We start from the raw sequence: 63,257 nt of genomic DNA on the forward strand, positions 1-63,257 counted from the left end.
GAGTCCTGATCAAGTTCCATTACATTAATTGAAACTTGATTGACCCGAAATACAGACTTAATTAGTTGTTCATCCATGAAATTTAGCATGTACCTCATGTTCAATGCTAGCTGAATATAGACAGAACCAAATTCCAAATGACCCACAATTTAATTCTTAATTAAATTGGGCCAAGACCTTCCTACTTAGCTTGACTAATGTGCGTGACTCCGATAGGTTCGAACACTAAGCCGGTAGTACATGGACTACTCCATGCACTAATCGAGGTGACCATCTAGCAATGATACCCGACATCCGGATAGGTCAAATATGCAAAGCAACATTCAAGAACCTAGACGTATGGTTGTTGCATAATTCATCTCTATGACCATCGATGCTCAAGATGACCTCAGAGTGGACTGTCGAACTCTGGATCCGGTCATCCATAGTATATTTCAATTAATCAAATCAAGTGACCATCACTTGGTTTACCCTGGCCAAGGTTTTACTGAATTGAAATACAGCGAGACATCAACTCCTATAATCTGGAGCGGTCAATCCCATCTTGACTCGTACACAGACTTCGCGAGTACTTGACTACACCCAGCATCCTTCCGATCCCTGAATTAGAAATTCAGGTCATCCAGTGCCTAAGTACAGTGAGTTGCTTGCAAGTCACCGTGACAGTCTCAGGTCTAAGGGGTACTTATGCCCATACGCTTTGCGAGCTAACTCCCGACAGTGGAGTGCTATGCAGGTGAGTCACTGTTCAGTGATGATGTACTCCTACATCTCACCTGTATGCCATACAGTGTCTCCACACTTCTTGGTTTAAGAGGACAACCAACTAAATGACACACAACGACCTATACTTGACATAGCTATTGTCCAATTGACAGCTCATCATTTGGTCGCGAACTGGTTTAAGGACTAAATGATAAAACCTCTTTTATCCACTAAATTAGTCCTAAGGACTTCATCACAATACACAGGAGTTCAATTTGAAGATGTAACACTTGTGATGAATAGAAAATTGCCAGAATAAATTTTTATTCATTTTAATAAAATATATACATAATCCAATTTCTTACAATTAAAAATTGGCTTTGGGACACAATTTCCAACACTTGAACGGGCTTGTAGATTCACTTGCCGACTTCATTTAAAAATTGCGAATTTTTTTAAGACCGCAGCTGGTTCGAAACAGGGTCAGCAGCCACGGCCTCGCTCTCTACGGCCTCCGTCGGCATCCTGCCCTCTCTCTCCCTCCCTACCCCGCTAGTTCTTTCTTTCCTTCTCCTTCTCCAGCTCCGGCAACAGGTTCCGTTTTCGTTGCTAGAACCGTACTGGTGAGATACGGGTACGGCTCGGGATGATCGGAATCGTCCGGTTCAGGACGGTTCTGCCAATCTTGCTGTGCTATTAGAATTTGTTGTTGATTATGGTGGACATCCGTTAATTTTAGGGGAGGCCGTGCATTAGATAAATGCACTGCAGATATCCCTGTCTATGTGTTTCCTACAAAACATTAAGCAATGAAAGCATGCATATTTGTCATACCAAATTTTGCTTTTTTTGGATTAATGGTATCTTTTTCCTTTGCTTTTGCCACTGACATAATCTTCTGAAGGAATCTGTTGGATGGGTTTTGACATGCTTTTTAACCATCGGAAGATTTGTTTGCATATATTAGATTCCAATGTTCGATCTTCTACAGGAAAAAGTGCATTTAGGATTTGAACTTTCAGGGCAGCTTTTTTAAAGAACAAAGCAGATACTGGTTCTTTAAGATGATTCCCCTTTTTCCATTTGTTTCTTTGCTATGAAGCTTAACCTTTTCTTGCTAGGAAGGTGAATGTTATGCCAAAGCATATTTGACCGCACACGGATGCTGTGTCTTTGAATATACCATAGTATGCTTCTCTCAAGCTACATGCGTACAATCTATGGTTTTCTTGCAACTCAACCCTTCGGCTTCATAGAAAAAAAAGAATATGCAGAAAAAAAAATATTGTAGAGAACTTTTTTGGCCAACCTCATAAAGTAGTCAGTTATGCATATTTATAGTTGAGAATGTATAAGAGATTATAACTAGAATCAATCTTAAATTTATACTATTCAAAATCCAAAATTCAGAATTCAAAATTTAAAATTTGAAATTTTTAGAATCATGGGTTTTTGATGTGAGGCTGAGATGAAAATATTGTCGGTGGGTTTTATATGGGTAATTTGGTAATCTGGATAAGCTTGATGATGCTGCTGATTTGAGTAAGCATTGGCAATGGAGTGGAGGATGAAGTGGACGCTAAAGCTCTAATGGTTTCATAGCATCAGTCTATTTCAGATGTCGATGGCCAGTGCTGACATCATCAGGTTAAGAAGTCGATTTGCCTTGCCAGCTGATGCATAACTGATGGCTTCAAGTTGATAGAATAGCTTCAGGATGATATTGGTTGCTTTCCGAAAGTGCTTGTTGGATTCCATTTGCATTGTTGTCACCTGGTCTTTTGGTTTCTTGAGTCCATTCCTGAATGTGACAGGTCTGATCAGGTCTACCAAGAACTCGTTCTCTCGCTTTTGGGCAGTTCTTAAGTCTATTCGTTGACAACCCTTTAAATTCTGTTTTGAAGTAGAATAATGACAGGTAGAGAAGGCTGTTGGAAAACAACCATTAAAAACTAATGTGATGTCTCTCTCTGAATGAAAGGAGAGATGTCTCTGATGGTTCTCTCTTCGACAAAGTTCGTTAGTGCAGCAGTACTATCAGGAAGATATCTTGGTCTAGCTTACGTGTCATGCATAGATTTTGAGGTGGCCATGTTCTAGGTGGGTCCAGAATTCTGCAAACATGGTGGGTCCAGGTGGCGCTAAGTGGCCACTGTTGCATGCACAATTGGAGTAAGATGCTGCTTTCGGAGAATGCATGCACTCAGCCGTACGTCGTGCACTAAAACGTGGTGGGTAGGGGCGTGGGATCGGTCATATGTTTCTCTTTTCTGATCTACCAAGATTTTTAATCAACTTGGACTCCAGTTATTATTTTATACACAGAGTAATCGATGCTGCAAATAAAACGAGATTTTTTGATTTTGCGATTGGATTTGTATGGAAAAAAGGAATGAATACATTGAAGATCATATTTAATTTGGCCAAAAACATATGTATATCAAGTAGTATATTGTGTATATCCAATACTAAGTAAATATGGATCAGAGAATCATACCTAACCCATGACAAATGTGCTGTTTATCAAGACAAATACTGTAATTGTATTGAATCATATAATGTGTTTTATCAGTCTCCTACTAAGTAAATGGTAGGCAAAATGGTAAGAAACATCCTCAGAAATAGCATGTATATATCATTGTGTGTGTCATCCATTAAAAGGTGTATATCAATGCAAACTGTATCTGTATATTAGTTTAATGTATATACTAGACCAGTAGAATCACAAATACACCACCTCATCTACCTCCTCCACTTCTCTCCTGAACTCAGCCTTCTTAGAACATTACTACCCTCCTTCGCATGCATCTCCCTCTTTTTCGTTGCCATTGCAACTTCCTCGGCACCATCATCGCTCCTCTTTTCTCATTCTTAGCGGTATTGTGCCATGTATATGTTGCTCCTCTTTCCTCATTCGTAGTGGTATTGCGCCATATATATTTTAGGCACCGGTTTTAGAAAATACACAGTCAGGTTGTATGCAGGGGTAATTTGATCCAGAAAAAGACCAAATGTAGGTTGAATTGCAAAATCAAACAATTACTGCCTTGTTTTGAAAAATCAATTATCAAGTAGTTTTTTTTCTATGCAAAATTAACTTTCTACCTCTCTATCTTTTTCTCCTTAAAAATAGAAAGAATCCTCTCATTATCCTTAACATTTCAGGGTTTGGTTGGTCGAAGTTTTTAAAGTTTGATATCTTGGCCTCTTCATAGATTAAACAAGGAGACAAAGGTGGACAACTCGGACTAAAAAAAAGTCACTAATGTATTGTATCATATATATAATAATCCGCCAAGACATATCGAATTATATCAACCGAGAAATAAAGTTTTTACTTTGTATATGCATTCACGTACATGCATGCATGTGTACTTTTATACATACTAATGTGTCCATTCAGATGCAAACTATCTTATCGACTGAGATCTTGGTGCCGGCGGTGAAAACTGTGGTCATGAGCTTGCTTTAATCCAAAGTCACCAGTTACTTCTCAAGGTGGTGCCTTTTGTCGCAGAGTTGTTTTGCTTCAATCTTGAGGGCAACAAGATATGTATGCAATCTTTTCTCTTAGAGGTGGGGTTCTTCCTTTTGACATCGTTGTCCTTCCTTTTCCAAGGTCAGAAGTACGGGAATACCCTCCAACCCCTCCTAAAAAGAGCTTTCTTTGATGGACCTCCCATTAATCTTCCATCACCACGTCCATGACATGTTGCAATTAAAAAAACTGCTACCTTTTAGAATGCAGCATGAGCGTGCTAAAATGACACAAAAAAAAACAAAGCTGGCCGTGGATTGTTACTCCGATAACAGAATTCCAAGGCACAGAAGAAGTCTAGCTAGAAGAAAACAACTGCGTCCATGCTAAAGACAGAAGCCACCGCCCCTCTGTGATCCTGATATAATAGTGAAGGGCGTGCCAAGAAATGCATGCTTTCAGGCTAATAATAGGGTGATGCTTGGGGGACCAATATGTAAGGTTGTAGTGGTCCATTGGTGAGCTACATTATTTGAGGCCTTGATGAATAATGACCAGTATAAACTCACCCCATTCCTAGACCAATCACAGCAGAGATGGTGAGGAGGTGAAGCCTCATGCCTCCATCATGTAGCACCAACTCCGCATAAAACAACTGATTCCACGACATCATCGATACTATCCATATTAAGATTCCAATCATGTGAAACTTCAACTTGACACATCATTATATGTGAGCTCAGCAAGAGGAATGAAATTTGCATAACAAACCTATTCCTTCAGCTGCAGTGACTCGAAAAGTGATCAGATTAGTCCATGACCTCCACTTAGAGGAGCCTTTGTACGGAGTCACTATATACTTGGTGATGTTAACAGTGGCCTAGTGATGGTAACAGGGAGTCCCTCACATTCTGAAATCTATTGATACCAATGGCCTGACCACTTCCAAAAGAGATGGAGAGCCTCAAGGAGTCGCACAAAGCCACGACAGTCATGACCATGACTCTCCTATGGTTTGCCATGGTGGTGGAGTTGACAATGGTGAAATTTGTTCCCCTCCTCTTGTTGTCAGGACATTTGTTGCTCATGTTTAGTCTTAGGGAGAATATGGATTGGTGGTCCTATTGGTATACATTTTGCACTTGCCATTGTGGCAGGGCATGGAAAGAACAAATAGCTAATGGCCACAAGAGGCCCTTTTCTAAAGCTTGGCTCCCTGCTTGGGAAAGTCCACATTAGAGAGGGAGCGAGAGAGAGAGGACACATCATTTATTCCACCTAAAACACCAATGGGTCCCTTTCCATTCTGTTGGGGGGATTCACATTGCAGTACGGTGGGGTGCACATAATTAGTTTTTTGATGGGCATTTGGTGCTTTGCTTTGGGGGACGCACCACCCACGTGTACCTTTTCCCCGTACCGCTCCTTGCTACCTTCCGCCGCCCGGGTTGCACAATGGCTGCCTGCCACGTGTCCATCAATTATTGGGCAGATCCGTGCCATGCCTTCCAACCTTTGTTGGACGCGCTGGCTGTTGGCGCAGGCGGCCGGGATCCATGTTTGGCGCGCAGAGTTCGATAATAGACCGTTTCCTGCTGCCGTGGCGCATCTTCTTATGGACACGTTATCTAATTGAAGATAAGCATGTACTGGGAGGCGTACGACTTTGTGCACCGATTGCATCACGTCATGTCTTATTGCGTTACCTAGGATCTGCTATAACCATGGTCGCATGAATTGTTGTACAACCAGCTTTGAAGGTCGTGGGCGAATGTAGATCGCTATAGGTTTTTCCTTTCTCTGAATAACTTCCTAAGCCAATTCAAACACCAGATTCAAAGAAAGGTAAAATGAAATTCATGTGCTAGAATAACTTCCTAAGCCAATTCAAACACCAGATTCAAAGAAAGGTAGATGGACTTAAATAGTGGAAAGAAGTTAGGGTGGGGAGAGAGAAAAAAAACTTTGGTCCTATGAATGTGTTTGTATAGTGGAAAGAAGTTAGCATGGGGAGAGAAACAAGAAAACTTTAGTCCCTATGAATACACTTGAATAATAGAAAGGAGTTCGCATGGATTCCAGAGTAGGAATCTAGTATCCTAAATTTTTTGCGATTCTAACGCTTGATGTGTCAACTTTATGGTCTAATTTTTCTCTACCACTGGTATCTTGTCATAAAAATCATTTTGATAGAAAACGTATCTCTAAGATGGTTTATATAGGTATATAGATCTCTATGATTTTTTTTTCATGCTTGAAAAATGAAATTTATCTACTAGAATGAGCTAGCTTATCCAATTCAATGACCATAACCATCCCCGTATGAAAGATGGTGGAATATTTGACCAACCCTCAATTAATTTATGCTTGGGAATCAGCCCACATCTAAAAGCACCGGAGGAGAGCAAAAGCATCACATTTTGCCTCCTCCCGCGCCCCCCAACCTAACTCCAATAATAAGATACCGCATACATATACAATGTACGTAAGAACTAAAAATCTAAAGAGGGGAGAGATGATTAGATGTATTTTAAGTTTCCATTGTTTTGGCCGGAAATGGCATTCTGATAAATTACCCCCAAAACGGGGGTAAATCTGGAGAGTCCTAACAAAAGCAAGGGTGGTTCTATATACACCCCCCCCCTATTGCTCAGGACACCCCCCAAAAATTAAAAAAAAATTAAATACTCTCTACACCCCCCCATTTGCTAAGGACACCCCTAAAAAATTAAAAATTCCTAAATTACCCCCCACCCTCCCCACCCCCTCACCTAAATTGCTCTCTACACCCCCCAAACCCCCCCCACCCCGCTCTTCCCCTCCAAAACACCCGCCGGCTTCTCCCTTCCGCCCAAAAAACCTCGCCTCAAGCACCTCGCCGGCGGCCAAACCCCCTCCGTCTCCCTTTGAACTGTTCCGCCCAAAGCACCTCGCCAACGCCCAAAACCCCCCCGTTCCCCCTTCTCCCTCTCGTCGCCGGCATTCTCCCGATCTCCAACCACCTCGCCGGCTTCTCCCGGAACCACCTCCCCGGCCATCTCCCGAGCAACGAGCACCTCGCCGGCGCCTCCACGACCACCTCGAGGTAGCTCCCCCCCCCCCCGCCTCCCCAAATCGTTCGGCACTGGTTCTTTGAACCAGTGCCTTTGGTTCGGCCCCATGGGGCCGACCAAAATACATTGGTTCGGCCCCATGGGCCGACCCAATGTATCTTGGTCCCCATGGGGCCGAATCCCAATGTACAATTCCTATGCCACTCAATATATTTAGCCTCTGATAATTTACCTAATAGATGTTGCATTTCAGACCTCCCGGCTTTCTCTACAACCTTAAACCGTTGACGTACATTGTAGATAGTCTTGATAGTCGTAACATTGAGGGCATCTCTTTCCTTCAATGTGGATAATATGTCCTTTGGACGAACCAAACTCTTCGACATATCCACTAACAATTCCGTCTCCTGCTCAGATAATCTCCCTGCATATGAGTGCCCCTCCAGATTCTCTGCAGCGGGATGATTATGCACTCCACATACGACCAGTAATATCAATCATCCGCAGTATCCAATTTCTTTCCTCTTAATGCAAAAGGGCATCCACACTTCTTTGTCCCACAGGCAGTCTTTATTCGCTTTTCTTTTTTGGTTCGGTACGTCCCACCCCTCTCACAACCTAACGTAATTCTGGGTTTCTTAGAAATGGTACCTGCATCGGATGATTTGATTACAACAACAAAACCATTTCGTCTCCCAGCTTCACGACACCAATTACACAAGTCCTCTCTACTCTTGAAGATCTAAAACAATTTATGTAAGTACACAGTTGTAAAAATAGCTCGCTAAACTAATACAAAATTGCACAATACATTATAATACCTCGTAAGTTGTAAATTCGCTTGTGTAATCCAGTACAAATTCTGATCCAATTATACTCGATTCGGTTGTAGCATAGCCCTACATATAAAATAATTTATCACCAAGAATTAATGAATCAGAGGATCTGTTCGGCACAAAATTCAGCACGGCACGCGATTTGGCACCAGAAGCCTTCTGTTCGGCTGCACAGAGCCGGACAGAAGGCTTCTGTTCGGCTGCACAGAGCCGGACAGAAGGCTTCTGTTCGGCACTGTTCAGCCGAACAGAAGCCTTTTGTTCGGCGATCCAGTGCCGAACGGAGCACGAACCGTGAAAAAAAAAAAAATTCGAAACAAGGTGGAACACGTACCTTTGCGGCCGATTCTTCGTCCCAAATCACTAGTTGCTTGTCCATGCTTCGAATGGGGCTTAAATCTCCTTCAAAGATCGCCTAAACGATGTAAATGGATCGAGGGGTTTAAGGGGGGTTTGAGGGGTGTTTTTTTTTTTTCTTTTCAAAACGAAACGGAGGAGGAGGAAGGGGGGGGTGTACTGAGAAAATTTCAAGGGTAATATGGTAATTACACTAAAGATTAGTTTGGGTATTTTTTTTTGGTTTTTGGGGGGTGTCCTTAGCAATAGGGGGGGTGTATATAGAACCACCCCAAAAGCAAAGGGGAAGTGGAATGGGGATGGGCGCTAAAGCCTTTGCAGAGGGGAGGGAAAGAGAGAGACCAAACCAAAAGGGTAACCAAAGAAAAAAAAAACACTTTTTTTTTGAAATATAAAAGTATTTGTATATTCTTTTTATTAAAAAACATAAAGTTCAGAAAGAATGCGAAAATTTATTAGACGAGAAATAAAATATGGAAACAGGAGAAAAAAACAAGAATTAAAGATTAGTAAAAAAAAGTGAGTTCGTGGGTGGAGAAAGGGGAGGGAGAGGAAAAAGGTGGAGGAGAAGCATCCAACAATTATTGGCATCGAATGCCGGAATCCGGACTTCCACTGTTTTGCTGAATTCCGGCTGATCTCTCTCTTAGATTTCTTTATAAATTCTTTGTTTTTATAATAAGTTTTGGTGGCTATAAACTGGTGACTGGGGTGGCTTCTCTCTTTCTCTGCCTTCTCGTTGGAGAGCAGACGCCCCGCCTCTTCTTCTTCTTATTAGGGCCTCGATTTCTCTCTCTACCTCAGAACAAAGAACAAGGAGATCGTCCGCACAGGTCGCTCTCTTTCTCCCACTTTATTTGATATTTATTCTGGATTTGTCCTGGTTTTTGAGTAGGTTTGAATGCAAAAGATTGTTTTTTGAATGAGATTTGGGTGGATTTAGATCTCCATTTAATCGTTTATTTCTTTCTTTCTTGTTTTCTAAGAGAGTCTTTTGAAGTAAAGTTTTGATTTTGATGAGATGAGAGAGGTCTTCTTGAGCTCTGATGTGATCTTTCTTTGCTTCGATAGGGAAGGAAGGAGGAAAGCTGGTTCGTGGATCACCGGACAGAGTTGTTACAGCTAAACGATTGGATTTTGGCTGTTTTGGACTGTTGAGGCATCCATCCTCGATCGTTTCTGGTGGTTTCGGTGGTGGTTTTGTTGAAAGCGGGGTCTCAAGAGATTCTTTTGCAGGTCTGCTTTTCGAAGTTTGATTAGGTGATTTGTTGATTCTTGATACAAGGTTCTCAGGGTGGATTTTTTCGTGGTAGTTGCATTTGTGATCTCGAGGTTTTGGAAGAAATCTTGAGACTACCGTATTATAAAACTTGAACCGTCTGTGATGACATTGTTCTTCTGAGAGATTTCTTGGTAAGAATATGGCAGAAGATCGTAGCATGAATTTTCAGCATGGGGGAGTTTTCCCACAATCTTTCTGCAACCAGCAAGTGGTTTCTTTTCAGTCAGGGGCAGTAAACAGCGCAACAGGGATGATCGGCACGAATAATATGAGTGGGATTAGCAGCACAGCAGGGATGATTCTGGCTAATAATCCTGCAGTGATGATAAATAATGCTTCTTTGATGATCCCACCTAGCAATTCTCCTAGCAATATCCTTCTTGAGCCGGTGCCTGGTCTCAAGCATGGCATAGGGTTGGCTGTCGACTGGTCATATGAAGAATTGGCCGAGTTGAGGGAAGGTCTTGACAGGTAGATTTTCTATTGGTTTTGCTTGTTCTTCTTCACTCCATGCACATATTCTAAATTTTCTTCTCTTTTCCTCTGAAATTTTATTAGTTCTCCATATTTCTTCCTTTATGGGTACGATGAATCTGTTGGTGGCGACCTTTTGTTTCTGCCAGGCAACTTATATGTTTCTGAGGTCTAGGTGTTGTCAAAATGAAGGGAAAAAAATATGTGAAGATCACATGCAGGAGTCTGCTTTTAAGTGTTGTGGTTTTTGATATCTATCACTTTCTGTTTGTTCTGAACATTTCACCGAGCCAAACTCTGATTCTTCCTTGATTCAGTGCGGGCCTAGTTTCACATAACTCATGCCTTCTGCAATGTTATTTCATTCATGTGAACAAAGAAAAGCCAGGACTTTTACCGAGCAGTTCTTCTATTGCAGTTTCCGGACATTGCACTGGATTGCATTTGATTAAAGCTGCATTTATCATGTTTTTTCATATATAAGTAGTGTTAGAGTTAATCTAACTAATTCTCTCCTTTAAACAAATGATGCTTGTCCGTTTATTGATTTTTCTTTCTATTTCTACTATTACTTCCATCTTATGATCTGTTATGGGTATCATCCTCCTATGTGCTTCACATATTGATCTGTTCCTTATGGAAATTTTTAGATATGCAAATGAACCTAATATCATGAAGTATATCAAGATAGCAGCTAGACTACCTGACAAGACTGTAAGAGATGTTGCAATGAGGTGCCGATGGATGACTGTAAGTATTCCATATGTTATAGAATTAGTTGCATTTTTTAATTTATTCTTCATGATAGCTCATCTATATGCTGTTCTGATTTCCTGTTGCACATGTATTATGATTTGTTATGTCCAATACTTGTAGTTATTTTACTCTTTGTTACATGCATAAACTTATTTAGAGTCAACACTGTCTCACATTTCCAAATGATTATATTGTTGGGACCTGTTGAGTGTTGAGGTTGATGTGCATATCTTTTTCTTTGATTGTCTTTTCTTGCCTTGCAAAGTCACAACTGAAAGTGTTTATTTATGAAGATACTGATTCATACCCAGCATTGCTATCAAAATAATTGAAACTTGTCAAAGGAAGTAGTAGTTTTTATGGCAAAAAAAAAAAAAAACTTTTGAGGTGCATAATGCATATACAAATGGTACTGGTATCACTCCTTTGAATTCAATTATGTTTAATTCTCAGATGAATCAAGGGCCTAATGCACAACTTTTTTATGCAGTGCAAGCATTTCTAGTGTTATAAACAGAAAGTTGTCTATGATTCTAACTTACTTCATACTTCATAGCTTTTACAACCTTCGATTTTTCTTTGTTTTTGTTAATATTTAGTTGTAGATTGCATTCACTTAATTATAGAACATTTTCCCTGACTTGTAGAAGATGCAAATTGTCCTTGATATGTGTTGGGGTTGAAATTTGGCCCGAGGGTGACCACGTCGGAGGAAGCTGACAAGACGCTGGCTAGGACAGAGAGAGAGAGAGCCACCTCATGCGCTCTGGGGTACCTGCACAAAGCCTTGGCTGGGGGTTCCGGGCCACCAGCCAAGGCCCTTCGATGGCTAAGTTACAGTTGATCCAGAGATGTTGGGAGAAGTCCTTGAGTGTTCTTAATATAGCTTATTTATAGTCCTCATAAGAATGCCCAGGTAGTGGAGGTATGGTCCATCCTCATCATGGGAGGAGATGGTCTTGGCCAGGTGGCATGTGGCCAAGGCCAGGGTTCGCTTGTGGCACACGGTTTGGGCAGTCCTTGTGCACGGCATGGTGTTGGCTGGTGTCGCAGGGTATGGCCCTTGGCAGGTGTGGCAGGGTATGGCCATACCTGGCAGCAAGCATGGCAGGGGCAGCAAGGCATGGTCCTTGGTCCTTGAATTGCTTTGTATTGCTCACGGAGGGCCTTTCCTTATTTTCTTTTTATAGGGTGAGGGTCTCGGCTGTTACCTGTAGTCTCGGGCCGAGCTGTGATCAGCTAAGCTGGAGGCGGCGTGAATCACGGAGATCAAGGTTGACAGGGTTGAGGTCGGCTCGGCCTTTAGCGAGGTCCGAGGTCGGCCTGGCCTCTGGCCGAGATCTAGCCTGCTCGGCTGGAATTGGGTGGTTCCATGCTGGAATAGGACGATCCATTTTGCCTTCGATCAATATGATTTTCTTTTACGGGCCTTATAACCTGGCTCACATGTGTGTATATGGTCTCACATGCTAGTTTGTAGAGGTGGTCAGACAAGAGGGGCCCATGGTTTATATTGAAACTATGTGCCCCATGTTTTGTTCCTTCTATCTCTTTCACTTTTGACTTGTTTACTCTTATTTACTCTATGCTCACATATATATTTGGATAATGGAGCTTATAGATAGTAGTTATGTAGGACAAAAGTTAATTGCATGTTTGATCTCGTATTGTAAAGGCTATCAGATTTCTGTCTGGTGCCTTAACACGAAACCTCAAATCTTTGCATGGTTTTGGAGATTGTTTCTCTCTTTTATGCTGTTTTGTTTTCCTTTTATTTCATTGAGAAAAACTAGTACCAATTTGACCGTAATATTATGCATGGTTTGTGTTTGTCCTTATGTGAGACCGACATGTTATGCATCGGAGATCATCTCTACATTAAAGGTCACATGGTTGCTGTAATGGATGAATGAATTAATGCCAACATATATGTGTTTGTGCGACCATGTTTAATAAGAAGGCATAAAACGACATATTCAAGTGATGCCCTCCATGAAGTGTTCTTTGGTTGATTGTCAAAATTATTCTGTGAAATATTGTGAATCAACAATAAAAATTTTGCAAACAGCTGCATGCCCTGCTACTGATATATTTCTGCAGATATGGACTCGAAACTTAGATGATATAGAGTATAATTATATCAATTAATGGGAAAATTATTGACAGTGATCAACCAAATAAAAGGTGATTCTTAGAGCAACAAACAAAGAGAAGCATCACTCCTTTCCTGGCAAGGATGACATTTTATGTCTATAAGTGGAGCAAGGTTCCTCTTAAAACCTGTTCTGAAACAATGTGAAGCCATATACAAGCTCTAATGGGATGTTGCATAAAACATCAAAGGAGATTTTGAATGCATCGTGAGTCTTTGATAATGATTTTACTAATTGGCACATCGACAAGTCAAGTATGTTTAAAGATCATTAAACTTTTCTTTGATATGCCAGCCGCTCATAAGCAAAATTTCTTCTAGTGGGAGAACTATACTGAGTCTAGGATTAAGAATATCTATCATTAGTCAGACACTCAGACCTGAAATATAAGAATGTCAAGTGCTTAGCCCTGGCCAATAAAGAGATGTATATCTTTCATTTGTAGTATAGTCATAAGTCAGGAGACTCTGTTCATAATTGGTGGTTAGAGCAACATGAATGAACGAGTTTCTTTCTTAATTACAAAAAGTAGAGTGAATTTCATCAGCAGAGGTAGATTAGGTTGCATGCAGAGAAAGATATAATAGCAGTGATATCATTGGCGGACATGTAAAAAGGAAACAACAGGATCATCCAATGGATTGACATAGCTGAGATATTTTTGGATCTTCAAGGAAGTGGAGCATAGGCCTCACTGGACACACTTTATGGAGGATGGTTGGCATTAACAGAATCCTGATCACTTTGTTCGGTTATCTATGCTTCTCTAGAGTACATTATCTTGCTGTCAGAGGACTGTGATAAACTTCAGTTGTTGCTGACAGATTAATTACTCCTTGCCCGACTTTTACCTTGTTCAAATACTTCTTTTTTTTTTTTTGGTGTTTAAAAGGCTAGGAGGGGCTACTCCCTACTTTTTCTACCCTATACCCACCCCACCCTTGGGGCCTGATTCTGGCTGGAATCAAACCCTTGCATCTTGGGCAAGGAGCGATACTGTCCAACCCTTCGGTGGGCCAAATACTTCATTTTCTTTCTCATGGTTTTGTACTTTGGATCAGCTAAATAAATGAATCAGATCAAATGATGAATGAGCAATGCTCTATCCTTTACTGAGTGCATCAAATTTAGATGCACAGACAACTTCGGCAATCATCATTCAATTATAGTTGCTGGTGCTGGAATTGCATGTCTGCAAACATTTTCTTCTCCTTTTGTCATTGAATTCATAATCTTCTTTGTTACTCATTGCCTCCTTTAAGATCTAGTTCTAAAGAAAAAGGATTGATGATCATAAAGATGAAAGGTTTTGTAGGTGGTTCATGCAGATTTTTAAACAATATATCATACCTCAAATACTGCAAATCAAAGACGCTGCAGTTTGGAAATTAATCACTAGCTAAATTAGATGGTATGCTTTAATACCTTGTCTTTTATCTTAACATCATTATATGAAGGATGTTAGTTTAAGTAAATTGGTTTGTAATGCTATTGAATAATCATGCAAATCTATTGTTTCATTAAACTCTTGTAAGATTTAAAACCATCATGCATTCATGATTTTACATTCAACAGTAAAATGGAATAACCAAGGGTAATTATCATCATCTTCCAGAAGTAGCCAGAATGCTTCCGCTAGATTTCTTTTTTGAGTGCGCTATTACTGTACAAAGTTTTTGACAGCATTTCTGCACAACGTTGCACGTTCTGATTCTTTCTCCTTTCTACTTCTAGAATTTTTAATCTTTCAAGATGAGATGAATGATTTGTCTAAAAAATGAAAATATTCCTTTAAACTGTTTATGATTCTTCACTCAAGAAATAATTATTTGGTGTTAACATTATTGAAGCAATAAAAAGTGATGACAGAGACAAATTCAATCAGTTTTGTTACCTTTACCAGTTTCTTGGAATGATGTCCCATTAAGTGACTGAGAGAGGGAGAGAGGCTCTACCTCTTGTATATTCCGGATGAAAGAAAAAACAACTTCCTCCTCAAAGAACTCCATATTCCATTTCTTCGTGGAAAGAAAAGCACAATGGTAACATCTTTTGTTTCATTTTGTGCTTTTCTATTGGTTATATGTCATTGCCTTGTCCTCTATTCTTTTCATAAACAATTTGATGAAGTATTTCTTTTCATGAGCGTTAGAGTAATGGCACCATGGCATGGTTAAAGCCCTCCATGTTGATAATTTATAAGAATTGGTATATCACTATCTCTTCCCTGTGGGAAGCAAGCCATTGATTGCTTGCAGATATACATACCAAAGTATTGACCTTGCAGGATAATAGAATTATTGGTCTTGATGATGGCAAAGAAATATGCCCTAGTTTATGCATAGATTATCTTGTATTCTCTATTAGTTGGTAACTCTATTCTAAGGTTTTTGGAGAAGTTGACAATTTCAGACGCTTTGGACATGACAGGACACTACATAACACAGCTAGATACAAACTTGAAGTGTCTTGTTTTTGTCAATAAAAAGTGCTGTCGTGCAGCATTTTTTATTTTGGAGTGTCATGCCTTGGACTATTTCAAGTGCACACCACTTTAGTCAAAGTGTTAGTCTGTTTCTAATATAAAGATGCCATGTTTAACTCTATGCAAAGTGTCACTATAATTTTAGTATAATTTATCACAAATTAGTTGTCAATTTAAGTATTTTAACACATCGTAATAAACTTTAAATTATCCTAATTAATAACTTGAACAACTTGGAAATTCATGTTTAACCTATTATTTGTTTCTTAGCTTATCTCCCCTCTATTTCCTTCCCCTTTCAATCTCATTTTGGATCACCATCAAAACAATAGCTTATATAATCTGGATGTATTAATTTATACACATGTACATTCTTATATGTATGTATGTATATATGTGTGTATATGTATGTACTTAACTATGTATATGACTATATGTATGAGCATATATGGATGTATAAATGTATGTATCTATTTATATGTATATCTATATATGGCTATGCTTAGATTTGTGATTGTTGCTATTTCCAACACTTAAGCACTTGGCACCATGCCAAGTGTCCTCTAGGTAGCACTGCAATTAAAACTTAGGAATATTCTGACCACTTGATAGGGACCACCCAAACTGTCTCCCTTCTTGTAATTAAACCCCCATCACCATTAAGAAAAGACTCATCTCTTTATTCTAGGTCAACTTTATGAGCCATTTAAGAAGCTTTTGGAAAAACCCTGCAACCTATCTGACCCTTAAACCACCACCTCCATTAAGAAACCTTAATCTAAGGTATTCTGCCAACCTACCGTGGAACCATAACATGGAGAGTGATCTGGTCTCTAGCCTAAGACCTCGTTCCCTTCTCCTAGTCACCCTTCTTTCACTAACAAAAGAAACCTCACACCTCTAGCTAGTGTTGTATGGACATGGAAACGAAAAATTTGGAGAAATATTCAAGTGTCTTACTTGGCAAGAGGAAACATGGAAATACAGGGTTATGTAGGATAAAATATAATTTTGACTAAGTAACATGTATTTATATCTTTAAATATTTATAAAGGAAAATAAAATCTACAGTCTTTTAATATGCATATTTCTTGTCCAAACTCTCTAATTACTAAGAATATAATATAATATCAATAACATCTGGCAAATTTGTTTTAACATCTACATTCTTGTCCAATTCTTGAAAAGAATAAATGCTCGCTACTAATGTCAGAATGGAGGCCTAACTCATTGTTGGTACAGTTCAGCTCTCCGCCAATCTATAAAAGCTGCAAGCAAATTTATAAGCATCCAAGAGAATGAGATTATCTGATTCAGATACATATACAACATTGATTTGGAGCTGGAAGCAGATGTCGAGGTAACACTGCTTCTAGCTAAGGGAGTCCATCAAAGTCTTCTTATGCTCTTGGTGTAATTTGATGCAGCAAAGCTTCTAGATCTGTGTACTTCTCTCAAAGCTTCTTTTTTGTAGTTCCTTTAATTCTAACCTTCCATGTAGGGTCAATGGCTGTCCATCTAAACTGTTCTGCAACCAAAATTTCCATATTATCTGCCAATGACAAAAGGTTGATTAAGTGTAGGTTAAAGGACTCCTCGTCAATCTAATTATCTTTCCAGAATCCAGTTTTGTTCCAAAATCTTATGGTAGAACCACCTGAAACTGTAATCTGATACCATAAAGAACCAATTCTCTGTACTCAAAATTCCTTTCCAAAATGGTGATGCACAAGAGATTAAATAAGAGAGGTTGCTTCATGCCTTCTTCTGCAGTAATAGCTCTGTCAGATTGCATCTCTCCAAGGATTGATGTCAACATTATAGAATCCTACCACCACTTGCATCATGGCACTTTATTAGAAAGCTGCAAAATTTTGACTCCTAATCTACCTTGAATTTCCTTTTTAGACTTGGAACTAATTTACCATGAAAAAAGCTCCATTAACTTTTTTCAAAACTTCCATTAACTTTTTTCAATGTCTCTCCACAGGAGGGCTCTTCTTACACTGTCCAATTTCTTGGCGACCCATTTAGGAACGATTAGAACTGGCATCCAATTAGCAGGAATAGCTGATTGGACTGCTTTCACAAAGTCCTCCACCCAGAGATAAAAATTGTGTTTTCCAACCTGGTAGCATGTTTTTCAAATTTTTCAATAAAAAAACTTATTCATTTCAAGAATTGAATAATGCAATGAGATTCCCAAGTAAGTTAATGGCAGTTAGGTCTGAAATCAATTAAGTAGGACTTTCTTGACTGAACTGGCCAAGAAAGGTTACACTACTTTTATCAAAATAGATTGTTGAGTCCTGTAGCTTGACATCATAGAGGATAATCTTCATGGTTAAGACTTGAAAGTCTTTATTTACTGCAGAAAAGAAGAGAGGGGAGAATCTTGCGAACATCTCTCATGGGCTTCTCCAAAGCAATGAAATATAAATGTTTTCTCATGACTTCTTAATTTGTTAAAAGGAAAAAAAAAAATTGCACGAGAGGGGAGAATAATTTAATGAAGAAAAAGAAGACAATGTTGGTCCTACTCTTGGATTAGGTTTTTAGGCTACACCCCACCGGCCCACCCCATTCCTCTTCCTTTGCTTTTTCCTTTTTATATACCCCAAGAGGGTTTAAACTTAGAGAGGTAAAGAATGTCATTGCTAATAAGCAAATGACATGATTAATATGCTTTAATGTATCAGATGAAAACAGCCTACAAAATGCATCCCCTCATAGTGTTTTTCTTTTTTGCTTTAATTTTTACTTAACAAGTGATGCTTTTTTTCCTTAACTAAGAAACATCATGACTAATAACTGTTACATGTCAAATCATGGAATACACTGTTAGGACTTATGTAAAAGGATTCATGTTCCTAAATGCAAAAGGCTATTGACTGCCCATCTGTGAGTCCCACTCCCCCTTTTCCCCATTCATTAATCTCATTTATTAATATTAAAATGAAAATCTCTCATATCATCTGATTTTACAAATGTCCACCCTCTACACATCTATAGCTCCTTCCACCTTTTACAAATACACCACTTTGGTTCCATGCTTGCTCTGTCTTTGAGTGAGAGATAAAAATTGTAAACAGGATGGAGATCACAGCCATCCTTGCTTCCTCTTACATGCATTATTACATGCGCAGATCTAGTTTAACATAATGTTTCATATTAAATTTGGCATATATTCTGATGTTATGCCAAGATTAAATGATCGTTCGTACCGAACCATATTATAACCGTGCCTATAATGGCAAAAATTGATATCCAGAAAATAATTATTTCATATTATATTGCTTGGAGAGAATTTATACCCTACTACCTCGGATCCTTCTTATTTAACTAATAAAATTCTTTTAGTTGCTCTAATAAAATTTATACCCTACTTGAATTTATATTATATTGCTTGGGTTTCCTATTAGTGGAACATTTATACCCTACTACCTCGGATCCTTCTTATTTAACTAATAAAATTCTTTTAGTTGCTCTAGTTATTTCTGATGCTTTTGTTACTTATAAAATGAATATCTGCTTACCATATTCAAGTGAAAATTGTTGTTGTGTACTAATATCCTGGTATTAATTATAGAAGAAAGAAAATGGTAAACGACGGAAACAAGAAGAATATTATGCAGGAAAGAAAATCAAAGATGGAAAGGTACTATTTTTATCTACTCCAATAAACTCCATTTAATTATCCATGTTTTTTCCTACAGATCATTTGAATGACCAATTTTTATTATATTTTCAAGTATGCAGCCTAAAGATATGTTGATATCAGTCTCCTACTTGTTGTGTTTGATTGTCTCTTTCACTTTTGTACTGGAGGGCTTATATTTCACTTTATGTTTTAATAATGTTTCATGCTTCCGTCTTGTTGATTAGGAGAAAACCATCAGAAAAATATATTTATCTATCAGTTAAAGGAAATGATCTGCATGAATGCCACTCCTAGGCTTGAGATATGGTTTCTTTGTTTCAGGAAAAGATGGTAGATTGTTCCACAAGGGCTTATGTACATCCCATTCAACCAGACAATGCAGCTGCCTATTCTTTGATGACACATCATGTGAACCACAATAATCAATTTTCATGTGAAGGTTGGTTGTTCTTGAGATTAAGCTGAGCTGATAGTTTACCAAGTTAACTTTCGTTGGGTAGTCAATATTTACCTCAACTCCTTATTTAACGATGCACCATTTCTATGTTACTTATATAAGTTTTAGCTTGAACTTTCATAGGCTCATACTGTTTCCTTTCATAATACCCTTCAAAATCAGATCAGGATATGTTCGTTATGTTAACTACATGACATTATTCTTGTCTTTATCTTGCAAATTAGAACAATATCTAGTGTCATATATGAAGAAATACAACTTAACTAACTTGGAACTCAGATAAACCGCATAAATAGTAAACTATTCAGAAGGTATGAATGCTTACATTGTGTTGTACACAACTTTTGTTACCTTCACATCGGGCAGATGAACATCAGAGAACATCAATGCCCTATTTTATCTTCAGAAGGAAAGCTTTTAACTGCTTTCAAATTAGTGAATGATATATATGACATCATGATAGTTGTTCCTGCAACAAGCTTATATTAATTGTACCTGCTGGCTTGATCTTATTCTTTTGGTTTCCTTAGTACCTTCATTTTATATCTCTTATATGGTCTACTGGTTGTTCAATCTTTGTGTATTCAATCGATGATAATTACTTCAATATTTAATATGTGAGGATCTTCCATCGCTCAATCAATGAATGAACCGCCAGCCCCCCACTGCTGGTCAGCTGACAGATGGAGTCCCACGGCAAAAGATGTACACCACCTCTGTCCCCATACCACCCCCAGAGGAAGCTCCTAAATTGTCGCTCCATACAACGTAATGCTGCAATAGGCACCAAGGAGTGGGATAGCAGATAAACAGGAATCGAACTCAGGACTGACCTCACCAGAATGACTTTGCCCATCATCGACAGGGTACTCACCTGCCAACTCTCCAGCCTGCTCCTAATGCCTTGCTCCATAGGAATGCAGTCCGCTCTGCATAGCCGCCTGCCTGAGATTGGGACCCCCAAGTATCTCAAGGTCCCCTCTGCTCTCCGATCCCCAGGATGTCGGTAATAGCCGTCCTTATGTCTGGATGGATCTTCAGGCTGAAGCAAATTGTTGACTTTGCCAGGTTGACTTGCTGTCCGGATGCCGCACAGTACTCCTCCAGAATCCTCCAAAATGCTAGCGCTGACCGTCTTGTCGCCGAGCCAGCAACAAGCAGTCATCTACGAATAGCAGATGCGAGATCTGAAATAAGTCCGAAGCCGACCTATAGGCCTCCACCTCCTACCTCGCTGAGGCGTGTCGTAGTGTTCTAGATAAGTAGTTAGTGCAAATAATGAACAGAAGCGGTGATAAGGGGCATCCTTGCCTCAGCCCAACCGAAGACTCTAAGAACGGTGACGGTGAGCCATTCACTAGAAGAATGGCAAAAGATAGTGACTGAACACACCCCTGGATCCACCTGATCCATAGCGGGTGAAAACCAAAGCACTCCAAGAGTCATGAAGCCCCACCTCATCCTGTCGTAGGCTCTCTCCATGTCAAGCTTAACAACCATCAAACTTCAGCCTCTTGGTGCCCTCTATAGATGACACATGAACTCCTGAGCAGCCAGCACATTGTCGGAGATGGACCGACCACCCACAAAGGCCCCTTGCTCCGGGCATATTAGTCTGGGAAGGATCCCCTTCATTCGTTGGACTAAGATCTTTGCCACGACTTTGTACAGGGTGGTACACAAGTTGATCAGTCAGAAGTGGCTCGGCTCCGTCAGATCCTGTCTCTTCGGAATTAAGGTGATAAAGGTCCTCTTCTACTCATCCGGCATCGTGGAAGACTGAAGGAATCTCTGGACAGCTGCCGTCACCTCCTGCCTAAGGATCTGCCAATACCTCCTGAAGAAGACTGGGAAAAAACCATTCGGACCTGAGGCCCTATCCTCACCTAAAGACCATAGGGTAGCCCTGACCTCAGACTTTGACATTGGCTTGACCAACGCCTCATTCTCGACCCTCGAAACTCGTGCCAAGGGGGGACTCCCATGCTGCACCGCTGCCGCCACCTGAATCGGTCCACCTTGACCTAAAGAACTGCTCCAAGGTCCGTGAAATGGCATCAAGGTCCTTACTCATCTGCCCGCTGCTATTACCAATCCTGCCAACTTTGTTCTTCTATCTCCAAATGATGGTAGACTGGTAGAAGAACCTCGTGTTCCTGTCTTCTTCTGTGATCCACTAAACTTACGACGTCTGTCTCCAGAATACGTCCTGCTGCCTGAGAAGTGAGTGGTGCCTGGATGGTAGACTCCTAAGCTCCTCCTGCTAAGCGTTATATAAGCCGAGCCCGCGCACCTCCTGGTCCTGGAGGCCAGCTATGGCTGCTTCGATTTTCTCCATCTTCCTGAAGATATTGCCCACCTCTTTTCTGTTTTATCTGAGTAGTCGGTGCCTGGTCAGCTTCAGCTTTCGGGTCACCTTGTACATTACATCACCCCGCACTGGTATCCGCCATACCTCACGCACCACCTTCCATGATCGGAGATAGGAAAGCCAAACCTTCTCGAAGCGAAAAGGACTACGAACTAGAAAAAGGTGCGCGGTACTCAGCAGGGCTGGGCAGTGATCTGAGGCAACCCGGGGTAGATGGCATATCCAGAAGTCTGGGAACCTTTGGATCTAGCTGGCTGTGGCAAAAGCTCTGTCGATCCTCTTCCAAACGTGTGCACGCCCCAACCTGTTGCACCAAGTGAACCTCAATCTAGTAAAACCAAGGTCGGCCAGTCCATTGCCCTGGATAAAATTTTGGAACTCCTTGACTTCGATCATGTTGGTGAAGGGCTTCCCCCCGTTTCTCTTTCGGGCCATTGATACAATTGAAGTCACCCATCACCATCGTTGGGTACCCCAGCTAGAGAAGACTAATGGCCTCTTCCCCCAGCACTCTTCTCTCTCTCTGTAGTCCGTGCTTGCATAAGCTGCCAGGAGGACCCACGGGGACTTGTTCCCCTCTGATACCACTATGATCACTGGCTGCTTGCACATGTGGAATATGTCTAAGTTACATCCACCTAGCCACCAAAGCACTAGGATTCCTCCTGACAATCCCTGTTACTCCACTGCATAGCTTCCCCAGGAATTCAGAATAGCATGCCTCACTTGCTGCGAGCTAGCTCTTGATAGACAAGTCTCAATCAGGACACAGATATTTGGGTTGTGCATATAAACTAGTCTGCAGAAAGCCAGCTTGAAAGAGGGCTTACCGGCTCCCCGGCAATTCCACAATAGCATCTTCATCGCTCAAGGTGGGTAGCAGTCGGCCGGTCCACACCCTCCGGCCTAGTTCCCCCACTAGGTCCTGCTCGCGCCAATTTAGTCTCCGACCTAGGCCTCAGCAGCAACTCCTTTAGCTATTGAGCCATCTGGTGGTGAGAAGGCCCACTAAGGCCCATGTTGTCAGAAGCCCCGCTCACTGCTGTCTCCAGCCCTATCTCCCCACCCGCGAGTGGGCATCTCTCGTTCCTTTGATGCCCAACTTCGCCCTAGGGACTTGACGACCACCATATTCCCCCCGGCCACTCCGACAAAGATAGTATTCGGTACCAGCTCACGAAAGAGGCTGCCTACGCAAGCTGTGAGGGGGCCACCGAGGCCACGCTGTCGGTCGGCCGTGTCCCCTGTTGCTTCGGCCCAAATCGCCCTCGACCGACCCTCATGTACCACCGATGAGAGGCTCCGGCTTCGGAACCTGCACTGGTCCTCGGTCTGGCATGTAGTGCCCTCTTCTAGCATGGGGTGGGCAAGCTTGAGTTTGCTCGGCCCGGGGCTTGTAGGCCTAACAGGGACAAGCTTCTTCTTAGATGGGCTCCTGGCTTACTTCAATGGGCCAGGCCTAGCTGATCCTTGTGCCGCGCTCGGGCCTTCCCCTCGCACCTAGGCCCGGCCCGGGCCTTAGGACTCTGCAGGCTGGCCTACTACGCACCCAACACCCAGCCCGTTTTTTTTGAGGCCGAGTCCTGGCGAGGCCCACTCACTTCCACCCCAGCCTGAACCGAGTTAGCAGGGAGCATACCTGAATTTTTCGCCGCCGATGCTGAGTTCCAATCTATGGCCGCCTTCTCCGGCGAGCTGCGCCTTGCCACCTTCTTGGGCTTCTGCTAGCCCTCAGTATCCGGTGACTACTCGTTTGCAATTGACCCGTTCCGCGGCGAACTCGGCCCTAGTTTCCGGTGTGGCCACTCATCGAGTCGACTCAAGTGGCGACTTGGTCTTCTTCTTCCTCATGTCTCCCTTGCCATCGGCCGCCCTCGGCTGGCGGACGCGCCTTGCAGCCATCCACGGACCGAAGACTAGCCGACCGGCCCTCGCTGCGCCTCCTGCCGTGGGCGTCCCCATTGGGGCCTCCAGAGCCTCCATCGTCATAGGGGGGGCCTCCACCCCACCAATGCCGGACTCCACCCTCGATTTGGGCCGGTAGCAGGTCTTCGTAGATAAAGCCCTGCCATATTCTCTTAGTTGCCCCTGGATGAAAGTGCCCGGCCGAAGGGGATTGGAGGTGTCAAGCTCACCTTCACTCTTGCATACCCCACTTGCCGGAGCTGGTCTGAGATGCCGTCCAACTCCAACGGCCATCCCACCACCGCCGCGATGTCAAGGAAAGAGTCTCTCCCCCAAAACTCGAGCGGCAGGCCCGACAACCTCATCCACAGGGCTATCCGGTTCACCAAGCTTAGGTCTGGAACAAAGTCCGGCCTCCAATACTCCACGGCCAGCAATTGTCCGACCACCACCAATGGCCCCCCAGCCAGCACCGCCGTCTTGTCATCCCCACTCTTGAACCAAAGTGTTGTGAGATCCTCGGCCATTAGGAAGAACTCAATGTCGTAATCAAGCTCCCCCCGTGCTCGGAAGTTCCAAGCCACCCATTCCACTGGAATGCTTCGCCCCAAGCTTTGGACAATCAACGCAGACGATGCCCAGGCATTCCGAGCCTTCTCCACCTTCTCGACTGGTAGTTAGAGAACCTGGAGAAGTGGCTTTTCAGCACATTCAACTCCTCCGCCGAGATTTGGTGGGTGGTCCATCTTGGCCACCTCAGTGCTCCTTGCGCCACCGCCGACCACGACTGCACTGGCCCTATCGTCCCCGAAGAGGGCCCCATCCTGCCCCTAGTTGCCACCCTTGGGCGTTGCACCGCATTGGTCTCTGATCCTAACTTCCCACTGTCATTGTGTCCTCCATCCCAGTTGCCCGCCAGGTGTTCGATCAAAAGCCACTCTGTTGCACGAGATTCAAAGCACCAGCTCGGCTCTATCTCCCTTTGTCGTGAGGGATCGCCTGCGCCATTTCTCGCTGTCGGTGCTCTGCCACCGCACCCCAACCTGAGTGCTTATGAGCCGAGCCTTGGCGTCGCTGCCGTGGACGCCCCACTCACCGCTCGCTCCACTCCACTGGATCTCGTTGTTCCGACACAAGAAAAGAAAAAATGAGATAGGAGAGAGATAGCATACCTTATTTAAAGTTGGATCCTCCTTCAGTTGTGCTGAATCAGCATATTTTTTGCCTTAGGGAAGGGAGGGCATTCAAATGGGTTGGAAAGGCCCGAGAAGTTTTTAAAACAAAAAGAAAGAGAGGAGAGAGGGGGCCGATTCAGAATTGGCGTGACTTGGTGCGAACCGGTCGGTTCACATTGGTTTCGCATTAAAACTGCTGGTTTGGGAGAGTCCGGCCGGGTCCTATCTGTTCGGGACCGGTTCCGACCGTTTTGGAGCTGATTTTGTACAAAACATGTGACCGACCCGATTCCCCCTAGGTCAGCTCAGCCCAGTTCGGCCGACTTGCTTGATATGCTTAAACACTTTACACAATGTCGGCGGAACTAATACCAGGCACCATACTGGTTGCTTGGTGGGACGACTCGGTACGAACCCATGTTGTGCCGTGCCGGTCCCATACTGACATAGTAAAGGAGGCGGGAGAGAGAGAAAAAGAGAGAGAAGGGGGAGAAAGGGAGGGAGGCTGGTGGAGGATGGCAAAGGCTAGTGGAGCCGACTTCACTTCAAAACGATTTGCCGACTTCACTTAAAAATCGCAAGATAAAAAATGAAGTCGGACCTTTATTTCAAACAAAGCAGAAGATCCGCCCTGTTTTTGGGCTGTGGAGCCATAAAGCTCGGAGGAGCGTTCTCCGCACAGCTCGCTGGCCTCCACCGGGCCGGCCTTCACCTCCCTCTCTTTTCCTTTTACTCCCTCTTTCTCTCTCCCCCGCTCTCTCTTTCTCTTGTTCTCTCTTTTCTTCTCCTCCACCTCCAGCAACGAATTTTGTTTCTACTGCTGGAACCGTGCCGGTCAGCTGTTGGGTCAGCTCCGAACGGCCGGAACCGCCCAGTTTGGGATGGTTCCGCTGACCCTGACTTCATACTTGGTGCCAAAGCCAATGTCCAAGTAACATTGACCTTCTTATTCATTCAAACTTGCACTCCATACAATAAAGTGGTTATATAATAGCCTTATCACTGCCTGCATTGATGTTTTTAGTCTTGGTAAATAGTCTTATAGCTGTATCTTATCCATAAGGTATGCCCCCTTACCAACATATAATCCTATTGTTATTATCCTACTGGGTTATTCTGGCATGCCTCGTATAGCCTAGTATCGTTCAATATCCAATATCCTAGCCTACATAACATTGACCACTCCATCACATATCCTCACAAGGTGATTTGTAGGTTTGTTTCTGCATTAAGTTGTCCTTTCCTTTTTTTCCCTTCTAAGTGTATAATCGCCATACTTTTCTTTCACATATTTTTAATCGTTGGGGTTTCATTTATTAGATATTTAATCCAATTTGTTCCTTCTTTTTACATACTTTTGTTTTCATCATGTGTGTTTCTAGACTCATTTTTCTTGGTTTTTGCTAATTATCTTCTTTTCCTTTTCTATTTTTAGTTTTCTCCTAAACAAGCAAGCCTCCTGCCACTCTTTGAATAGATACCTTTCTACTCTAGAAACCTATCATTTGCCTGTTCAACAATTCGTGGAAGTATACATCTTCCCATGAAGTCATTCTTTCAAAAGTCCTTACTACTTTTTTTCTTATGCATGTATTGGATCTAGATCTCTCACTTTCCCTCTCTTTTCAATTGTTGCTAGCTTATTATTATTTCTTTAATTATTTTTTGTAAGGAGGGCCTTATTTCCTGGCATGGAAAGTTGTGCTCCTCGACTCAACTATGAGAGTTATTGCCAAGACCTATTCAGTATATATATATATATACATATATATATATATGTATATGTATATGTGTATATATATGTATATGTATATATATGTATATGTATATGTATATATATTATAGAGAGAGAGAGGGGAGTGAGAGAGGTGAACTAGAACTCATTTCAAGTCGGATCTGGTTAGTCTTGACTGGATGATGGGGGTTCAATACCAATGATTAGATCCATTGGATGCAATCTACTACCTCTAAACTATTTATATACCAAAACTCATGTAATTTGGAGACCCCTAGGCCTAGCCTATGCATTGAGTGGTCAAAAAAGTTACAAATTCTTTTTCATAAATAATTTTAAAATTAAACTGATAAAAATAGTATTTGAGATACTAAATTCATGATAGGATGCATACTTAAAACTAAAAAAAACTGAGGAAATGTGAAGATCTTAGAGCTACAAAGAGATCTATATATTTATTTCATAGTTTGAGCATTATTAAACTTCGTTGTCAATCTCAACTTGATCTTGTATCTTTCTTCTATAGGCTAGGGACCAAAATTTTCAATTTTGAAGAATGGTGGGTAAAATGTAGGATAATAGTAAAAGGGATACATGATGTTAATGGCTATTATTTTTATTTTAGGTCAAAAGATTGTTAGTGCTCTTAGTGCTTATGCACCATAAGTGGGATTGCTGAAAACAATTGAGAATAATATATGGAGAGAAATTTTAAGATGGGGATTCGGTTCATCAATAATGATTCAGGCAATTGTATGTGATTTGCTACCTCTAAACCACCTACAAATGAAAAAGTAGGTAATTTCGAGACCCCAAGCTTAAAGTGTTTTAATAGTCAAAAATAAGGATTGTATGGTGGTATTCAAATTGTCCATTTTTTACCACTAAAACACATAGGTTGGGGTCTCTTAATGGCTTGATTTTTGTTCTGTAAGCAGTTTAAAGTAGACCATGTTAACAGCTTGGATTGTCATTATGACACCCCCATTTTCTAATTTCACCTGACTAAACATTTACATACATACATACATACAGACACACACACACACAAAGAAATGTCCATATATACATGCATACATAAATGATTCAAAGATTACTGTTGGGGTGTCCAAATCAGAAATCCACAAGGTTGATTATGATCTACACTCGTAAAAGCTCCAAGAGATAAAAATTATCTTTGTTAGAGATTTTCAACCTATGCATTATGTGGGTGCAAAAATTGGTGGTCCCCATTGTATTAACAGGTTAAAATTTATTTATCATGATCTACACATGCTTAAACATGCATATATTGAAAACCAATAGATTTTGATGCTTAGATCATTGAAAACATGGTCTCATATGATTAAAAATTTAAAACCATTTATTTTTGCATCCACTTGATGCATAGGTCAGATAATAGCAAAACAGGTAAATGATATTTTTATTGGATGCATAGGCAGATATTTTTGCATCCACTTTTGGTTTCTTGGTCTTTTGATTTCTGGTTCAGTACTTGATAATTCACTTATATCAAAAAATTTCTTGTTAAATATAATTTTGTTTATTGTTAAATCTCAAACATTTTCTCTAATCATAATTATTTATTGTTTGTTCAAGCAGCCCCTGTAATTGACGGTGCAACAAGGCATCTTCTAGCTGAAAATGTTCAACTTTTTAACAGAATTGCAGCTAATCTTGCAACATTTCAGGTTAGTAGCTTAGATCTTCCCCACCTTGACTCTTTAAGCTGCACTCATCATATTCTTTTTGCTATTAATGATTGGAATCTGTTCATGGCTTTATGCTACTGCACACTATCAGAACAAAGTGGTTGTATCTCACTGTATTCCCAGAATTTTTAAGTTGGTCTAAAATAATGAATTTGCACCTGTGACTTTTCTGTTTACACTAAGACACAAGGAATAGAAGCTCGCAGATTGAGAGGAAGGTCACCGGATTTCTTATTAACATGCTAAGTTCTTATATAGTCCCATTATTGTCCAATATAGAACAATGTCTCAGAGGCATAATTAAAAATAAGATGTCAGTTTATTTTTGATTGCTGTGCATTTTCGCTTTTTTTTCATGGGGGGATCCAGTGTCAAAATCAACTGCTGAGGGCTTTGCTGGTCTTTAATTGATATGCATGTTTATATGAATGCTCAGTGTGTCAAAATATTTTGCTCTTTATTAGGTACTTCAACTTGTTTCAAATTATCACTTGATACAATAAAGAATCGTAGTAATTTGCTCCTCATATCACGCTATCCATTCAACTTCACAAGAATCTGCCTTCACCTACTTTTCAACCTTCTCATAAACCATGTTCACACTTAATGTTCTTCAAGTCTTTGTAGTGTGTTCATTTAATCAATGAGTCAGGTTGTTGCTTTTGAGCATAGCATTGAAAAGTTTAAAAAACCATATTTATGAAATTATTTCCTTCTGAAGACAATACATAAGATTCATTAAAATTAATACCTTAAGTATGTGCACTTACTACACCATATTATGCAATATATGTGCTGACTTGGCTTCACTGGCAGTATATATACTGTTCAAAAGGGAGTACATATATTAGCAGTAAAGCAGATTTCTCCCGTAACTCTATCATCGTCTTTCTTTGTTAAAGTATGGAATTCTCCCCCCTACTATCATCACTCTATATTGTTACATATTAAATGATACTCAATATTATACAATGTACAATGTTATGTTCTAATTATAAGATTGTCTTAAGTTATGTTTATCTGATTTTGATTTATACTTGGAGTAAAAATATGGTGTTTTGTACATGGAATCTGCTGTTATCACAACAGCAATCCATATACAAGAGCTCACAATGCTTGATGTGTTAATAAGAATTGACAAGCAATTTTGAGTTTCAAAATGTACATCTTCATCGTCTGATATAGTTAATATTTGAGAAAAAGGGCCAATAGGATAGTATTCTAAGGTATTGATATCTGACAAACTTTCTTTTTCTCAGTATGAGATGTTGGAGTATCATTTTATTGCTTAGCGTAATGTACCTATACTGTAGCTATATCAATTTTTTTGTTTGATAACTAAAGATTCAAGGTCAATTAGCGGTTTTATTTGGTGTTATAATTCATCATCAAAAAGTTACTGGTTCATCTTGAAGTAGACAAGTTTGGACCTTTGGTAATATGCTTAATTTATTAATTAGCATATTTTGTGAAAAATGTAAAATCAAACACTAAATCCTTCTTTAAAAAAATTATCAAATTAATTACCTTCTTTCCAAGATCAAGAGCCTGAGCCTCTTTGAGTGGATACATATGGCTTGTGGCAAACAGGAAACTTACCTTTAATGTTGCCACCCTGTTCCAGGCTTAACCCCCTGATCCACCTTATCATCTTTCCCACCTCTTTCTCCGTCCTTATCTTTTGCTTCTGTTTCTCGAGTCTATTCTTATTTTACTTCTCTCTATGCTTCTTCCATCTCTTCCCTTTTGCTTTTCTTTCTCCTCTCTCTTATAATATTTTGTCCATTGTCTTAAAACATGACAGTTGATGGCTCTACCTTCCTTACTTTCAAAACAAAAAGAAGGTTCCTTTTTTAGTTGGAATTTAATTAGCAAACTGTATAACTAGCATTATAGAAAATTTTATGTTCAAAGTTAATTTTTCAGGAAGATTATAGGTGCCAGAAGGGCCTATATAAGTTCTGATTGGTGCCTATAGATTGAGGCACCTGAAAAAAAAAATCAAAAATATAAAAACTAATGATTTTTTAAGGGTTCCAGAAATAGGAGAAATTGAAAAATTATAATTGTTCCTTATTTTTTGGTGAAGCAATATCATCTGCTATTGCTACTGCCCATCACCACCACTGCCTACAGCAGCAACAACTGTCACTTGCCATCTCCATTATAGCTTATCATTGCTCGCAGTAGTTGTGGATACTTGCTACAACCGGTATCAGGGGTAACAACTGTTGCTGGCTGCCTGGCTTCCTTTTTTTTTTTTTTGGTACAATGGTAGCTCACATCAGTCTAGCATGAGTACTACCCGTAGAGTCAAGGGAAATAAGATGACATAGGGGGGAAGGGACAGAGTTGGGCCCTATCCATAAGACCTTTTCCGAATGATGAGCAGCAAAGGAGGCGACCCAATCAGCAGCCCTGTTCGCCTCCGACATGAGAAACCTGGATATTGCGACATCTGGACACCAATTGCTGGATATCCCTAAGTAGTGGATGGCCATCGCCCTAATGCTCCACCTGATGAATCCATTCAATCACCATAGTAGAGTCTCCCTCCAAGATGATACAGTCAGCCCCTAAGTTACTCCTCGCATAGGTGATCCCCTCCCATGCTGCCCTGAGCTCGGCTCCAATAGCAGTCATGTCACAACTGCGCCGCCTGCCTGCAACAACCAGTCTAGACATGTGGTCCCGGATCACAAATCCAATCCCTCCACTATCTCCGCCCGCCAAGACGCTGCCGTCGAAGTTCACCTTGAGGTGGCTAAGGGGTGGGGGCTCCCAAGAGACAAAAGTAACTCAGGGCACTATAGGAGCGGTGTGGAAGCCCCAGATATTCCTAACCCACCTCGGTGAAGGTGACTGGGTTGTGGAGATAATCTCAGTCACATGGCGCATGGCTCTATTCCCCACTGCCCTCGGGGGTATCCTCCCCTAAAAAATGCAAGCATTTCTATCTAGCCAAATATGATACGCCATATAGGCAACAAAGATGCCTCGCTCCATGGTCCCCGGTCTACTCGCTAATATCCTCATGTGTATCACCAGGGCCTCTGCCGACCCCATGTCTCGCGGTAGGGTAACAGACGCCCACCGCCAGATCTGCGCAGCCCAGGGGGCACCCCAGAAGAGCGTGGCTGATGGTCTCCTCTGTGGTAGTGCTTTCCTCACACACCAGAGTAATGCTGACATCCCTTCTAGACAACACATCTCGGGTCGGTAGACATCCCCACGTCACCTTCCAGATGAACAAGGCCACTCGGGGATGCACACGTAATCTTCATATCCACTTGCCCTCAATCTGCCAAGTAGCCTCCCTGCCCAACAATGCCTACAAATTTTTGGCGCAAGGTCTGCCGTACCGGTACTTCCCTGAACCAGTACCGGATCAGCATGGAATCTGGTACCAGATTGATTTTTTTGGAGAACCGACCGGTACATCTTTTTACCGTCTGGTATCGATGAGGTACCGGTGCGAACCGGCCGATTCGGTACGTCAGTTTTTCAAATTTTTTAAACCACAGCGCGGCACGCTGTGGTTTTTCAAACGAAGTGGCAGTTGTCGGCCACTTCTTTTACTGTGGTCGAAAGGCCACAGCGTGTTTAAAAAAGAAGTGGCCGACAACGGCCGCTCCTTTTTTAAAATGTTGTGGCCGAAAGGCCACAACGCGTGCGCGTTGTGGCTTCCTTTTGGCCACAGAATACGAACTGTCGCCCTTTTGGCCACAGTTCGTGCTATACAACTCAAAACGCATGGCTTTCGGCCCCATGTTTCTTTCTGTCGCCGTTTCGGCGACAGATTTAAAAAAAAAAAGAGCCCGTGAGAGGGGCGTGTCTCTCTCGTTTGGCTATAAAAACCGAACGAGAGCCTCTAGAGAGATCACAAATCCAGCGAGCATACCGGTCTTTGAGGACCAGAGAAGGGTAGATTTGAGAGATAGCCCACAAATTGAGGAGGAGATCCTTTCCAAAAAATTTAGCAGAGACTATTTAAGGTGTGGTTTCTTTCTCTTATGTTATTACTTTAATTTTGTTAATAAGTAGCTTAAAAAATAGTTTAGAAATTGCTAAAAAAAAAGTCATGCCAAAATTTTCTATTTTGGCTTAATTTTTTGATATGTTGTCAATTTATGATAGAAATGGAGCCATCAAGGAAAACCAACCTCACAAAGCATGATATTGGCTGGTCTTATGGGCGAAGAGTCGGGGAAGAGGGGCAATGGAACCAGTTTCAGTGCAACTATTGCGACAAGGTCTTTAAGGAAGGAGGGGTAACCAGGTTGAAGCAACACTTAGCCAAAAATTTCGGTGAGGCTGCTACATGTCCGAATTGCCCAGGCAAGATCCGTGTGCTGATAAGGCAGAATTTCGCTGAGGCCAAAGGAATGAAGGAGAGGGTTTCCAAGAAGAGGGCGGAGGTGGATCGCCGAGCGGCAGAGTCACCTTTTTATCACTCTAGAGAGCCAGAAGAGATTGAGGAGGAGGCAGAGATTTAGGCTGCCATGTAGGCAAGCTTGGAAGATCCAGAGTTTTTGAGGACAACCTCAGTTAGGGAGGACGTCGGCAGAGAATGTGGTCGGATTGCATCTATGCTGGATAGTTTTGGTTGTCGAAAGAAGTCATCTAGAGGGCTTCCACCAGGAGCAACAATTCATGATGTAGATCCGCATGTTCTCTCCAGCAGAGATTCAAGGCAGTAGAGGATAGACTCAATGTGGATGAAGGATAAGAAGAAAACTATGTAGCGATCTATTGGATCCTGGTTCTACTTCAGCCACATCCCAGTATTATGGCAGACAATACGTACTACAGATCTGTCATTTCCGCCATATAAGCTGCCGGTCCCGGTGTATTTCCTCCAGGTCCGAAGGACATCAAAGGTGAATTTCTTGACAGCAATAAGGAGGAGCTGGAGAAATGGATTGACTCCTACAAGAGCAAGTGGCCCATATATGGACTAACTATCATGTGCAATGGTTGGACTGGTCTGACCAGGCGGAGCATCATCAACTTTCTGACATATTGTATTGCGAAGATCTTCTTCCACAAGTCGGTTGATGCTTCGGCTCAGGTGCACGACACCTCATAGATCCCAAAACTTATGGAGGATGTGATTGATATGGTAGGAGAGGAGAATGTCGTGCAGATCGTCACTGATAATGGGCCGCAATATAAGGCCGCTGGAGAGATCTTGATGGAGCGGCGACCACATATTTTCTGAACCTCATGTGCTGCACATTGTATCGATCTCATGTTGATGGACACTAGAAAGATTCGTAGGGTGCAGCAAACGGTGGAGAGCCCAACGCATCACCAGGTATATTTATAACCATGCCTGGGTCCTTTCACTGATGATAAAGTATGCAGGAGGAGAGATTCTGAGACTAAAAGATCAAAATTTAGATCTCAATTAAATATAGAATTAGCCAAATTGGCACAAACCTCATTTATTTGGAATTTTTTATGATTTTTTAACTAACAGATGGCATAATTACTGAATTCAAACCTGGACATAACCACATATCAATAGTAGGAGTTCTACGTCGATGCATAAACCAGTTTATTATATAGTGAGTCACTTATGGATTTGAAAGTATGAGAGAACCAACGAACACATAATTGCCCACATAAATCTTTTATTGGAGATTGCATTGGATTTTAACAAACAAACAGTTAAAATTATTAATCTCAGACAGATACGAGGATGGTAGAATAGCTTTTGGTACAAGGTCTAGATTTCATTCATCAACAACATGAAAATAGCTAACTTATAATGTTGTAAGTCCTATGAGCCACATGGAAGAAGAGATACATGTAAGTCATAATCAAGAACTTCTGCAGGTATCATCTTTCCCACCACAAGCCTTCACAACTTAGATCATTTGACAAAGAATATCTATTTAGGTGAAGGCCTTCATCCATCCAATTTTGTGGATCCTCATTTCTGATTAAATCCACATCCTTTGAAAGGAGAGCCAACACAAATTTATTAGATCTGGCTGTTTTTTATTATTTTTTCAACCATTTTTTTATACATGATAGGCCAAATAAACACAGGAAAATCAAAAGAAAGAAACCTAATATTTATTACACATTATTTAAGTAACTTGTGCTCTAATTTCATCTCTCTAGATTCCAATCAAAACATGACAACATTCTCCTATGTATGTCTGTTCCGTCTCTCTATTTTTTTTGCATCTGAGTGCAGAGTTTCCTGGCAGCGAATGTTATATTTATTTTTTAATTTTTATTGAAGTACTTTCTTTTGCAGATACAGAATAACATTAAACTCTTTTGTCGCACAAGAAACAACATTACAACTATTATAAAAAGGTATCATGTCATAATAATTTATTATTTGAATTAGCAGCTGTTAGTTAATAAATTATATATGTGTTATTGGGTGTTGCTGCTAGTTTGTGAACATGCTTAATTTATTTTAACAGCATGAGTGAGATGCCTGGTATTATGAGTCAGATGCCTCCTTTGCCTGTTTCAATAAATGAGGACCTTTTCAGTAGTTCCATTCCTTCAAGTGCCAGTCAAGTAAGTTGTCGCCTGCTCCCTATGTTGTTATTTCCAATGGTTTCTAGGCAAAATTGTGTATGGTATATATAGCTGCTTTGTTAACTAACAAATTGATCCCTCTCAAATGACTCACCAATTGATCTCAAATGCTCAAGCAATTAGAGAACGAGACAACAATGAACATTAGGTGTAACACCATCCTGACGTGCAGTTGCGATCATGAATGTTGGAGACTGAAAGGGGGGCAGAACAACAACCAGGTTAATTAAACAAATAGTTGTCTTAGAGGAGATTTGAACTTGCAGCCTTTAGCAAACTTAGCTGTGATTCCATTTTAACTAACTAGATGAAGCCAAATGCTTAAACAATTGGAGAATGGATCAGTAATGTATGTAACTAGATATCTGATTCTTTTTATGTTGATTAAAGAATCTGGAATAGTATGACAAAGTTGGTGAAGATATTTTGTGGACTCTCCTTGTTCTTAAAACTGACTGGACTTTTTTTTTTTGTTTTATAAAAATGGTGCAAAAAGATTTTTAGAGTTTTGAAAGGTAATATGCAATATCTACATTCAAACCACTTAATCTAAGGGAAGCAACATCTGCAAATTATTTCGATGCTGAGGGTTATAAGCTTGGATTGGGAACACGGAATTTTGAAAATTGAACATCAGATGATATTGGGAACTAAGAACATATGCTGAACGTTAGCACAAGTAAATTCTTCTTCTTTTTTTTGTCTTCTTTTTGTGAATTTTTTATTGTATTTCCCTTTCTCTCTTGCTTTTTCTTGTAGTATCAAGGATTCAACTGTCATGTCAATCACTGGCCAACATGGCACATACTTTGCTATGCCATGTTGGCACAGGTGCCATGCTCTGAAGAAATTAAAAAAATGATATAGTACCTTTTCTTTTTAAAAATATTTATAAAAGAATTAATAGGTTGTATGCTGATCTGTCCCTGGTGTTGGCATTGGCCATGCACAATCCCTATCTAACAGCTTTAACCTGCACGTGCTGGAACTAGAGGTCTTGGTTATGCTTTTTATTGGTTATCAGGACAGAACAAGTTAACTATCCTTCTGAGAGCAATAGTGAAATGTTCACGTGTCCATTTTATGCATACGGGTATTAACTTTGAAGCTGACTTTGGGGTACTTCCTTTCACTAATTTCTTCACTAGTATCAGTCTATCAGATCAGATCAGATTCCAGTGATGGGATTAATTTCGTAGTTTGAGACATACTTGAATAGATATTTATTACATATGTTTTGCATTATGTTTTTTGTTCAGTAGAATTATGAATCTTGGGTTATGTTTACTTGTTTAGAAGTTACAACATATGATTTATAATTTTTCAATAGATGAATGATAACCATTTTGAAAAATTTAGCAACACTTTTGATAATTATGAATGGATTTCAGTGTTTTCTTCCTCCTTGTAAGTTAAAGAACGACTCAGCTTGAGGGTTTTCTCCTTTAAGATCATGTATTAAACTTTAAATTAATAACCGCTGTTTTGTGAGAGTTGATCACAAAAGCTTTATGGTTTTATCTTCTGCAAATTAAAATAACTGCTAGTTCTTCGCACATAATAGATCACATGGGATAGCTCAACCTCCACAACAAAAGCTCTTGATCTGAACATGAAAGGATTGCAATCCTATCGTGTTTAAGGAATAATCTAATCTAACATTATTGGGTTACAAAATCTAACATATGTGGTTACAAAAGGAGCATGTAATTTAAACATGTAGCTGAGAAGAGGCTTTTATAGTGTGGCTTGATGATCATAGAATTCCAAAGTTGGTGTAGGTAAGCTTCCATCAAATAATATTCTAGACCAGGGTAAACCTGAAATCTCATCTCTGTTGTTACTTCAAGAAGTTATTGATATTGAAGGGGTCTCTAATGAAACACTAATGTAAGGGAGTGTACTTCCCAGAAATCATAGTTGGTGAATTATTTACATGATGACATCAATTTGGAGCTTTAGTTTTAAAATCATTTTGAAGATCAAGTCTTATTTATGGCAACATAAAGGTTCAGTAACCTAGTGTGCTCGAATTCCCCATAACAAGACGGTCATAGGAGAATAAGTATGTAGTTGCTCTTTCAACATGCCATAAGTTGCTTAAGCCTGTAAGCCTTCCATGATAGATGAAGACAAAGATTACCGGCTTTTTGTCACTCATAGTCAACCTATCAGTGGAGTGAGCAAAGATATTCGCTAAGGATTGCATCTTGGAAAGAAAGGTTGTAGAAATTCGGTGATGGAAGATAAGTTTTTTTGGTTCAGCAAAAAAGGCCAATTGTCCAGTTAGTGAAGTGGTTCCATCATGAGAAGGGGAAGTAAGAGTTTCCTCATCTTCAATTGATATAGTATGAGCTAAACTCCTAAACAAATCAGCAATCCAAGAGATCACACTCGTTGCACACCAAGTAGGCTGCCTCGAGTAGGTCTAGACATGGTTTGGGAGCACGATCTCTATATTTTGACCTTGATCATGCAACTTAACTTTTGGAGGCTATATCTTTCTCATATGGTGTCCATTTTTGTCATCATAGGTGTCAAAAGAATTAGCTTAGCTAGTATGATGATGATATAGCCTACTATAAGGTTTATTAAGTTCCAAGCTGAATTCAGTCTAAGTTCATTTAATGCCATAAAACACTCGATCAAACACATTGTACTATTTGCAGTAACAATTTGACCAAGTTGTATATCCCTGTCTAGGAAGAATTTAGCAGCATGAGTTAATTTGGAGTTGTGATCTAGCTTCATGGTCAATCTTGGAAAATCTGAATTTTCTATTTTTGGGAAAACACATCCTATTTTAACTAAAAGCTAGACCCCATTAGTACAAAACAAGGCCCTGAGCCTTTGTTTTATATATTGGATTTTAAGATAGTAAATAGGGCTAAGAAACCCTACTTTCAGTTTTTCTTGTAATGTTTTGATCTTTTGTTTTGGTGATCTATTAGGACTTTGAGTTGATTGGATTGAAGGAAAAATTTCTCTCCTCAATTGGATCTTCCATGGAGTCCAACTTAAATTATAGGTGAGCCTTTATGTCATCCAAAAAGTCCTGAAAGCTAGTTAGATGCCTAATTTTTTTGACTATCATTCGACTCAATATCAATATGTAGTGGGAGTATTTAGCCAGTTCATAATAGTCGTTGTGCTCCTCATTTAGAAGGTGCATTTTTGAAGATTTTTTGCCACTGGACATGAGGACATCTTAAAGTTTGGAACTTAGTTACCCAAAGCGGGTGATGCAGCACCCTAGGTGTAAGATCCTGGCTACTAAGGTTAAGCGATACACCATTCGTAATTAGGACAATGCTGCATCTAATCAATGATTGATCTATAGATACTATAGATTTTTTTCGGTGACCTAGTTTCATGGAAGAGCAAAGAAGTAACAAATGGTTTCTTTCTTCAATGTAAAGGCTGAATATAAAGCTTTGGCTCCACTTGTTGCACCATTTACCATGTAAGATTAGTGCAATCCAAGGATTGCCGAACCGGGCCGTACCGCCTGGTTCAGGCCAAACCGAGCTGACCCGGTCTCAAACCGGGTCCGTTCGCTATAGGAAAACGGGGCCGGAACCTCAATAATACCGGCTGGAATCAGTAATTGTTAATCGGTACCGGTCAAAATCGGCCGGTACTAGATAGAACCAAACAATTCCGTCCCAGTCGACTCGAACTCGGTGCGAACCGGTCGGTATGCACCGAGTCGGCGGCTATTGCCACAGCGCCCGCTGTGGCAATAATTGCCATGCCACAGCGCTCGTTGTGGCTGTGGCCTGGCGTTCGGCTTAAAACTGAAGGAGAAGGCTGAAGAAGGCTTTCCCAAAATTATGGAAACGGTTTTCTATTTTCAAAAAATTCACAAACCACACTGATTCAGGCTATTAGAAGGAAGAGCCAAGGCTAAACAAGGTGTGCTTCCTTTTTTCTATCTTCTTTCTTTTTTGTTTTGTAGGAACCTTGAAAAAATAGCTCGAAAATTACAAAATAAGAGATCATGCCAAATTTTTCGATTTGGGCTTGATTTTTGTATATGTTGTAGATCTATGGATGATGTATATGCTAACATAAAAATTTTTAATTTTTGTATTATATATAATTTTTAAAAATTATAAATATATTTTTGGATTGAAAAAGATATTTTTTTTAAATAAAAAAATGTAAAATCAGAAACATATTTATGGACATGCAAGTTACTCTATATAAAAATTTGATGTTCATTTTTTATTTGGTAAAATCGGCTACTCATCTCATATAGCTCGAATGTGAGTACAGCCCTCCAAATCATAGGAAAGTAGAAAGTACAACTGTGGAGGGATGTCTGATGCAGACGTCCAAAGCAAACCACCGGAATGCCGGGCGACAAAGGAGGCGACCCAGTCTGCTACCCGGTTCGCCTCCCTAAACACATGTACCGTCTGAAAGTCAGCCATTATCTGAGTCATCCTGGGAGACTCTCGGATGAGGGGGTGGCCATCCCCAAACTGATCCATACCCCGAATCCAATCAATCAGCACCGATGAATCACCCTCGAGGAACACCCGCTCGGCCCGAGTACCTGCCTCGCATAGGATATACCCTCCCAGGCTGCCTGCAACTCTGCTCCAACCACTGTAAGTCCTGGCATGCGCCGCCCTCCTGCTATCATCATCCTACCGAGATGGTCCCTAATCACAAATCCGACCCCTCCACACATACCATCCACAGACCTGTTGCCGTCAAAGTTCACTTTGAGATAGCTAAGGGGTGGGGGTGCCCAGAAAACAAGGGCAAACCGTGGCGCTGAAACAGCGTGATGAGCACACCAAATATTCCTAACCAACCCAGAAGTGACTACCGCAGCCGCCCCAATAACCTCCCTCGCAAGCAGCATCGCCCGGTCTACCACCACCCTCGAGGGCGACCTCCTTCCCTTAAATAGGCCGGCATTCCTGTCCAACCATATATGATAGGACAGGTACGCCCCAAAAATTCCTGCCTCAGCAGATCTAGGACACCGCGTGGAATCTCTCAACAGATGGATCAGGTCCTGCGTCGAAGCCGCCGAGGCCGGTAATGGAACTGGTGATCTCCTCCATATCTCCCGGGCCCTAGGGCACTGCAAAAGAATGTGCTTCATAGTCTTCTCGATATCTGCACACTCCTCACAACACTGAGAGATCCTCATACCACGCCGAGCTAATAAACTCCTGGTCGGAAGGCAACCCCAAGCCACCTTCCAGATGAAGAGTGCCACTCGTGGATGAATCCGCATCCTCCATATCCACCGACCCTCAATCTGTCGAACTGGCTCCCTGCTGATCAATGCATGAAGGTCTCTAGCTCGCACTCGTGACCGCCCCGTCGATATCCATACTAGCCTATCCGCCTCCCCCCAGTAGGGACCGCTCAGGCCAAGAGCAACTCCGCCAACTGCTCCCCAAATATCTTCCGGACCAACTCCTCCCTCCATCGACCCCCCTCATCATCCAATAGATCGCTGACCCTCCACCCTGCTAATCTCGTCGGATCCACCATCGTCGGCATACGGCAAAGCGGCAACTCAGTCACCCACCTATCCTCTAGCACATCGATAGACCGACCGTCGCCAATAGCCCATCCGATCTCCGGGAGCACTACCATAGCTCTGGCACACATCTTCCTCCACACCAGGGAATGACGATGCCCCGCTCGCACACCAGGTACCAAGGCGCCATACTTAGCCCTCATCAGCAAGGACCATAGACTCTCGGGCTCAAGCACAAATCTAGCCGCATGTCTGGCTACTAACACCTCCCGCCTCACTACCAGGGACTGAACCCCCAATCCACCACAGCTAGTCGGCTGGCACACCACCTCCCACGCCATCAAGTGAACGCCACCTCTACCACAACTCCTCCCCCATATAAAGTCCCTGAACAGCTGCTCCAAGGATCTCAGAAATCTCACCGGGACAATGGCATTGGAAAGTAGGTAGACAGGGACCGATGTTCATTCATTAGAGTTTTCATCCAATCATGCGCAAAGTAGGCTAGACCTAAATTTAGAAAAAATTAAGAAATAAGTAATCTTGTATGCATGCCTGAGGGCCTAGAAAAATATATGTAGCATCCATTATTGGGTTCTACATGGTCTGAGCTGAAATTAATTTTTTGAAATATTATTATTTAAAAATTATTTTTAAATATAAAAAATAATGTAAAATATATAATTAATACCAAAATTATGAAAAATTAGTAGTACGTATTACATAATTCAGAAGTAATTTTTGAGGTAGAAATCATATTTTTCTAAATTTATGATATATAAACATTTTTAAACTATAAATTATTAAAAATACATAAATAAATTAAAAAAAAGGATTATGTATTAGATAAATAAAATATATTTTTTGATAAAAAAATATCGTACTCGTAATAATAATTTGCTAATTTTAAATAATTGATAAACTGGCATACTTGATTGACCCGTGTAAGAATGGAGCCATAAAAAAAAGGACCCAGAGCGCTATATTGGCTAGGAGCATGGGAGAATACTCTCGAGACGGCACCAGTGGCAGTGCAATTGGTGCAACTAAGAGTTCAGGAGAGGGATAACCAGATTGAAGCAGCACTTAGCTGGTGGCACTCCGATGTATCTATGTGCCGCAAATATCCATAGGAGGTTCGATAGCTGATGAAAAATAATATCGTTGATTTCAAAGAAGCGAAGAAGAGGGCTCCCAAAAAGTCGGAGGTAGAACATCGAGCAACAGAGCCACCTTTCTGTCACTTTAGGGAGTCAGAGGAGGTGTCCGCTCCAAATAAAGAAGAGGCACAGATCCAGGCTGCCATGCAGGCGAGCCTGTATGATCAGTGGCAGCAGGAGGAGGTGGCTAGGTATAGGGCTCTATTGGGCCCTCGTTCTACGAGTCGGGCTCTGGTTCTGCGAGCAGCAGGGCGTACCTCGTGTTCATGAGGACCTCCTCAGTCAGAGAAGGCGTTAGCAAAAGCGGTGGCTGTAATTCATTTATGCTGGACGCTTTTGGTAACAATCCATAATTTAGATCTGCATACTTTTTTTAGTAGAGATTTGAAGCAGCAGAGGGTTGACTCAATGCTGAAGAAGGATAAGAAAAAGGATATGCGGCGAGCTATTGGATCCTGGTTCCACGTTAGCCACATTTCAGCGAATGTGGCAAATAATACGACTACAGGTCTGTCATTTCTGCTATAGAGGCTGCCGATCCCGGTATAGATCCTCTTAAGCCCGAAGGACATTTACAATGAGCTTCTTGACAACAATAAGAAGTTAGAGAAATGGATTGCTTCCTACAAGAGCAAGTGGCTCACATATAGACTAACTATGATGTCTGATGGTTGGACCGGTCCACCAGGTAGAGCATCAACTTTCTGACATAGTGCGAAGACTTTCTTCTATAAGTCGGTTGATGCTTCTGATTAGGTGTACGACTCCACGTACATCCTCAAAATTATGAGGAAGGCGATTGATCAGATAGGAGGGAAGAACGTCGTGCAGGTCGTCACTGATAATAGGACATAATATAAGACTGCCGAGGGAATCTTGATGGAGCGGCGGCTTCATATTTTTTGAACCCCATGTGCTGCACAATATATCAACCTCATGTTGATGGATATTAAGAAGATCCGTAGGGTGCAGCATACATTGAAGACGGCCCAAACCATCACCAGGTATATTTATAACCATACCTGGGTCCTTTCAGTAATGAGGAGGTTTGCAGGAGAAGAGATTTTGAGATCAGAAGTCACACGCTTTGCTACGAACTACGTTACACTTAATAGCCCTTTTAAAAAGAAAGCAGCCCTACATTAGATGTTTGTCAGTCCCGAATGGCAAAAAATAGATATGCCCAGCACGACACTAAAGGAGCAGGGTTAAAGACTTGGTGACGTGACAGACATTTTGGCAGCAGGCCATTGTGATAGTGAAGGCTATCAAACCATTATATGAAGTGCTTTGGATCGTAGATAGTGAGAGGTACCCCCAGATGGGCTTCTTGCATCACATGATGGAGAGGGCAAAGGCTCAAATCAACGAGGCAGATCCAACCCATGCCTAGGAGTACATTGACATCATTGAGCGGCGGTGGGACTACCAAATGGGTAGGAACTTGCATCTAACAGTAAGCAAAAATATTGAAAATTAGACTGGTCCTATATTTGCATAATTTTACTAAGACGGTCTTCTTTATGTACAGCATATTACCTGAATCTCCGGTTCTAATACAACATAGCTGGAACTGGTATGGATGACGAACTTCTGACAGCTCTGCGTAATTTCATTTACAAGATGGAGTCTGATCCAGAAGTCGCGGCCTTATGTCTAGAAGAGGTAATTTAACTTAAGTGGCATATATAAGTTAACCGGTATCTTCTTTGAATTCAAGTATGTTACCCATCAAGAGAACATTCACCTGGCGTTAGATGGTTACTAATATGGTACTCTCTTATATTTATTTTAAACCAATATTTTTGCAGCTGAATGGTGGATTTATTTTAAGCTATCGGTGAAAAATCTTAAAGGGCTAGCTATCCAGATCCTCTTCCAGACGGTCTTCTCGAGTGGCTGTGAGCGTAACTCGTCCACCTTCACCCTCATCCACAGCAAGCAAAGGAACTGTTTGACACAGAAACACCTTAATGACTTTGTATATATCCACTACAATCTAAGGTTGAGGCTTAAATACATTCAGGAGGAAGTGGAGCTCTAGTATGCAGATTCGATTTATAGTACTTTCGTTGATGATGATGATTATCCTATGATCGGATGGCTTATGGGCCAGTAAGAACTGGAGCTTGACAAACCAGGATCGCCTCCACGACCGGCCAGCTTCGTAGCCAGTGAGGCTAAAATCGATGCAGAGCAATGGGCTGACCGCAATATTCTACGCATTCCTACAGCTGATCAACTACAGCTGCAGGGGAGCCAGTCACCACATAACTCCTTGTCTGAGACATCCTATCAAAGACATGATCGAAAGATGCTCGAACGAGGTTACTACGCTATATGGTCGACTCGTTCAGGAGGGCGACAGCGAGGCAGAGAGGGGCACGAAGGGTAAGAAGGCAGCTGCCCAGCAGACCAAAAAAAATAAAAGGCACTTACAACCTTAATGAAGAATATCGAGGAGTCCTGGAACAGCGGCGATGACAATTCTGGTGACCATGGATCTGCTGGCCATAAAGGAAATGGAGGATAGAAGCCACTATTCATGAGACACAGTCGCAGGGTGGTCTTCGATACACCGGTGAGTTCCAATTTATGCATGCTACATAGGATCGGGACCACAATGGACGATCTAGCAGAGCCCGTAAGGATATGATTGCATATTGAAGGCGGGCTCCTCGAGGTCATTTAGGAGGACACGATGCAACTCCAGATGACCTCATACGTAGAGTAGGATCTATAGACTTATCAGGTTCCGAGTCTTATACTGGATTTTATTATTTGCAGTCACAGACAACCTATGATCCATTCGAATACGGATATGATCCCCTCGACGGTCGTATTATCAGCCAAACATCTCTCAAAGCCAGAGCTTCAGCGAAAGATTCAAAAGTGCTTATAACCCAGCACGCGCTTCTTATGGGATGAACATACAAGACTACGCCGCCGCTTGGATAGAGAGGTAGGTTGATATGCTCCTAATTATGCTGATGATCCGGATATTTACGAGAGGCATCGCCACTTGATCCGATTTTAGATATCATTATGTATGTTTGTTGGACTTTAAAAGCATGTAGTTTATTGTATCTTAATTTGAAGATATTTTATTTTGTTCATTTTATGATTTGTATCATTTTAAAGCAATAAGATGCATCATCTAGTCTTAAATTGGAATCATAAAAACATCAGAAAATATCAAAAAAGATCAACAAAACATCAAAAAAACATCAAATTAGATTTAAATTCATAGAAAAAGTTTGAAAAGAGAGAGAACTTCCTCCAAAAAAAATTAGGGCGTGCCGGAGTGTGAACGGGCACGCCCAACCAGTTCGATACCGGATCGGTTCGGTCCAAACCGATACCGAACTGTACCAAGTACCAACCAATACGGCACCCGGTACCAGTTCGAGGATCCTTAGTGCAATCATTGCTAAACCAATGCCGCTGTGAGGTAACAATCAAGTCGCTATATCCAGTGAGTACATGTGCTCACTAAAGTTCAAAATCATTTCGAGGAAGCTCAAAGTGATATTTGAGGACTATATTGTTCAAGCAGACATGGTTAATATGTGTAATCTAGGTTAAGGGGGAGTATTAAAATATGACAAGGCTGTCCAAAAAGATTTGCCATATTGGTATGCACCGCCCCATACCAAGTGTACCATGCCATATTGGTACTGAATTGAGACTTGGTACATCCTAAACTGAACTCTGTATTGAGCGTACTGACACTATACTAAATGGTACTTGTATGGGGTTCAGTACCGAGATCGTGAACCTTATTGTCAAACTTCATATGTTGTAAGAGAAAATGTTCTACAAAATATGATGGATATTGTGGGCTGATTCACCATCATAAATAATTAGTCATAATCAAGTTCTAAGATAGAACCTATGCCACTGTTAGGTGACAATCAAGTCATAATCAAGTTTTACAACATGGTGTCGAATATTGTTGTGTTTTTCCTTTCCTTTGAATCAGTGTATACTTTGAGGTCTAAACACTAAAATCTAGTCACAGATCAGGTCCTATCTTCCTATACTTGAACCAAACTAAAATGCACACTCATGTTTGCTCATCCTTGCACATGTACATAGAGGGAGAGCTTCTACTAGGCATCATAGATAATGAGGCCAGTTACTGTTCATGGAAAGCAGGACTCTTCCTGTCTTGACCTGATAAATTCAAGTTCAAAATACCACTACAATGTTTCAATTATCACTTTTTAGGTCCTCTCGTTGACATTCTCATCAAACATTGCAGAATAAACTGCTGTCCTCTTAGGACACTGATCGAAAGCTCAAAATGGAATATCTCATGAACAGTGAAGAGGATAGGGCTGCCTTCATAACCACCTTCACATTCTAAGTTCTCCTTATTGCCCATTGTTGCCGTATTTGTTATTTCTTTGAACTTACCGTGCTTCATGGCTGGTAGTTGCCATGTAATATAAAAACAAGAGGACTGTTATGCTTATTTAGGATACTGTGGTAAAGTTTAAATTTTGATTGTAATTGTTGTGCCAAATTCTTCTTGCAATTGCAGTCCACTGCCTATCTTGGCCATGTAGATACAAATCTCTATATTTTAAAATAAAGTATTATGCCAGAGCATAAGTTGCAGGCACATCTATTAGCTTGACCTGACCAAATTCGGCCAATGCCTAAAGCTCCTTTGGCTGAGGTTGTTGTTTGAGAGCCCTATATTTGATTTTTTTTCAACAAGTTAGCAGACCCTTTTCTTATCTGATTTTCCTATGAAACAGAACCTTAAAATGTCCAAGCAGTGCAAAATGTAAGATAGTACAGCTGTTTCTAACTCCAGTACATGTACTGTTGGTCCTAGATAATGGCGCTCATAAAGAAGTGTGGAGAAAATCTTGAAACAATTAACACCCAAATGCATCTATTCACATTCCTTGGTACTATAATTCTGTCTCACCTGCCAATTTAGGCTCATGTTACCCCTTTGTCTTAATATATGTTGTCTAGTACTTAGTTCAGCATGCACTTTCTGATAAAGAACTCAATATCGCCATTCATGCTATGACCGAAATTAGTCTTTGTTATACTTCTTGTTAGGTTTGGCTGGAAATGATGCTGATCTTCAGTATTGTAATTAATACTCTGCAATTAGTCTTTCTAGTTTAATATGTAGATGTCTCTTGTAGATGATTTTGTGTTCCAAACTCACCTTTCGGAGGTAATGTGGAGAGATATGCATAATTCAGGAGAAGGAACAAATAGAGATTGTAGTTTAAAGACAATTAACAAATATGCCTGGCAAATTTTCCTAAATAGAATAGCTAGAGCAATATCACCTTGAAAATTAAAATCCAATAGTCTAGTAGAGATAGGCTTTCTGGCAGACCGGTAAATCAGCAAGATCACAGATAGACAAACAACCATAATCGAGTTATGAGTATCGAGCAAAAAAAAAGCAAACATTGGTTAATAATAAATTAATAATAATCTATCAATATCGGACTTTTTATATGGCTATCAGCTTCTGTCAAGAAACTAAATCATATCCTTCTTCAGTTTATGCCTCCCTTAGCCAGTTGAGCTATCAGCCCCTGCTATCTGAACTTGATGCACTTTTGTTACTGTATACTTGTTATCCTAAGGAGGCACCTTAATAGCATGTTCATATAAACTAAAGATAATGAAATCAAACAAAATGCTTTTCTGTCTTTATCAGCTATAAATTAGCACTTAGGCCTGTTTGGATGTTCATATAGGTTATTCTTTGGATTTAAGAAAATTGGGCTGACAATAATAAAGGGGTTGTAAACTATGAGGAGAAGATTTCAATAAAGGGAGGGGAAGAGTTTATCGAAATCGAGAAAACATAGAATAAAATTAGTAAATAATCCCTAAAAAATTGGATACTGTAAATCACCTTTTCAATGGAGTTCAACATCGCAATTTTTTCAGGATTGTGGGTTTCTTGGCTGCCAGGGTTTCGAGAATTTCTTCTCTCCATGCAGCCACCTCTCCCCTCTCCATCAATATCTAATTGAATTGTCCGACGAGTAACTTATCCAGGCATCCAAACAGCTCCAAAACGATCTGCTATCCATGTTTGTGCTTTTTCAAACCAAACGTATTGCTTTGTAATCCAGCCTTAAGTTTTTATGTGAATCTGAATTAAAATATTTTGGTAAGAATGTTCTACAATATAGTATTCTTTGTGGTGAAGTTTTTGTGACCATGTTTTTGAAATGAAGGCACATGGTCAAAACCTGATTTTCCACAAATACGTACTGATTATTTGTCTGAAGCACTGATGGTAGTCTGTTTTATCCTTGGCATTGTAATCTTTGTGAAGGCCCACGCACCAGGCAGCGGTCATTTGAAGGAAGAACCAAAATCCTGGTAACCGAGCGTGAAATGAGTTGCAATCTAATTACAAAAATACCTTCTGTAAATGCATGGAAATGGTCAGAGATATCTCTCCTGCATAGACCATCAAGAGCAATCTGTCAAGTTCCTGAGTTGGAATATCAAAGGAGCACAAAGCATCAAGAAGTAGTAGCCTCTTCATTTCCTGGGCTGAGTATGACCTGACACTGCATATTTTTAGCTCCTGCTTCAGAGTCACCATGTATATGCTTTCATGAGAGAGAGAACTTTTGGAATGATAAACATTTTTAGGTGCTTGCAGATAAGTGATTCTTTTTCATCATTTTCATGTCAGTTCAGCATTCTACATTCCACAAATGAATCAGTCTTCATATTGTATTAACCCAAACCTATATGAGGAAAGAAAAAGAACTGAGCTGCTAGTCATATGGGTATTTATTATTTGTCATGCAGTCAGCTATTTCTGCTTGGAGCCTTGCCACATTTTGATTTGAAAAAGGGATCGTGGTTGTCATATTAAATAACCTGGATGTTGCATTACTAAGTCCTATTGTGCGTTTAGTTCTTCCCCCATTATCTTAAATAGACTCAAAGCATTGAAGTTGCTATCCAACAGGAAAAAAAAAAACATTGAAGCTGTTAGATAATGGAAAAACTCTCATTGAGAATTACGACAATGTTGCTATGGCATTCTTGCACTACACTTGCATCTGTCTCTTGCTGCATAATCTAGCTGCAAAGGTAAAAATTAAAAAACTTATTGAACGATTTTCGCATTCTTGCACAAATCAGTTTTTTTATGCACGGAGGATCGTAATCCCACCCTAGAAACATTGCCTGGATTTACAGGAGGTCTCCATCAGCCTCTTCTGGTGTCTGGTCTGACATGGCAAATTGAATCTCAAACATGAAGCACTATTCAAATTTGGGAAGACTGTCTTAACTAGGAAAGATGTTGTGAGAGCTGCAGTTGTTGTGAATCTTCTCCTGGTGAATTCCTCTGGAGCTTTTGGGTTATGTGATCTGGTTTGGAGCAGCTCTGTTGATGGCAAGCAAAGCTTGGAGAGGAGTTTGTGGAACAGAGCTGCAATGCCAGTGGAGATACCATCCTCATTGCAAAATTTTTGGATGGTCCTGAGTGACTGCAGGATTATGTCCATCAAAGTGTACTGGATAAGGAATTTCCTCTTAAGATTTTTATGGACAATAGTGAGATGTCACTGTCTATAAGCCATGTGTATCGCAGGATATACCTCAATGTTGCACTGTTTTTTAGTTATTAGGGTTGTTTGGAAGCCAAATTCTCAGCCATCAGACAGAACAGCTAGTAACCTGAAGGCTATTGGTATAAAGTGATAAGTGTTCTTTCCCTGGACCTTCTAAGCTCTAATTTCTCAGCTACATCTCATGTTTTAGGAGAAATTAATTATTAATTGACCTATAATTGGGTTACAATGCTGACCATCAACCATTAGGAAATTGAAGCAAAATTAATTAATAACAAAATTGGCATTACAATTTGTTGCAAAACAGAATGGACCAAGATTTCTTTTACAAGCCAAGACTCTTGGTCAAGTTCTACTCTCATCTTGTATCTCCATTCTCCCATCTTGCACATCATCTATTTTGACCGGCGTCCGAGTTCACCAGTCTTATGTGGCAATTGGAGATTGGTGCAGTATGCGGCGATAGATGATGTTGATTATCATTTTTCTACAAATCTCTGGGATTCATGCAGTATGCAAGGGCAGATGTTGCCGGTCAAGACCATGGATACTGTTCAGCCGATCCCCAAATTAACAAAATAAACAGTAAGTAAATCAGGCAATCTTCATCATTCTTCTAAGTAATGACCCAGAGAATACATGCCAGATCCGCGCATCATCTCACATGCAATGCACATGCTGAAATCGGCGATTTTATGATATTAGGCATATACATTCCCACAGCTTCACACCTCATATTGTAAGGATTAAGTGTTGATTATATGCATGAGATGGAAAAGTCTAGTAGTATAGTCTGTGAATGCCAAACATGCCATGTTCCCCTTTGATTACCCCAAATTTTCTTCTTCCTTCATTTCAAACCCATGTTATCAGGCTTCTATCTACATGTATGACATGCTCCCCCATTTGCACATGAATATGGGGCTTCTCATTCTCCCAACAAGAAGAAAAAGAAAAACTAACAGAAAGAGAGAGAGGGAGAGAGCATTTTTCTCATCAAGCTGCATGTAATCTTTTAAATGATCTACCTAATGTGTGGGCATTAGAGCCGCCATTACTTCCTGCAGCACATGAGCCGTGTCGTTGTAGCAAACCTGCATCGAAAGAAATGCTTCGACTCTTCACTGCATGGCCGAGCTGCCATTTAACATCGAAAAGGCCAGCCAAACCAAAACCAAATAATTAAGTTAGCTCATTCATCAGTATATGATGTCATATGAAAAATATATCTATCAAGTTAGATCTACATCTAGATGATTTTAGTTCCTCGCAACTTGATCGGTTCAACCGAATGACCATAGTCTTTTCCTTTCATCCACGCTAGAATGATAAACAACAATAACTTAAGGCAGCAGAAAGCCAAAATGTGTCCATATTTAACTGCCAGTTGAAATAAAAATGGTCTAACACACCTAGGCCTTCAATTAACAATTCTTAACCACTCTAATCAGAATAAAAACAATTATGATGAGCTTTGGGGTCCATAAGCTCTAATAAGTCCACATATTTAGTCTAAGATGGCTTGGGGAAAAGAAAGAAGGGAATCCTGAGGTCCCACTAGGATTTAACCTTAGATTGAATGCTCTAGATATATTGGTGGTCTGACAAAATTACAATCAAAAAAGGCCAGGAATATTCAACAAAACATATATCCACCTTCTTCGAAATATGCATTATATGGAAACAAGACTTTTCTCTGGGCTCTGATACTCAATTAATTCATTGACCAAACATTAAACAAATTGAACATCCTTAGCAAAAACAGTCTTGAATTCTTCAAGTGATAAACAAGGAAGGAGAGAGAAGACTAGCACATGTTTGAAGTCGAAATTTCTCAATAAAAGAAAGAAGGGTAAAGATCATCCACACATCCAGAGAATTTCAACTAAAAGATCTAAATAATCTAAATACCATTTATTCAATCTCTCAATGTCACCAAATAAATAAATTAAATGAGTTAGAAATTGTAGGAATACTTGCAAGAGAAGTTGGAGAAGAGAAACACAAATTACCTCCTCCATGTTGCAGAAGAGTTTGTTGGCAAGGTCAGTGAGAGCCTTCTTGTGCTCATCTGTTGCATTTGAGATCACCTGGTTGAGATCACAATATAAGAAGGTGGATTTAAGGCGAAGGTCCCTTCCCATCAGCTCCCATGAATCCTCATCATCATCGATCAGATCCTCCTCCATCGATAGGAGATCAAGAACGCATTTCTTAATCCTACAGACACACCCTTTCCACTCCATGCCTTCCATTAGTGCTTGTCCTTCTACCTAAGATTAGACAAAGAAGAACAAACCCAACCTATGAAGATCTATTGCTTAAAGGATGAAGCTTGTCACTGGAAATATATTAACAAGATGAAAGAGCTCCTTCTTTCTTTCTCATACCAAAAGCAAATAGGAAAGAAGAGAGAAGAAAGCTTGGAGTACTGTTCAAAAGCAAGCAGAATGTCGCCTAGTGCACTGGAAAAGACCACACAAAGGGTATGTTGGTCAATGTAGAAGAGCCAAAATGTTGAAAGGATGAGATGTGGTCGCCTTCATGCACCCTGAAACTTGCCATAGAAAAGCCACATTTAGAAATTGACTCGGCTTTGAGATGAAGAAAGCTCACAAAATAGAAGTCCTTGTATAAGAATAGAAGAGAAATATTATGAGGTGGTCATGTACTAGGCATTGCTAACCATGAGAATTACATGCAAGAATAGGTCACACTTGGATGTGGAGGAAAAATCAATGGGGTTTTCTATAAATTGATGAAATTTGGGTGTTTATTGTGTTTATAGAATGACAAATTTATCGCTAGTTTAGGAGGCAATTTCCTATCTCATTAATTTAAAATGAATACATAATTGAAAAAAAAAAACAGCATTCTGTGTTCGATGAAGGATGCTAAGTCATTGAGTCGGCGCCCGAATAAAGATCTACTTCTCTTATGAAGATAAACAAAATCCGCAAGGAGAGAGAGGGAAAAAAAAAAAAGAGTAGCAGCCAAAGAATACTAAAGCTTTATACACAAAATTAAAAAAAGAGCAAAAATAGAGGGAGATTGACTGTAACAACTTACAAATGGACATGGAATGAAATTAATATAGTATCTTTTATTGAAGAACATCGAGAGCCGGCCAAAAAGGTACGGGTTGTTATAATTGAAAGACTTTCTATTTTTAATAGAACGATTCGTTCATGAATCAGAGTAAAAAAGGGTAAAATCTCAAAATATCTTTTAACATAGACATAGACAGAATACACTGCAAAAGAGAAGAATTTGGAAATTTATGTTTGGCAATAATTTAAGTACCCTTCTAGTCCTCTCTTGGTATATATTTACATTTTCTTTTTTTTTTCTTATGGAAAATGACAATGCAGCCCATCATTATCCTAAAGTCCTTTGAATTAGTCTATCAACAAAACCAATAAGAAAAGCAAGTAAAAATAATAACGTTTTTCTTTTTGAAAAAAGCACACTTGAACTCTAATCAGTTCTTCACTATAAACCAACAATTACAAAATATCACTTCTGTAACAACCCAGGACCTCACCCAAAATGGCTAACCGGAAGGTATTATTTGGGTTCCTTAATCCTGTATAAGTACCCAAGATTTATTCGTTGCTAAGCGTTCATATATATTCAAATCTAATCACAAACACCATGATTGGCCCGTGGTCAGCCCTAATGGATCTGTGCTGCAGTGTCCCCTAATCCACATAGGTTATAGGCCGGATCTGCTCTGATACCATTTGTAACAACACAGGACCTCACCCAAAATGGCTAACCGAAAGGTATTATTTGAGTTTCTTGATCCTGTATAAGTATCCAAGATCTACCCAGCGAATAACCGACGTGGGACTAAATACACGTCCGCACGGATTCTCACAATTTCAGTCCTCAAGAAAAGGAAAGGATTCATTGAAAAACATATCTCTTAAGAATCCGGCAAAGATGATTGAATCAAACATAGCATCTCACTCCTTATCTAACCAAAAAAAAAAAAAAGATTACATCAAATCAAATCAATCCATCTTCCCCCCAGTATTTCCAATCAAAAAAGCAAGGATACCAAAGTTTTTTTTTTCCGTCTCGTCCGCCACGTACATAACCAACATTTACTCAGTTGAATTTTTATTACATCGATGGATAGTGGATAAATGATAAAAAAGCGACGAATGGAATTAGAATAAAAGAAGAAAGAACCCACTTTGATTTTCTCAACGATACCTCAGAACAATAGAACAATCTGGTTTGCTTGTCACAACTCACAACTTGAAAAAAAAAAAAAAAAAGGATCCCCCAGTTTGGTTCTCTTTCTTAGGGCCCAGCATTTTTTTCCCTTCGGAGCTCTTACTGAGTTAAATAAACATTAGATGACAAGAGGATTGTACCACAACGTCAATGATCTGTAAAGGAGATTCTTCCAACACCAAGACAGAGACTGATTTAAAACATAGTGATAACAACACAAGCAGGCATACGTATAATATCGGCTATCTGTATTCAGCTGGACAACCACAAGGGTTTTTCTTAGGTAAAAATAGAGGAAAAAAAAGACTCAAATCATGTTATTGTAAAGGTACAAATGGGGTCAGGTCAGATTGGGACATGCTGGGAATCCATCCAAATATGTTTGGATCTTGATTTAGGATCTAGACTCAACCTATTAGGGGTTGGGTCAAGTCCATGAAAAAGATTTTAAATCCATTGGATTATTTGGGCCATATTAGGGTCAAGTATAATCCGGATCATCCTGAAATGTTCGTATTAGGGTTAAGTATAATCCGGATCATCCCGAAATGTTCAAATCTGGGAGATGACTGGATTTGGCTGAGTCTGCCATTCAGATTAGGCATTTAGCTATTATTTTATGAATAAAAATATAACAATTGATAATTAAATATAAAAGTAATGAGAATTTTTAAGTAAATCTATAAACGTAATTTCAATACATATTTTATTAAAAAAATTTAGTTTGATCCAAGAAAATGATCATTCTTAAGGTGCAATTTTTTTTTTTTAATTTTATTTGGTATATGGGGGGAAGATCCCATTAGAGCCCATGGAAGGCCACGCCTAGGATGTCAGCATTGACTAAAATGATATGATCACCAGGTTATTCTTCACTCCAAGAGAGGGTGTGGTTAAATGAGAATTCATTTGATGAACTCTAAGGACATTGAGGGTGAAAGAGAGGTTTAATGTGATTCAAGTTTTCAGGTTAGGGAAAATTGAATCTAGATTGAGCCAGACCCGATTTTTTCTTCGACTCAAATTGGAAACAGATTAAGTTGGGTCAGAAATACAAAGCCCCTAACCAACCCAATTTTGGAACTGGGTCCAATTTTTGACCCCAACGTCGATCCATGGAGCCCTGAAATGTGGATTGGGTCAGGTACATGAAAACAATAATTTCCAAACTAAAGCCAGGAGGTAATTTTGTCACATAAAAGCTTCACCACTTACCTTTTTTTCTTTTTTTTTTTGGATGGCTCGTAGGCAATGAGCATGGGTGGCCCCACCCTCAAATGCTCCTAACCCACCAAACACTAATGAAGGGCAGGTTTCAATCCCTGATCACTTTGTCCAACTATCAAGAACCTTACCAACTTAATAAGCTAGCACATTCGCTTCACTACTAAATACCATTAGTCTTGGAGAAAAGACAGCAATGACAAGGATTTACATACTAGACAGATTGATAAATATGATTTATAATGAGAACAAAGAGATGAGGATCGGAGGCAATATCATTAACTACTACCACAATGACTTAGTACGAAATTACAACTACAAAGGCATATTTAGGCTGTTACGGAATGGGATGATATGAACAATAGATTCGGAAGAAGTAGATCAGCAAGCAAAACCATAGATCAACACAAGATTTTAACATGGTTCACCCAAGTTGGGCTACATCCACGAAGATCCCACCGATATTCTATATAATGTTAGAGAACGTACAAACGAGGGAAAGAAAAAACAGAGGGAAGGAAACAGGGAAGAACAACTACCACTCCCAAGGAAAAACCCAAGAACCGTCATGTTCTTAATTTTTTCTTTTTACTCTACAGTGCTCTCACAAACCCCCACAGAATTAGCGAGCAACAGTCTCCAGTTCACTCATCCAGGGAAGACAAGAAACCATCTTCATCCTCATCACCGTTCCAACGTGATCGTCGGCTACTTCTGTTGCGAATCACCATGTCAGCCCCCTCATGTCTTCGTCTGTTGTTGAAGATAAGGACTTCCAAACCATGGTTCCAATGACATGGTGACAAGTGGCGTGAAGGTAAGTGGGGTGGAGTTGGATACGGCTCCACCTTTTAACAAATCTTTCACGTTGGAGACGTGACAAACTCCACAAATAATGTCTTTCATCTCAAGCATATGCTTGTGTACATGAGCCTCAACCATGTATCATAGCTCAATCGGGCGGGATCTTTACTCCGTCATTAGTGTGAAAGACCAAGAGAAGCTGAGCATACCTTCAACTTCTCAACTGTAACTACCTTGGTTAACATATCTACAGGATTTTTGCTGGTATGGATCTTCGTAAAAGTAAACTGACCATCCTCAAAAGAGAGCGGATAAAATGATATCTGATACCTATGCTTCGTCTTGTATTGGAACGCTGAATTCCTTGCAAATAGATTGCATTCTGACCATCGCTGTGCAATTTAACATCTTCTTGCAGATTTTCCAATTCTGTCATCAGGTTCTTAAGCCATATTAGCTCCTTGCATACCTCCGTTGCTGCATCATACTCGACCTCTGTAGTGGATAAGCAACTATCTTCTGCAACTTTGAATCCCAACTGACTACTGCGCTATCCAAAGTAAACACATAACCTATGTGCTTTTCCTGCTATCCAGATCACCAACGAGATCTGAGTCCACATACCCTAACCTGATCTTTGAGCCTCCATACCATAATCATGATCAGTAGTACCTCTCAAATACCTGAGAATCCACTTAATAGCTTCCCAATGTGCCTTGCCTGGATTGTTCATAAACTGGCTAACTACTCTTACTGCATATACAATATCTGCCTTATGCACACCATAGCATACATAGGCTGTCGACCGCTGAGCATACAGTACTCCTCATATGAGCCCTATCATCTGGAGTTTTTGCACAATAATTCTTGCTAAGTTGAAGTGACTAGCCAATGGGTGCTAACAGTTTTGCCTTCTCCATATTGAACCTCTGTAGGATCTTCTCAATATAGCTCTCCTATGACAACTTCAGCTTCTTTTGCTCTCTCTATGTGATTCTATATCAAGAATTTGTTTGGCTGGACCCAAAACCTTCATAGCAAACTCATGTAATAACTCTTTCTTGAGATTTTGGATCTCCTCCATGTTTAATCCTGCAATAAGCATATCATCTACATACAAAAGTATAATATAAGAGTCATCAAATTTCTTAACAAAATAGAAGGTCAGGCATGGCATCTGGTGTAATCGTGCATAAACATAATGACAAATTTCAAATACCACTGTCTGGAGCTTGCTTCAACCATACCGCTTCTTGAGCCTACACACCATCTCCTCCTTTTCTGGAGTTTTAAAACATTTTAGCTGATGCATATAAATTTTCTCCTCTAAATCACCATGGAGGAATGCGGTTTTCACATCTAACTACTCAAGATGCAAATCCTTTGATGCCACCATACTCAACACAGATCTAATAGTAGTCAATTTAATGATAGGAGCAAAAATCTCAGTGTAATCTATACCTGCTTTCTACTGAAAATCTTTTAAACCAATTTGGCCTTGTACTCTTGGTGCCATCTTGTTCCTCTTTCAGCCTGTAAACCCACTTGTTGTGAAGAGCTTCTTCCTATAGGCAACTAACCAAATCCAATTTTGGTTTTCATCAAGAAGTCCATCTCCTTATTAAGCCTTCTGCCAAGCTGTGATGCTATCAACCTGTAAACCTCTTCAAAACATTCTGGTTCACCATTGTCATCAACAATAAATAATGTAGAGAAAGAATAACGACTTGAAGCTTAACAGTTCTAGTAGACTCTGATAGCAATAGGGGTTCTATTCTATAGGTACCACTCTATTCTCTTGACTTTTCTTACACTTTCTCAGAATCCTCAACTCTACATACTCCTTCTATCCTACTGTTCAGATCTGTCTTATACATCACATTTTCATTAAATATGACATCTTTGCTTCTAATGATTTTCCTATTCTCTTACCCAGAAGCGATACCCAAAGTCATTCAGTCCATATCCAATGAAAATACATTTTCTAGACTTTGCATCCAATTGTTCCTACTTGTAGAATCCTCATGAACATAAGAAATGCAGCCAAAAGTTCTTAGTGTGATAAATTTACCTCCTCTCCAATCCATGCCTCCTTTGGCAATCATCATCCAATAACTGAGGTCCTCTGTTATTAAATATCAGCAGTGTTCCTGCATCTGCACAAAACTATTTAGGCAATTCTAGCATGCAGTCTCATGTCCAGGCACGCTCCATGATGTGTGGTCATGCGATCAGCTACACCATTCTTGTATATCCTTGGAACGTCGTTCTCTCGCCTGATTCCGTGGATAGCGCAGTACTCCTCACACTCTCTATGCAATACTCCTCTATTATCTGACCTCAAGCACTTCGGCTTCAGACCTTTTCATTCTCAACTAAGCTCTCTACTTTTGAAGACCAAATACATCAGATTTATTCTTTACGAAATAAATCCACAGTTTCTTGTAGCATCTATGAAAGTGACAAAATATGAAAAACCATCAAATGAGCATACTTGGGTTGGTCCAAAGACATCGGTATGGACCAACTCCAACTTCTGTGACCGTCAAGTCGTCTCATTTCAACTAGCTCACTTCTTCTGCTTTCCATAGATGCAATCTTCACAAAATTCTAGATCCACTGATTTGAGCCCTAAGAGCTTTCCTTGGAATGCATGATCTTCATTCCCTCTTGCTATATGTCCAAGTCACAATGCCATAATGCTGAATCTGTGCTTGACTTACAACTGAGATAACTCATAGTGCCCTCTGTCACATAAAGCGTGCCTTCTTTCTTACCACGGCAACAACTATAGATCCTTAATGATCTTCCAAGAGTCACCAACAAATGAAGACATGCCTACACTAGCAAGCTGTCTCACATCTATCAACTTCAAAACTGAATGGCTTCCATATTAATCTGTGTTGGGGAACCCCATGGTAGTATGCATGATTTTTTAAAATTTTCGCGAAGCAGTTAAAATTAAACACTTTAATTCAACACATGCATGAATCTGATCTCAATAATAAAATAATCTAGATTTTATACATCTATGTAAAACATGAGTCCATATTATGTCTAACATATAATCATGAAATTTCAACAACATGTTAAGATCTAATCTTAACATCTAAAAAGATCAAATCTCATAACTGATTTGCTAAAGCCTTTGATAATTTCTGATCACACTCTCGCAGCTGCACACACGTCCGCCTCTAGATCGTCCACGCGAAGCTCCAGAAAGATCCGACTTACGGATGCTAGTCGCAAGAGTTGCAATGGCTGAATTTCCTCTTAAGCAATCAACTCTTGATTGTTCTTCAAGAAAAAAGGATGAAGGAAGGAAAGAAAGAGATGGCTGTCATGCTTCAAAATTTCAACCTAGACTTTCTCATAAGGATCACCTTTATCAAACCCTAGCGTGTAGAGTCTTTTATAGCCAAAGACCCCACCATGCACTCCTTCTTTTCGCCAATTAAATGCCATCTTTTGGCAATTAAAATCCCTATCAATAGGGCATTCCAAATCTGAAAGAGGAGGATAAGGCACCTTTTTGTGTTTTGAAGTCCTAATAAATAGATTCATGCCCAAATAGAACCGCATTCCTTCTCACGCCAACTATCGCCAATCTCCTTTCGAATTCTGAATTTTTCACTTAGAATCCTCATCAAATAAGGACTTCTAATGACTCGGTCAAACCCAATCCACTTAGATCAAGTTCCATCATTGGTCAACCCAATCTACTTGGGTCGAACCAATCCAATTAGTCAAACCCAAATATAGCACAAAATGAATCTAATTCAATTGGCTCAACCTAAGCCCAATCATTCAATCAAATTGATTCAGCAATCTAATTGCAATTAATCCTCTAATAATTAAATAATTATTTTACGCAATATCTAGGGTAATTTTTAATCGAATGACCAATGACCCTGGACATCTTAATCATCAATCAGCCATTTAATCAACCCAAAAACTTCTAGCGGTGACCCCATAGGTTCGACCTAAGACGGTACCACAAGAACAACTTTCTGTACTAATCGAAATGACCATCTAGCAATAGTATCCGACTCCGATAGACCGAATGATTGCAAAGCAACATTCAAGAACTCTTGGACTATTACCGTAAATCATTCCCTATACTCCGAATGCATAGGATGACTTCAGAGTTCACTGTCAACTCTTTAATCAGTTCATCCAAAATGGTTTCAACTTTACAAATCCTGTGACTCCTCATAAGGACTATCCTATCAATTTGCTGAATTGAACACAACAATATCTCCTATCGCCAGGAGGGTCATCCCATCTTGACTCACACACCGAATTCGAAACTTAACTGTACCCAGAAAACTCCGTCACTAAACTAGAAAATCAGATAGTCCGGTATCAAAGTACAGTAGTTGCTTGCTATCACTTGGTATCTCAGGGGACACCTACCCATACCACTCGGAACATCTCTTGACAGCAGAGCGCTTCGAAACAGGTCACGTTCAGTAAAAGTACTCCTACACTTCACCTGTGGCATACCAGTGTCTTCATACTTTCTAGTTAAGAGGACAACAACAAATATGGCACACAACGACTAACATATAATCCAATCCTATAATAGCATACCGTTCGTCGTGAACAGGTTTAAAGAACTGTAGACAAATCCTCCTTTATCATTTAAAAGATTCTAAGGACTCATCACATCACCTGAGTTCATGAAGATGCATTAAAATATCGATGAAAAATATCAAATAACTTTTATATTATTAATTCATTACATTCAATCATCAACAGGCTGACGATTGACCTTTAGGACAATTTTCCAACAATCTGCATATCTCCTTTGCCAATGATTTACATGGCTCTCTATCTCAAGGTAGATGCGTCCAAAATCTCTTTGGCATAATGTGCAAGATGTCCTTCGTGCAGTAGCATGAAAAGAGCGCCGAAATCTATAACCCATGATTCCCTGCCCATCCAAAGACAAAAGTAAGGCATCAGTATATAAATTTCAGCAACATTTGCTGAAGAGCTAGTCTCCTGTGTAGTCTCTCATCTGATTCTGATAGGCCTGCAGAAGCGCCTAATATGCCCCTCTTGCCGCAGTGTCAGCAGTTATCTCCTTTGTCTTTGGTAAATTTTGATTTGCTTCTTCTTGACTTCGATCTATCATGATTCTTTAACTATACTATGACCAGCCTCTACCCTCTACATGTAGAGCCGTCCCTGATGCTTCACCGAAGGCTTTCCTTCTGATCTCCTCACTGAGTAGAACACCAATACCATCATCATACTTCAGATTAGATGATCCAGAGGAGTTGCTTAAGGCCATGACCAGCCTGTTCCAGCTTTTCGGTAGGGAGGACAAGATCAATAGAGCTCGAATCTCGTCGTCGAAGTTGATGCCGACCGAGTTCAACTGACTGGTGATGGTATTGAACTCATTCCTTCAGCAACACTTCCGTTTTTAGCCATCTTCATATTGAACAGCTTCATCAAGAACACTTTGTTTGATGCCGACGGCTTCTCGTACATCCTTGCCAATGCACTTATGAGACCCGTTGTGTCTTCTTCGTTGATATGTGGAATGCAACAGACGCTGCCAAGGAGAGGCAAATCGTCCCGAGGGCCTTCCGATCTACGATCTCCCACTTGTCATCGTCATATCCATTGGCTTCTTAGTTTTCCCTCCAAGCGAAAGATAGAGATCCTTCTGATAAAGGCAGTCTTCAATCTGCATCTTCCACAGCTCAAAGTTCGTCCCGCTGAACTTCTCTATTCTCAACTTCTCGTCTTCCATTGCTCCCACTCGAAGCACGAACAGAGCTCTGATACCAGTTGTTACGGAATGGGATGATATAAAAAATAGATTTGAGAGAAGTTGATCAGCAAGCAAAACACAAATCAACACAAGATTTTAACGTGGTTCACCCAAGTTGGGCTACGTCCACAAAGATCCCACCGATATTCTGTATATATGTTGAGAGACGTACAAACAAAAAAGAAAAAACAAAGGAAAAAGAAACAGAGGAAGAACAACTCACTCCCAAGGAAAAACCCAAGAACCTCACGTTCTTAATTTCTTCTTTTTCCTCTACAGTGCTCTCACAAACCCCCACGAATTAGCAAGCAAAGTCTCCAGTTCACTCATCCCAGGGAAGACGAAGCAACCATCTTCATCCACATCACCGTTCCAACGTGATCGTCGGCTACTTCTGTTACGAATCACCACGTCAGCCCCTCATTGTCTCTATCTGTTGTTGAAGATAAGGACTTCCAAACCATGGTTCCAATGATATGGCGACAAGTGGCAGGAAGGTAAGTGGGTGGAGTTGGATACGGCTCCACCGCTTAACATAGGTGACAAACGATCTTCCTTATGAGCCAATGGAGATCAATTGCTCACTACGATGGAGTGAGCTTATGCAATTGCCTCCCTCTCAGAAGACTTTAGAAAACAAAATTTTATTATCCTTTTTCTGACAAGATGGAGCTCTTGTATTGGCAGGTTCTCTTGAGAGAAAATGTACATTAAATCATGGGAAATTTTGGTCCCCAGGAACAAATCTTCTTTGCATATGCTATCGCTTACAACCATGTTATAGCTATCCTCTTGTATTGCCCTAACCTCCTTCAGGGCCCTCTTGTTCTAGCTCTATTATCTTAATGAAGTAGGGAGACTTCTTTGCTCTACAGAGAAGAAGAAAACAAAATAAAACCAGCCTATCTATGAGATTTCCTACATCAGAATTAAAGGAGCATGCAAGATGTCCTACCCCTGACACGAAATCGTGAGCCAGGGGTCGTGGCAACCGCCGAACATTTATAGAGAACTTTTTCACGAGCATGCAAGACATCTCATCATGATATCAAAATTAGTAGCGAAAATAATTTAAATAATATCGTTCAAAATTCTTATTAAATAGCAAAATTAAAAGTCTTACAAAACCAATAATATTCTAAAATCTTGCATCAACTCTAAAATAAAATTTAGTTTAAATAAAGATATTAAAATCTTATCTCTCATCACTCTTCCTTGATAAATCTTCGAGTCGAGTTAATTCTTCGGATATGTAAAAACAGTAAAAAATTGTATAATAAGCTAGATAGTCCAATAAATAATGAACACTCTAGCTAAATAAATTAAGTAATAAAATAATAATAATATACTAAAATTCAGCATGCAAAATACATCGACTCAAAGCCAAATTGATTCGCCATTCAGTCACTTTAAATTTTAAATTTTGTTTCATAAATCAATTATCTTTCATCAAGTTCATCTCGATAGCCATGAGCTATGACCATATTTATACCCTTGGCTAGGCCAAAATATGAACTCATCAAAGTGCCAACATATAACCTCCACTGGCAGGGTATCGATATGCCAACGTATAATCCCCACTGGTAGGGTGTCAATATACTAATATATAACCCCCACTAGCAGGGTGTCGATATGCCAGCGTATAAACTCTACTAGCACAAAATTGATATACCAACGAATAACTTCCACTAACAGGATGTCGATATACCAGTGAATAACGTCCATTAGCAAGGTATCAATATATAGTCTGGCTGCGAGTCCAAATCCTTCAAA

The 63,257-nt window shown here is 40.4% G+C and overlaps 2 protein-coding genes across 5 annotated transcripts; one reads left to right on the forward strand and one right to left on the reverse strand.

Annotated features, from left to right (window-relative positions):
• Nucleotides 1-8,866: 8,866 nt before the first annotated feature.
• On the forward strand, nt 8,867-48,645 carry LOC103721923. Of its 4 annotated transcripts, XM_026810354.2 has the most exons (10): nt 8,867-9,262; nt 9,501-9,665; nt 9,743-10,182; nt 10,836-10,935; nt 19,169-19,237; nt 19,562-19,679; nt 28,486-28,574; nt 34,852-34,928; nt 35,042-35,141; nt 48,163-48,638. In XM_026810354.2, the coding sequence occupies exons 3-10, from the start codon at nt 9,851-9,853 to the stop codon at nt 48,211-48,213; spliced, it is 936 nt and encodes a 311-aa protein (XP_026666155.2). In that variant the 5' UTR covers nt 8,867-9,262; nt 9,501-9,665; nt 9,743-9,850; the 3' UTR covers nt 48,214-48,638. The 4 variants fall into 4 exon arrangements, with proteins under 4 accessions (XP_026666155.2, XP_026666156.2, XP_008810532.2 ...); XM_026810355.2 differs by having other exon boundaries at nt 9,501-10,182; nt 19,172-19,237; nt 48,163-48,645; XM_008812310.4 differs by having other exon boundaries at nt 9,501-10,182; nt 34,867-34,928.
• Nucleotides 48,646-48,841: 196 nt separating this feature from the next.
• Nucleotides 48,842-51,913, reverse strand: LOC103721920 (photosynthetic NDH subunit of lumenal location 3, chloroplastic-like). Its single transcript, XM_039119431.1, has 4 exons — nt 51,814-51,913; nt 51,436-51,696; nt 50,452-50,560; nt 48,842-49,973 (listed from the first exon to the last, which is right to left on the reverse strand). The coding sequence occupies exons 2-4, from the start codon at nt 51,676-51,678 to the stop codon at nt 49,903-49,905; spliced, it is 423 nt and encodes a 140-aa protein (XP_038975359.1). The 5' UTR covers nt 51,679-51,696; nt 51,814-51,913; the 3' UTR covers nt 48,842-49,902.
• Nucleotides 51,914-63,257: the final 11,344 nt, after the last annotated feature.

This window comes from Phoenix dactylifera, unplaced genomic scaffold (genome assembly GCF_009389715.1).
Source record: "Phoenix dactylifera cultivar Barhee BC4 unplaced genomic scaffold, palm_55x_up_171113_PBpolish2nd_filt_p 000548F, whole genome shotgun sequence".
Taxonomy (NCBI): domain Eukaryota; kingdom Viridiplantae; phylum Streptophyta; class Magnoliopsida; order Arecales; family Arecaceae; genus Phoenix; species Phoenix dactylifera.

Coding starts and splice junctions, on each gene's coding strand:
- LOC103721920 (XM_039119431.1), bottom strand. CDS start 51,678: ATGGAAGGCATGGAGTGGAAAGGGTGTGTCTGTAGGATTAAGAAATGC. Junction 50,561..51,435: donor TCTTCTGCAACATGGAGGAG/GTAATTTGTGTT, acceptor GTTAAATGGCAG/CTCGGCCATGCAGTGAAGAG. Junction 49,974..50,451: donor CTCTAATGCCCACACATTAG/GTAGATCATTTA, acceptor TCGGCTGAACAG/TATCCATGGTCTTGACCGGC.
- LOC103721923 (XM_026810354.2), top strand. CDS start 9,851: ATGGCAGAAGATCGTAGCATGAATTTTCAGCATGGGGGAGTTTTCCCA. Junction 10,936..19,168: donor TGAGGTGCCGATGGATGACT/GTAAGTATTCCA, acceptor TATTAATTATAG/AAGAAAGAAAATGGTAAACG. Junction 34,929..35,041: donor ATTACAACTATTATAAAAAG/GTATCATGTCAT, acceptor TTATTTTAACAG/CATGAGTGAGATGCCTGGTA.